This window comes from Callorhinchus milii, unplaced genomic scaffold (assembly GCF_018977255.1).
Source record: "Callorhinchus milii isolate IMCB2004 unplaced genomic scaffold, IMCB_Cmil_1.0 Scaffold5, whole genome shotgun sequence".
NCBI lineage: Eukaryota > Metazoa > Chordata > Chondrichthyes > Chimaeriformes > Callorhinchidae > Callorhinchus > Callorhinchus milii.
In genome coordinates this window covers 26,100,191-26,172,279 of record NW_024704746.1, presented here as the reverse complement: position 1 = coordinate 26,172,279, position 72,089 = coordinate 26,100,191, and the positions used below count along the sequence as shown (strand labels likewise).

Here is a 72,089-nt window from a genome sequence, read left to right as displayed (position 1 = left end):
GCCTCGCAAGCGAGAGGACCTGGGTTTGATTCCCGGGCAGAACAAAACCTTAGGCAAGTTTCCTCACTCCACACACCTCTGTTTACCAGCAGTAAGTCGGAAAACGCTTATCCACGGGTAATAATCCCTTCGACAAACAAACAAACAAACAAATAAATAAGAATAATTTAGTCACTGCTGTGTGCAATTGTCTGCTACGTTTCACCCACAAAATACACAGTCACTAAAGTTAGAGTTCAGGTGATTTTGGTGAGTTTAGAGTTTTGGTGGTCCTCAAAAGGTTTGAGAAACATCAAGAGGACTGAGAAATGAAGATGGAGCTTGAGAGCTTTCATTCCCTGACTTCAACATACTGTGCCTTAAAACGTCTGACCATGGGCTTTAGTCCACACATCTGTCATACATACCAGCACCTGTCATACACGATATCAGGATTATTTATATCTGACTGCTCCAAGTTCAAAATTATTATAGAACTGAACTCCGATTGAACTTACTTATTGAACGTGGAGCAAATGCTCTCAATTAATTCTATTCTATGGAGTCCTGTAGCTCAGTGGTTAGAGTACTTGCCTCACAAACGAGAGGACCTGGGTTTGATTCCTGGGCAGGGCGAAACATTGGGCAAAAAAAAATGTTGTCTCTCAATCAACGACTGTTTGTGGGACGCTGCTGTGCACAATTCGCTGTCGCGTTTCACCCACAAAATATACAGTCAATTCACTCTAGAGTATATTCTGTGAAGTGCTTTCAGACATCTAGAAAATGTGAATCTGTGTCTTCTCGCTTCAGAGGCGAGTGCTGTAACCACTGAGCTATCGGACCCCATGGTTTGTACCCACTTGCTGGTTGACTGCTGTTGATTGACACTTGCTCCTATCTGGCATGTGGTATGCTAGTTTCCAAAGCAAACTCTTCAAACCTCTTCTGACCATCTCATAGCGCCTTTTTTATTTCATTTCTTCACCTTCCCAGAGTGATATATGACCTACGCAGCCAGGCAGTCACTTCAATCTATCTCTGAAGATGTCAACCTAGCTTTGGGTTGGGTCCAAACATATTTCGCCCTAAAGGCCTTCAGCGAAGAGATTGTGAGCGTGTTTGTTTGATCACACAATTATCTTATAATAATATTAATAATCCTTGCATTTGATATAGCGCCTTATCATGTCTTTGAGACGTCCCAACTGGAAAGTGAATTAACTGTGTTTTGTGGGCGAAACGCAGCAGCCAATTGCGCACAGCAGTGTCACACAAACAGCCGTGGGTTGAGTGACCAAATAATTATTTATTGTTTTGAAATTTATTTTTGAAGAGCTTATTACGCCTGGAAAAGCGATCTGCCAATCGATTAACAACCAGGTTCTTACTTACTGTTGATAAACAGAAGCGTGTGGAGTATGGAAACTTCCCTAAGGTTTTGCTCTGCCCGGGAAACGAACCCGGGTCCTCTCGCTTGCGAGGCGAGGGCTCCAACCACTGAGCTACAGGACTCCACGCTACAGAATCTTGCTCCCTTAAGTCACCTTAGATGCCATTGCTTTTCTGGAGAAAGATTACTGTCATCGATTCTGTTGTAGAACACACACACACACGCAGAAAAATACATGTAATGTGAATCTTGCCAGAAGGTTATAATTTCTTGGCAAGCTGTTTTATCCTAGCCATTGGATGTAATGAAAGCTGTATTACTAATACATTGGCCCCACTCCACACATGCTGTGTAATCTTTCCAATCTAACTCACTGAGGTGTAACCTCTGTTACTCAATATGTTGGAGCTTTTAAAGATTATCTCAGGTAAGGTCAATGGTTTGTGTTTGTGATAATATATATGTGTACAAACAGATTACCGAAAAGCTAAACAAAAAGTATTATTAAACTATGTGTGTTGATTGCCTCTTAGTAGTGCAGTTCGAAACACTTTCAAATAAAAACACTTGAGTAAAGTATTTTCCAGGAGACTGAAGGTTGCAGCAGAATGACGAGCACCTGTTACGCAGTGCTTACTGTATTATATGTTAATGCAGTGATGGTACGTACATTCCTGCGTAGATTGGTTGTTAGAGCACTCACTTCGCTAGTGAGAGGACCCGGATTCAATTCCCGGGCAGGGCGAAACGTTGGCCAAGTTTCCTTACTCCATCAAAGCAATGACATATAAGGTGACTTAAGGGAGCAAAATCCTGTAGCTTGGAGTCCTGTAGCGTATTGGTTAGAGCCCTCTCCTCACAAGCGAGAGGACCCGGGTTCGATTCCCTATTCAAAAAGAAAAGGGAGTTCCTCCTCTTGTCCTGGCCAACAATTTCCCAAATATAATAATAAAATAATAATAATCCTTGCATTTGATACAGCGCCTTATCACATCTTCGAGACATCTCAAAGCGCTTCACAGGATATACTGTAAAGCAAATAAATAAATAATATTGGTACTCATTTCATAATTGATTGTGGGACATGTTGTGCGCAAATTTGGCTTCCCAGGTCACCCCCCTCAAAAAAATGCAGTCACTACACTTTACAGTATACCTATGAAAAGCTTTAATACATCATAATAATAATCCCTTCAAAAACCAAAAACAATAATTAATTGGTCATTTTCAATCTACGACTGTTTGTGGGACATTGCTGTGCGCAATTGGCTGCCGCGTTCGCCCACAAATATACAGTCAATTCACTTTACAGTATGTTCTGTGAAGCGCTTTGGGACGTCCTCCCGACGTGAAAAGCGCTATATCAAATGCAAGGATTATTATTATTATTATTATTATTATCATCCCAACCTGAAAGTTGCTGTATCAAATGTCAGGATGATTATTATTGTAGATTTAAGCAGTACTGTTGAGAAAAGCATTTTTAAAGATCGATTTGTAATGTATGCTCGTCAACAACAAAAAAGCACAAAAATAAACATAAAAAATTATGTTTAACTGGGGATATATGAACTATGGAGTCCTGTACTGTAGTGGTTAGAGCCCTCGCATGCGAGAGACCTGGGTTTGATTGCTGGGCAAGGCGAAACCGTAGGCAAGTTTCCTTACTCCACACACCTCGGTTTAAGTAGCAGTAAGTAGAAACTCGGTTGTTGGTCGATTGGTGGATGGCTTTCTGGGGGTAATAATCCCTCCAAAAAACAAAATAATAATAATAATTTGGTCACTTATTTGTGGGATAGTTGGAGACGTCTTGAAGATGTGATTAGGCGCTATATCAAATGTAAGGATTATTATAATAATAATAATAATAATAATCCTTGCATTTGATATAGCGCTTTTCACGTCGGGAGGACGTCCCAAAGCGCTTCACAGAACACACTGTAAAGTGAATTGACTGTATATTTGTGGGCGAACGCGGCAGCCAATTGCACACAGCAGTGTCCCACAAACAGTCGTAGATTGAAAATGACCAATTTATTATTGTTTTTTGTTTTGGAGGGATTATTATTAGGCTCTGTGTGGAGTAAGGAAACTTGCCCAAGGTTTCGCCCTCTGCCTGGAATTGAACTTTACTGTTGTGAGCAATTGGCTGCCGTGCTTTGCCCACAAAATCTACAGTCAATTCATTTTACAATACATCCAGGGGAGCACTTTGAGATTATTAATTATTAATTAAAACTATAACTGGGCAAAGGGTTGTAAGTAACCATAGGGTTACATGACAGAGAATTGCACTGTGATTCACCGTGCAGCCAGATTACACTCATGTCTTGAAGGGATTGAGCAAAAGCGAGGCAATTTGCCAGAGAGCGTGCGTGTGTACGTGTGTGAGGGAGGGAGGGAGGGAGAGAAAATGTTACGGGTGGGAATTTTTATTACATCTGGGAGGGTTGGAAAATGAGCCAACATGTACCTCGTTCACCCCCCACCCAGTAGCTGGTTCATTTCAGCACTGCTTGTATCCTGGGAGCAAAGCCCTATTACCATGTTACATCCCACTCAGTTTCTTTACTCCACACGCCTCTGTTTACCCAGCAGTAAGTAGGAACCTGGCTAGTCGATTGGCGGATTGTTTTTCTGTGGGTAATAACCCCTTCAAAAAACAGTACAAAATAATAATAATTTGGTCACTCAATCCACGACTGTTTGTGGGATGCCCACAAAATATACAGTCAATTCACTTTACAGTAATTGATTATGTCTGTTCTACTCTTGACTGAGATGTTTTGCTCATGTATAACTCTGAATTGCCTCATTGTGTTTCCTATCTCAGCTCAATGCTGAGGGTTTGGTACATTAGCCAATGTTCTGCAATGTGGCGATCCACTTTTTAAACTCGACGCATTATTTCTACTTATCTCCCGATTTACATCCTCCTCGATCACATGAGTCGCTTAATATATTCTCACTCTGCTGTTTGTTCTCTGAAGTCCTTAATATTCTTTTTCCAATATATATCTAATTCCCTTTTAAAAGAATGGTGGACACCAGTAAACAATAACTGTTAATACATGTATTTATATCTCGTCTTTCACATTGGGGACATAATAATAATATTCCTTACGTTTGATGTAGTGCCTTATAACGTCATCGGAATGTCTCAAAGCGCTTCACAGGATTTACTGTAAAGTGGTTTGACTGTGTATTTTGTGAGTGAAACACAGCAGCCAATTGCGCACAGCAGTGTCCCACAAACAGCCGTGGATTGAAATGACTAATTTATTATTGTTCTTTCTTGAGGGATTATTATCAGGTGTGTGGAGTAAGGAAACTTGCCCAAGGTTTCGCTCCCTGCCAGGAATCGAACCCAGGTCTCTCGCAAGTGCTTTAACCACTGAGCTACAGGACCCCACATGTACAAATCGCACGTGCATAATTCAATGCAGCCGGTAAATCAGCATGCAGCGACAGGTCAAGATTAAGTTTCTCGTGACTATTACTAATGACTTTGTACAACTAAGTGACTGTAACTCTGAGCATTGTTCTGCCTGTTAACAACTGCAGTCCAACGTGCTTTACATTGGAAGACAGGACCTCTAGTGAGGTGAAAGCTGTAGCTGATCCTTCCATCAGATCTCAGTTCGCACCGATGGAAAGCTGATTATGCAGTAATTATTAATCAATACACAAGCAAGGAAATGTTTATCTGGAGGAATTGTTCAATTTAAATAAGGAACTGCCACAAGACTTGGCAGGAGGTAAACATGAACTTTTAAATAAGAAGTAGATATTGTTTGATGCCTTTTATGATTATGTATTGGTCCTCATATATATAGGAAATGTATCACTGTGCTGTTGATGCAAACAGCTCGTAAGGAGTCACAATTATAAATAACAGCAGGCAATGTAAATATATTCAAATGCTCACCATTTATAAATAGTGCAATGTCCTGGATGATTTGAAATAGTAATTATCTCTCAGTGACTTCAGACCTGCTGGACAGAACGTTGTCAGCAAATACAGTAGAAAAGTTATGAAATTACCCCTTCATGCTCCACAGCAAACATGTTTAGAGGTTAATAACAGTCAATTCACTTTACAATATATTCTGTGAAGCGTTTTGAGACGTCTCAATGACACAATAAGGCGCTATGTCAAATGCAAGGATTATTTCTGTTAAATAAAACGACACTGAGGATCAAGAAGATAAATAGTTGATGCATTGTATTAATATTTTACTGGAGAGGAAACTAAACTGGCCGCTAATCTTTGTGGAACACCTAACATCATAAAGAATTTTGACAGTATGACAGAGACACCTGAGTGTTAGAACACTAACAGATCACCTGAGGCAATCACCCACACAAAACACTTCATTTTGTAACGTGAAACAACTACAGCAAGGATTATTAACTTGCATTATATAGTGCCCTCCACGCTGAGCAGCGTCCCAGGGCGCTTAACAGTGGTGAAAGCATATAACAATAATAATAATAATAATAAGCCTTGTATTTGATATCTAGCAGTAAGTAGGAACTATATTGGTCGATTGCGGAGCACTTTCTGGGGATAATAATCCCTTAAAAAAATGTTTTAGTAATAATTTAGTCACTCAAACCACAACTATTTGTGGGACGCGGCTGTGTGCAATTGGCTGCCACGTTTCACCCACAAAATATGCAGTCAATCCACAATATATTCTGTACTGTGCTTTGAGACGTCTCAACGATGTGATAAAGCACTATATCAAATGCAAGGATTATTATTATTAAATCAAGTAAGCAAATAAATAATCGTTCTGTTGCTTCCATAAGATGATCATTCTGTTGCTCACAAAATGAATCTCTGAAGCAAATATCAGATTTCAGGGAAGTCAGAGGTATTCACAGCCAACTACTTGCCTTTGATATTGAAATAAAATATTTTTCCTAGTTTGCTTATTGAATCACAAACTGAAAACCACACCGATACTTAATATTGTGTGTAACTACATGTGGAAAACTACCAGCTTCTTGAAAACCCCCTTTTCTATTTTCAAATCCTCCTCAGTATATTAAATCCCAATGACGTGACAATGTAATGACTTGTGAACCGGGTTGACATTGCAAAGCAATAAGATGTGATCACTTAAATCTGTAGGGATGACTCCAGCAGAAACAATTCTCTCTGGCTTTCTACTGCAACTTACATCAGGGAGGTAAATTTCCTCACTCCACACGCCTCTGTTTACCCGCAGTAAGTAGGAACCCGGTTGTTTGTCGATTGGTGATTCACTTTTCCGAGGGTAATAATCCCTTCAAAAAAAAATTTTTTATATAAGAATTTGGTCACTCGATCCACGACAGTTTGTGGGACGCTGCTGTGCGCAATTGGCTGCCGGGTTTCATCCACAAAATACACAGTCAATCTACTTTACAGTGTATTCTGTGAAGCGCTTTGAAACATCTCAACGACGTGATAAGGCGCTGTATTAAATGCAAGGATTATTATTAGCCTCAAGAAAGATAATGGAGAGAAAATAATTGGCATAAACAGGGTTCTCCGCTCCGTCAATGGCTGAGTTGGAAAAGTTAATGTTGCAAGTTTAACTGAACCACAAAAAGCAGAAGATTTCAGATGTGATCTCCAGTCTGTTCTGTGAACTGTTCTTCACCAGGGCAAAGGTAAGGATGACAATTGGCCTTGAACCCTGGCTCAGCAAGAGAAAACTCAGCCACCCGACCCCTTCCTGATCACATTCCAGTAACTAACGTTGATGAATACGCAAGTGTGGACGTCAGATGATGACAGGAAGTGGTTTGACTGTAACAGTCTCAATGGTTGAATAGTCCGTAGACATTTATTCACTGGGTTCACATATGGAGAAGGCACTGGAGGGTGACCTGCTCTGGGAGTCATGCTCAAGCAACACGTCAGTGCCTTCAGAGATAGACAGGAAGCAAATTGGTGTGAAAAGGATTGAAATCAGGAAGCACTTTTTCACCCAAATGGTCATAGAAATCTGGCACTCTCCCTCCTCCAAAAGGCTGTGGATTATGGCTGAATCCATTCATAGATATTTTTAGGTCAGGATATCAAGGGATAATAATAATAATCCTTGTATTTGATATAGTGTCTTCGACATGTCTCAAAGCACTTCATGGAATATACAGTAAAATGCAGTGACTGTGTATTATAGGTGAGGCAATCTATGAGTGTGCCTCACTAAGCACTAGTATGGCAAAAAGATAGGGCTCTTCGTGCACAGTGGTTAGAGTGCTTACCTCACAAGCGAGAAGACCCAGGTTCAATTCCCGAGAAGTTTCAAAGCGCTTCACAGAATATACACTAAAGCCAATTGACTGCACATTTTGTGGATGAAACGTGGCAGCCAATTGCGAACAGTATTGTCCCACAAACAGTCGTGGATTAAGTAACTTTTTACTGAATTTTTTTTTCATTTTTTTTAAAAAGGGATTATTACCCCCGGAAAAGTGATCCGCCAATCAACTAACAACCGGTTTCCTATCTACTGCTGGGTAAACAGAGACGTGTGGAGTAAGAAAACTTGCCTAAGGTTTCGCCCTGCTCAGGAATCAAACCAGGGGCCTCTCGCTTGCGAGGCGAGTGCTCTACCACTGAACTGCAGGACTCCTCTGTTACACTGAAAGAGAGAGGTTAAGGTTTTTTTTCACAATTAAGAACAGTTTTTTTGGTGTAAATAGAGAAAGACTTTTTCCACTGATTGTTGAGTATGTAACAAGAGATTATAAATTAAGGATCATCATGAGAAGGAAAAGATGATTACAAAGAAGGTTGTCAGGATAAGTAATACTTATCCTAACAACAAATGTTTGTTTAACCCAAGTCCATAAGGCTTTTGAAAGGGAATTGGATTAGTACTTGAGAAAACATAAAATTAAAGGGTATGGAAAAAGACAGGGGAAGGGGAGAGGTTTTGCTAGACTCAATTGGGAAGCTATACCAACACAGATATCAATAAACCACATCCTATTGAACACTAGTAATCTTTCTTATATTCGTTACATGTTCACTTTGGAGTTTTCAGTAAATGTTTAATGCTACAAGATATACCCAACCACCCATCATTATTGAGTAGTTGTGAACATCAATAGTTCCATATCTGGCTCAATGGTAGCACTCTCCCCTCTGAGTCAGAAGGTTTTTGGGTCAAGCCCCATGTCTGGACCTTGAATCAGATAGTCTAAGTGGAGTCCTGTAGATCAGTGTTTAGCACACTCGCCTCGCAAGCCAGAGGATCTGGGTTTGATTCCTGGGCAGGGCGAAACATTGAGCAAGTTTCCTTACTCCTCATGCTTCTGTTTACCAGCAGTAAGTAGGAATCGGATGGTTAGTCAGTTAGCGGATTGCTTTTCCACAGGTAATAATCCTTTCAAAAACAAATAATAATAATCACTCAATCCACGACTGTTTGTGGAACACTGCTGTGTGCAGTTGGTCGTTAAGCATTTTCTATCAATCATCACCTTCTGCTTATTACTAATAATCATTGCACTTGATGTAGCGTCTTAACACGCTGTTGAGACGTCTCAAAGCGCTTCACAGAATATACTGTGAAATGAAGTGAATTTTGTGGGTGAACGTGGCAGCCAATTGCGCACAGCAGTGTCCCGCAAACAGTCATGGATTAAATGACCAAACTCACCAAAGGTTTCACCCCGCCCAGGAATCAAACCCAGGTCCTCTCACTTGCGAGGTGAGTGCTCTAACCAACACGTTACAGATATATGCAGATATATCCTGTGAAGCATTTTGGCACATTCTCACGATGTAAAATGCACTATACCAAATGTAAGGATTATGGTTAGTACAATAATAGCCACTACATTTGATAGTTACCTGTAAATTCCTTTGGGATATTTCAATAAGGTAAGATGTTATAAAATGCAAATCCTTCCTTTCTTCCATGATAATGGATCAAGTAACATCAAACCTTCAAGCACAATTTTAATAATAATAATCGTCTGGTGCTTTTGCTAATTATCTTAATTCTGTGTCTGCTGTTTATCGACCCACCTGCCAGAGGAAACAGTTTCTCCCGAATATACTCTACCAAAACCCCTCATGACATAAATACTGCTGAGGGTGTTTTTTGTGTTGGACAAACAATCTCAGCATTTGGAAGTTGAGTTTCAGGTTCAGTGGCATCATATCAATCAAAGGTCAAAGTGGTTTAATTACATGTCTCCTGTGCAAATTGGGAGATTCCATGCAGATAATGATTCAGAAGTGATTTACATAGCAGTACGTGACCTCAGGTCAAATTGTTGCTTGTCTATGCTTGAATGAATTGTGGTACAAAATAGAACTGCTTATTTTCTGAAAGTTAGAACTCTGAGTAAAGAGAAATTGTGCAGTAAATACCTTTTGATGACTTTCTTGCATTTTGCACTGTTTCTTTGGAATATATAAACTTTGTGTCCTCTGTTCCGCCATTTGTGGCCGGGCATTCATCCACTTTGCCCCGAAACTCTGGAACACTCTTCCTCTATCCCTTCACCTTGCTCCCGACATCCCCAATTTCAGATCGCGCCTGAAGACCTTCCTCTTCGAATGTGCCTACAGTCACCGCGCCCCAGCTTTACTGTCCAGAACTTTCGACGCTACCCTGCGTGAGAAGCGCTGTGCAAGTGCAAGTTGTTATATATGCTTGGATTTTTGACTAAATTAAGCTTTGAAAATAATACTGTAACTCGTATTTACTTTTAACTAAGACAACTTTTTTTTATGTGTCATGGTTCCCGCCTTTCCTGAACGTTGCGTCAGAAAAATATGTACTGACAATTCCTGAAAGTTGCATATCAAAAAAGTGTGATTAAAATATTTTAAAAATTAAATTGTCATTTAAAAAATAAAAAAATCTGTTATGAAAAGTATATATAATCTTTAAACAAATACAAAGTAATGGAATTACTTTTAATGTTTTCTATACAAAGTCAACTATTTAACTCATAAACAATTTACATAAAAGTTAAGTTAGATTTAAAGTAAAATTTGATTTTTCTGCATCGTTTGTTTGGTGGTCCGGATGTCTGAAATGTGCAGAAATCAATTACCAAGTTTAAGAGTATCCAAAGTAAACTAAGAGTTCCATAATATATGCACTACATACACAAGGAAATCCCCTTGGATCTGGAATGGAGTGTGCCCTCTCTCCGTCTCCCTGGAGGGACACACCTTGCTTATCTAATTCTGAAGATATTAGTCGTCTGAATTAGTCAGAGCCAAGGTTTGGGGACCCGAGAGTGTGCATTAAGTTACTGCGGGAGTTTAACCGACTAAAGCCACAAAGCTTGCCATTGAGAGTACTGTATGGCGAGCTTTCTACCGCTTATCCGGCTAGGATCACCCTACCATTAGGTGGGAGTGCTACAGAATATATATGGAGGGAGCGGGAGGCACCCATCTGGATTTGTGGTCAGTCGGGCACCTGACACACGTGGAAGCCCATCATCGTGCTTAAGAGTCTTCAAACCAAGCTGAGGTTTCCATCCCATCGACACGTGGAAATCCCAGAGAGAGATTGTTGGAATGGAATGGAATGTCTCTCTCTCTCTCTCCCTGAAGGGACACATCCTGCGTCCCTAATTCCGGAGAGTATTAGGCGCAGGTTGGCGAGAGCCAAGGCTTGGGGGGAGCCCAGAGTGTGGGTTGGGGTAACTGCTGGAGTCCAACCAGCTAAACCCACACCGCTTGGCCATTGATATCGCTGTCTGGGTCTTCAGACGGAGTCCATTGATATCGCTGTCGGAGTCCTGTAGCTCAGTGGTTAGAGCACTCGCTTTGCAACTGAGAGACCTGAGTTCAATTCCAGGCAGAGGGCCAAACCTTGGGCAAGTTTCCTTACTCCACACAGAGCCTAATAATAATCTCTCCAAACAAACAATAATAAATTGGTCACTTTCAATCTACGACTGTTTGTGGGACATTGCTGTGCGCAATTGGCTGCCGCGTTCGCCCACAAATATACAGTCAATTCACTTTACAGTGTGTTCTGTGAAGCGCTTTGGGACGTCCTCCCGACGTGAAAAGCGCTATATCAAATGCAAGGATTATTATTATTATTATAATTACAGTCACTCAGGTGTAGTGGTGGAGGTGGTGGTGGTGATGGGGGGGTGGGACTACATTTCCCAGGATGCGCTGCGGCGGAGAGAGACTACACCCCCCAGGGTGCCCCGCGCGCCGCCGCCCTCCCCGCGCCTGCGCAGAGCGGGAGCAGCCAGTAGGAGGCGGCCGGCGCACAAGATGGCGGAGGCGTGGGGGCAGAGATGCGGCTCCATTTAAATAGGAGAAGCCGGCAGTGCGGAGCGGGAGAGAGGGTCACTCGCGGCCGGCGGCGAGAATAGCGAGGGAGCAAAGGGAGGAGGAGGCGGAGAAAGGAAGGAGAGAGAGAGTGAGAGTGAGAGAGGGGGAAAGGGAGGAAGGAGCCGAGTCAATGGCCGGTGTCTCGGGTCGCGGCTGAACTTGTTGGCGCAGTTTATCCGGAGTTGGCGGTTGGCGGCCCTGAGCTGAGGCTGAGGCTGAGGTGAAGGGTGTCGGTTGGTGTCGGTGCTGTTGGTTGAGAGGCTGTGGTTTGGTTGAGCCCTCCCCCCCCCCTCTCCCTCTCCCGCCTCTCTCCCTCACCTCCTCTCCTGACAGCACAGATGATGAAGATTAAGCAGAACCAGACGCGCACCTACGACGGTGAGGGCTTCAAGAAGCGCGCGGCGTGTCTGTGCTTCAAGGACGAGAGCGAGGAGGAGGTAAGCGAGGCCCCCCCGGCCCCCCCGGCCCGGCCCGCCCAGGCCCCTCCGCCCCGCTCACAGCACCTTCTCCCGGTCACTGTCACCACCCCCCCCCGGGGCTGGTCCTGGGTCAGGGCTGACTGCAGTGTCTGCTCTCTCTCTCTCTCTCTCCTCCTCTCTCGCCCTCATCCCCCCCTCTCCTCCCCCGCTTCCCCCCTCCTCTTCCTTCTCCCTCCCTCTCCCCTTCTCATTCTCCCTTTCTCTCGCTCCTCTTTGCCCCTCATTCCCCCCCACTCCCTCCCTTCTACTTCTCCCTCTCTCTCTCTTCTTCTTCTCTCACTCTCTCCTTCCTCATTCTCTCTCTCTCTGCTTCTCTCCCCCCACCCCGGGCTGGTCCTGGGTCAGGGCTGCCTGCAGTGTCCCTTGTTTCTCTCTCCTCCCTCTCTCCAGTTTGGAACATGACATGGGGAACTAAATGGACCTTGGTCTTCTTTCTTCTAGCAATTCTTAAGTTCCCCCTTTTCTCTCTTTCCCCCCCTCTCCCTCTTCTCCCCCTCCCTCTCTCTCATTCAAGCTCCGGCTTTAGGCAATGATGTTTTAGATGTAAAAGACGCTGCGATCCTTGGGAGCAGCAGCTTAAGCTGTTGAGTGTTAAGTTTGTGAAACTGATCTGCCAATGTCTTATAATAAAGACGTCTCAAAGCGCTTCACACAACGATTGCAAAGTGAATAGACTTTGTATTTTGTCTTTACGTGCTGCAGGATTCCTTGCCCGCGAAGTATTTAAGTGACAGACGAGTTCCTGCTGGTTGTGGTTCAGAGAGATTTTTTTGAATCACAGAAAGTAGTCAGCTTTGTGTGCACGTGTGACATTTTTAAAAATTTATTTTCCCGCAGGCCACCAAATAGTGAGGCTTAATATTCTCTCCATCTCAGAAGGGTGTTTGCTTGCAATGTGGATCACCGGGGTTTGCAAAGCACTCTGTACGAGAGGCTTGAAACTGTTTTAACTTAAAAGAAAAAGGGATGAGTCTTGTTCGAACATGTCAAAAGTTTTCTTTTGTTGACTTTTATTCGCCAGATCAGGTTTGAAACTAGAGTGGTCGAATATGTTACATGATTGATTACATGTAGAGAATATACACACAGTGCCGGGGTTAGAGTAGATCAAATACAAGGCTGGATTTGGAGGAGACAATTTTTAAACAAATGTAAGATGATAACAACCAGAGAGGAAAATAAGCATTTGGGAATAAGGTAAACTATAGATGCTGTATAAGGTAAACAGGACGCAAGAGCAAAGAGCAGTAAACAATGCAGCTTTGAGGGTTGATAGCTGATGTTAGTAACCAGGAAAGGGTTTTGAGGTCTTGAGCTGGACCTTGAAGGGGGAAGGGATGAGGCGAAGGGACTCCGAGATGGAGTTCCATAGTGTGGGGGCAGAAAAGCTGAATAATGGGGTGAGCAGGATGGGGGATACAAAACAGGAGGGTGCTTGCTGAGCAGAGGGAACGGGTTGTTAGGGTTTTAGAAGGTCACAAGTACATTGGAATTTACAGTCTATGTAGATTGCTATCAGCGTCTGAGGTGTGGAGATGGTAGCCAAGCAGGAGAGCCTCTGTCTTGTCGACATTCAACTGGAGAAAGTTAGCTCTCATCCAGGACAGTATTGATCTTCAACAAGGCAATCAGTCAGGACAGCAGTGGTCCTGGAATCGAGGGCAGGGGCAGAGAGATAGAGTTGGGTGTCATCCACATGCATGTGGGAGTTCACCCCGTGCCTGTGGATGACATTGCCGAGTGGGAACATGTAGATATGGCAAGGAGCATTGAGGGACTCCACACATGGTGTGAGCAGGAGAAGCTGTTGGCAGATGTTGCTGGACGGACCTGGCTAGTTATCTGGGTGGATGTGCATTGGCGTGTGATTTATGACGTCTTGATAGTGAAGTGCTGACGAGCCAACGCAAATGAGAGCTGCCTGTTGTAAGGCAGGTTGGAATTTTATGGGCTCCCAACTGTTGCCTTTTACTGTGCTTGTATTTATATGGTGCCTTTCATATCAAGTAATGTTTCATAGTGCTTCACAGAGATGGTACTGAGTAGGCAGGTGAGTGTACACAGGGATCAGAGGTAGATTTTTAGGTGGCTTTAAAAGACCAATAGAGGGGAGAGGGGGCGAAGCAGTGTGATTTAACATGGATTTAACATGGATCAAAGAGCATAATCAAGAGAGTGAAAGGTTAGCCACCAATTGTGGGGCATTGAGGGTGAGGCAGATGGGTTCTGGGATAATAATAAGAAAATACAAGTCCACACACTCATTCATATGATATGAGTGCACAGTCAAGTCCTGGATGAGGACAAATTTCCTACAGTTGAATGTGAACAAGTCTGAGGCCCTCCCGGTTGGCGCGCGCCAGCGCCTCAGTAACTCAGGCTCTGGGAGCATCACCCTCCATGGTTGCACACTTCAACTCACCGCCAGCAGGAACCTCGGTGTTTTGTTCGACCCTCAACTGTCACTTCTTCCCCACATTCAAGCCATGACCCGCTCTGCCTTCCCTCACCTCTGTAACATCGCCCGACTCCGCCACTACCTCACCCCTCAGGCGCTGAAACTCTTGTTCATGCCTTCATCACCTCCAGACTCGACTATGTAAACTGCTTGTCCGCCTTCCCAACTCCTCCCTCCACAGCTGCAGATAATCCAGAACTCTGCAGCCCGTGTCCTCTCCCGCACCAAACTCCGTGACCCCATCTCCCCACTCTCGCCCGACTCCATTGGCTCCCTATCCTTCAGAGGATCCAGTTCAAGATCCTGGTACTCACCTACAAAGCCCTCCATGGCCTCGCCCCACCCTACCTCTGTGACCTCCTAACCCTCTACCAACCCACCCGTTCACTTCGCTCAGCCGCTCCGACTGCTCCACGTCCCCCGACCCACCCGCCCCACCATTGGCGGGAGAGCCTTCAGACACTCTGCCCCCGACCTCTGGAATTCCATCCCCCAGTCACTCCGCCTCACCCTCTCCTTAGTCTCCTTCAAGTCCCTTCTCAAGACCCTCCTCTTCGACAATGCCATCGGCCACCCGCCTTCCCCCCCTTCCCCTTCTGACCCCCACTCGGTTCTGAAATGCTGCACACTGTCCAACGCCTTGGGAAATCCTCCCGACGTGAAAGGCGCTATACCCATGTAATCTTGTTGTTGTTGCATAGAATAGGTTATAGTGAACCTGGACAAGGTGGAACCAAGAAAAAATATCAAAGAGGTGTTTCAGTTGTTTGGATAATTAATAATAATCCTTGCATTTGATATAGCGCCTCAAAGCGTTTCACAGAATATACAGCAAAGTGTATTTTTGGGACAAAATGCGGCAGCCAATAGTTTATCGTATTCGCCTCGGTCTGAATGTTCACCTTTCCAAAAAGGTGTTTCAGTTTGGATAAATAATAATAATCCTTGCATTTGATATAGCACCTTATAACGATGTTGAGATGCCTCAGAGCACTTTATAGGATACACTGTAAACTGAATTGACTGTATATTTTATTGGGATGAAGTTCCAGAGGTTGGGGATGGAAAAGCTGAAGGCCCAACTGTCGATGGATAAAACCGTTTTAAATTAAGTTTTTCAAACACGAGAGATCATACAAATATGACACAACAATGTTCTATGGGATAAGATAAGAACAGAATAAACAGATGGTTGTACACATCAACCATCATAATTTTCAGTAAAATTTACTGAGTTAAATATAGTTTACACCAAAAAGCTAAGAATTTTACTGGGACTTGTATGCTATGATTACTCCTGTATATCTTGTGTGTCAGCCAGGCTCACATGGTAGCACTCTTGCCTCTGAATCAGAAGGCCACGGGTTCCAGCCCTATGTTGGGATTTGGAGCTTGTGTAGTCTAGATTGATAAGGCAATGCAGTGCTGGCAGTGTGCTGACTAAGCTAACTCCCTGTCGCTGGACATCCCAACTCTTCCCTCCACAAGCTGCAGATTATTCAGCACTCGGCAGCTCATGCCTTCTTCTGTACCAGGCTCTGTGACACTACCACCCTTGCCCACACCCACTGGCTCCCCGTCCCCCAGAGAATTCAGTTTAAAATCTTTGCCTTAAAGGCGCTCCACGGCCTTGTTTCTCCCTACCTCTGTGACCTATTAACACCATTCCAACCTGTCTGCTCCTTCCCCTTGGTAGGCACTGGTCTAGTCCATGCCCCCCTCCCTGCCTGACCCACCATTGGGGGTCAGGCCTTCAGCTTTTCTAGCCCCACCCTCTGGAGCTCCATCCCGGAATCCCTCCACCATGCTTCTTCCCTTGCCTCCTTCAAAGCCCTTCTCAAGACCTTCCTCTTTCACCTCACCTTCAAGCAATTTGTAAGAAAGAGATAGGTTTAGATTGATTCAAGAGTTTTCCATCAGTTTGCAAGTCCAAAGGTTTACGTATAAGAGTATATCACATCAAAACCCGATAGTGCTACCACTTAAAATGAATTTGCCCAATCTGATAGTGGCTCGGTGAGTAAACTTGTTGGGTGTTGTAGGTTAAAGTTTAAAATCATCGGTAATGTGTTAGGCTGACTAGAAATGTTGAAGGCAGGCAGCATACAGTCAAGGAATTCACATTTAGTTTACTTTTATCTGAATTATGTACTTGTTCACTCTGCCCCCAACCTCTGGAATTCCATGCCCCCGTCACTCCGCCTCGCCCCCTCCTTAGCCTCCTTTAAGTCCCGCCTCAAAACCCTCCTCTTCGACCATGCCATCAGCCTCTTCCCCTTCCGACCCCAGCTCGGGTCTGAAATGCTGTCACTGTCCAGCGCCTTGGGATGTCCTCCCGCCGTGAAAGGCGCTGTACCCGTGTAATCTTGTTGTTGTTCAGATGAAGTTACCATAACTTATAATGGAAGCTATGGCCCTTGAATAAAAATAATAATATAAAAATATAAAAATATTTTATTTTTAACAATAATAATTTGGTCACTCAATCCGTGACTGTTTGTAGGATTTCTGTGAACAATTGGCTGCTGGGTTTCGCCCCAAAAATAGTCCATATTACAGTATATTCTCTAAAGTGCTTTGAGACTTCTCAACAACCTGATCAGGCGCTGTATCAAACGCAAGGATTATTATTACGAGTTAAGTAGATGCATCCACCTCGTCCAGTCCCAAAGCCACTGCCATCTCCCTTGTTGGTGGAATGCCATTGCCAGCTGCAGCTTGAGATCGCAACAAAGAACATATAATCATGAACTTGACACTGAGTGTTGCTGGGGGGCCACGTAAGGACGTGAGAAATTATTGTGATAGGAAGGAAGCCAGATTTCCTGTAAGCCAGTTGATACTTCAGCGAGAAATAGTGATTTCTCCATTTCAAATACGTGGTCCGGGAGGGCAGACATTTACCCACCAGAATAGGGTTGGGTTCTCGTGCCGGTTCAAGAGGGAACTCAATGTACCACACGCTCTGACTTTTTACACGGAGATGCAGACATGATAATCTCAACATATAATCTTGCAGCACAGAAGGAGGCCATTCGGTTCATTGTGTCTGTGCTGGCTCTTTGAAAGAGCTACCAACTAGTCCCCCCCGACCCCATTCTTTCCCCATAGCCCCACAAATTTTTCCTTTTCAAGTACCGATTGGATACCCTTTTGAAAGTTATTATTGAATCGATTTCCACCACCTTTTCAGGCGGTGCATTCCAGGTTGTAACAGCTCACTGAGTTAAGAAAAAAATTCTCCTTGCCTCCCTTCTGGTTCTTTTGCCAATTATCTTATTTCTGTGTCCTCTAGTTACCGACCCACCTGCCAGTGGAAAGAGTTTCTCCTTATCGAAACTCCTCATAATTTTGAACACCTCTATTAAATCTCCTCTCAACCTTCACTAATCTAAGAACAATCCCAGCTTCTCTAGTCTCCTCTCTCTACATAACTGAAGTCTCCCATCTCTGGAAGCATTCTTGTAAGTCGCCTTTGCACCCTCTCCGAGGCCTTGACAACTTTGCTAAAGCGTGTGGTGCCGAGAATTTCAAGAGTTATACAAGAAAATTGTGCAAATGCCCGATGTTACACTGTTTAGATTATGTTTTTTTGTCTTCAGAGGTGCTGTAATGGTTACAGAGGAGGCTGAGAGTCAGTAAGGAACTTTAGAATGGGAATGGATTAACTGTCGGTTTGTTTTAGTCACTGAAGTGTATGTTATATAGCTCACACAGGGGTATTGTAGAGCTGATTTATAATGGGGGGAAATGGATAAATCAGTCTCCTTGGTTTATGTTCTGTATTCTGAGGCGTTAAGGTGGCTTTCTGTCAAGTCTTTCCCTTTGATAAGTGAAGTTCTAGAGTACAGTATTATGTGGTCGATGAAGCATTCAAATACAGTCTGACCCTAATGGTTAATATCTCCAGTTTCCCAGTGGTTAAAGCTAGATGTTTCTGCACAAATGCTTTCTGCACAATGAGAAATGCAGCTAAGACTGGGTAAAGTGGACATTGTTTAAAATTCCAGAGATAAAACCTCCACGTTTGTCTGTAAACTTACCAGTTTTAAAACCTGGGTAATGGTGCTTTTGGATTTCTCATTAAAAGTTGCCCAATGTGGTTTGGACTGAAATACAAATTTTATTTAGGTATAAGTACAAATTTTCTGAATTCTGTGCTTTTAGTAACAGCACTGTTCAATGCTGTGTTTAGCCTAAGCCTCTGCTGCATGAAGAGGGTTAGTCCAGTGTGGGCCCTGCTCATTAAGTGTCACTCTAAGAGCAGGTTTCACTTTAATTTTTGAAATGCCTTTCATTCTGTTTTTCACTCTATGCATGTGGGTAGTCATTGTTGCCGTCCCGTATTTAACTTGATGATATGGTCTGTTTCAGTAGTTGGCATGTTGGTGGTGTAATGCACAGAACCAGAAACTTGGCGCTTTTAATGACTACCCTTATTCCTAAATCCCAATGGAGAAGACTGAACTGTGTCTGAATGTCTGGCAGCTTTACCTGGTTTCTCCTTGGAACATAGGAGCAGGAGGAGGCCATTCAGCCCCTCGAGCCTGTTCCGACATTCTGTGAAATCGTGGCTGATCTGTACCTCAACTCCAATTACTCGCCTTTGCTCCATATCCCTTAATAACCTGACCTAACAATCATCTGCCTATAGGGTTGTACATCCAAGGGGTTGTATAATGGGTGATTTATGATTTTTGGAAAAGGAATAGAGTGGGAAAGAAAACATAACTCTTGCGGTTCCCTGAATTCACAGAAAAAAATCCAGGAAAAGTGATTTGAGGGTAAACTGTATAATCATGAGCATAAATTGTGGAGATCAGAAGATTTTCACCAGTTTGGATGTGCAGTGCCAGACCTTGCCCAAGGCAATGAGGGAAAAGTCACAGATCTATAAATAGTAGATCTATCAATGAGAGCCTTCAAATGTCTTTAATTTAGATATTGTAGGATTAATAGTAGGCTATAGTACTATAAAACAGGAAGGGACTGGTGTGAATGCAATATTTGATGTCTGTGAACTGATGTATTACATCTTTGATGTTCACTTATGTCCCTGTTCTGTATTCTAAATATAATGGTAGCATAGTTTATTGTTCTGAAAGAATGATTTCATATTGGCTATATTTTGCTTGAGAGATCTTGAGTAAAGGTTTGTCAAAATTGTTCAAAGTTAGCACTTTTCCCTGTTTGGGAGTAAAATATATTTTTCACAGTTGCTACCTTTGTACTTTGAAATATTCAATATGACCAAAATATCTGATTTTTCTTCTGTTCTTTGCCCCATTCCTAAAATCTCAATATTTTTTGCGTTCATTAGTTTAGGAGGCTACAATGCTGATTAGATCAGGTTTCTGAAATAACTAATCTGTGGAGTTTATTAAGGCTTTGATTTATTTTGAGCTATTTGTACAACAGCATTGATAAGTGGAGTGGTTGAAAATGTATCTGCAGGAATGGATGTAGAACTATAAAGTGTATGCTTTAACTGGTGTATGAGTAAGACTTTATGACATGACATGCTACAGTTGTCATAATAATTGATATAGCGCCTTATCACATCTGCAAGACGTCTCAAAACACTTCAAGGAATATACTGTAAAGTGTAGTGACTGTATATTTTGTGGGGTTTAAATTTTTTCCCTAGTTCTTAAAGTCAAACGAGTTCAGGGAAACCTTTACATATTAATGTGTTGTGATTTCAAAATAAATCCTATTCAGAAATGTTGCAGAATTTTATCGAAACTTACCTTTGCTTGAATTTGTAGAGTGGAAAATTCCTACTTTTTTTAAACAAAAAGAAAACTACAAATGTTGGAACAAAACATACTCGCATACACTGGCAAAGCTTGGTAGTTCAATCAGTTGTGAAAGAGAACAATAGGGTCGTGGACCTTCATCAGAACTACATTTGTTTTATGTATTGTGGCGTCCTGTAGCATGTGGGTTTGAGCACTCGCCCCACAAACGACGGGACCCAGGTTTGATTCCCAGGCAAGGTGAAACATTAGGCAAACCACACACGCCTGTTTACTAGTAGTAAGTAGAAACCAGGTTGCTAGTCAATTGATGGATCTCTTTCCGGGGGTAATAATCCCTTCCAAGATACAATTGTAAAAATAATAATTTGGTCACTCAATCCACAGCTGTTTGTAGGACGCTGCTGTGTCCAATTGGCTGCCACATTTTGCCCACAAAATATACAGTCCATTCATTTTACAGTATCTTCTGTGATGTGCTTTGAGACGTCTCGAAGATGTGGGAAGACGCTATATCAAATGCAAGGATTACTTTTATTATAGGGAGAGCATTTTTCATGGAAATGCAACAGGAAAGGCAAGTTTGATGAATCCTCTAGCCGTGCTTGAAGACATCTAGCAGAATCTACCCCACCATTTAAAACTAATTAACTGTCAACGGATTATACGGTGACATTTTGTACTTTACTGCTAATCCAGTTTTACAGAATAGCTTTCCTATTTAATTAATAAACAAAAGGCAAAATACTGTAGATGATGGAAATTTGGAATGAACAGAAGTGGCTGGGAACACTCAGTAGGTCAGGCAGCATCTATGGAGAGAGGAAAGTGGGTCAGCATTTCAGGTCGATGACCTTTTCTCAGTTCTTTTTTATTTCCTATTTAATTGTTTTGCAATAATCATACCTAAAGGGGTTGCGCTTGTGAGATTTTCTCGTAAACCCTGTAGAAGTTTTAAAAATCTTTCCTGTTCTTGGGCGGGTGCCCTTCTGGACGGATGCATTGGTTATCTGAAAAAAACAGCATGGATAAAGTGAAGACCATTCAAACCAGAGAGATATCAGAAATCCATACAATCACCACTTGAAAGGAATTGTCATTCTTGGGTTTTAAATGAAGAGAAAAAATGTTGCTGTCTCCCAATACTTGGTTCAGAGGGCGGTTCTATCTAGAACTGATAGCTGCATGAGGAATGCCCTGAGGTCATTGATTACATTCCTTTTCATTTGGTTTACATATCTTAAGGACGGTGAGTGCTTAATAGAGCTTGATGCTGAGCCATTGGGGCTGTGTTTTGTGAATGAATGCTTATAGCTTCTATTGCTATTGGTGTTTTACATTTAGTCACCATATTCACTATAACAGCAAATTAATTATACTGCAAAAATGACAGTACTTACTTTTACTTAAATAATACTTTTCATGCAAATATTATTTTGAGCAAAAATATGTGGATTTTCAGGACGGGCAAGATATTGTTTTTTTGTGCATTTCCAATTTAATCCTTGCATTTGAATAATCCTTGCATTTGATATAGCGCCTTACCATGTCATTGAGACGTCTCAAAGTGCTTCGCAGAATAGATTGTAAAGTGGATTGACTGTATATTTTGATGGCAAATTTAACAGTCTTGTAGTGAATTTAACAATCAAGAAGTGATTGCGTAATGTCACCATCGAGGTCCTGACAAAAATGGTTCAAAAGTATTGTTTTCAATAAAGCCAGGGCATACAAAGTAGGTAGCTGGCCTGCATGTTGTTAACTGGGGAAGAACAATGACCACAGTAATATTAGTAAAGAGAGAGAGTTCACCCTCCAATCCAGATGAGGGGAAATGTCCATTACCGGGTGGTATGCATATGTGAGACTCCCTTGTTTGAATGTTTTTAAGGTTGGTGATGGGTTTTAGCACGTGTCAGACACCCAGCTGATCAACCCAAAATATTAAAGGTGGGAAGATTTTAATTTATTGGTGTGTTACTGCAACTGCTATTGTATACGGTGACTCTGTTTAATGATTAAACAGAAGAAGCAAATCAAGAATTGTACTTTACACCTTTTGTATATCACTGTTTTATAATTAGCACCACCTTTGGACCCCAAAGTGAAAGACATCTGTCAGTGAAAACTCCATCCAAACAGTACTATATCAAGATTAAATCAACAGAATTTGTTTAGGAGATTGAACTCCAAAAATTCTTTTTGCAGTACACTTACCACAGTGGTTTGCGGTGAGACCTGAGGAAGCATAACAATTAGCTTTTCTATATATTAAAAAAAACTCTGCTGTAATACTTGGTCCCATCATCTGATATTTTGCATTTTTTCTTAAAGTAATTACTGTAATCGTAAAAAAAAGTTCAAACAAGACTACGGTAAAACTCTTATTATAAATTGTATAAACGCCTAAGACGTTCTATATCATTTTGTTACTTCCAGACTATTACATTTTCCTATTACAGCATCAAGTAAATCTTTCATATTGAAGAAAGCAGTGCCTGACTTTGACCAACCTTCCTGGTAACCAATTCCAGCTGTTGAACACACTCTGTGTACAAATGTACTCTTGATGTCTGCCTTAAACATTCCCTTCACAACTCTAACCCTGTGGGTCTTGCCCCGTTGCCTCAACATATCTGACAATATTATTGTTGGTTTATGTTCGCTCTCATGTTACATTTGGATTGTATGGTAGAGATCCGAGACCAGATTGTTTGCTCAACCTTCCACGTCACAGCTAAAGAATTGTGTGGTGCAGGGAACTAAAAATAGTTCATTATGCAGTGAAAATATCTATCCTTGTCATGGAAATAACTTCAAAATGTTTTAAAAGCTTTTTTTTATTTTGCCTTGTTCAGTACCAGTCACGGTGTACAAAAACAATTGTTTAAAAAGAAAAATAATAATCCTTGCATTTGATATAGAGTCTTATCAGTCATTGAGACGTCTCAAAGCGCTTCACAGAATATACCGTAAAGTGGGTATACTTGTCCCTCGTACGCTCTGCTCCACCATTGGTGGCTGTGCTTTGAGCCACTGGCCCCCGAAACTTTGAAACCCTTAAATTTAAATGAACTGCAGGATCTGACTTTGTGGTTCAAATTGGCCACAAACTCAGACCTCCATTTTGACTATGCGAGGCACTGAAGTAAAGGGAAAATGTACTTTCTTTTAAAAAGTAACGGTTGCCTTTCAAAAGTACCCTTTTTAAGTTCAAAGTTAGTTCTGCATTTCTTTCTTCTATATTTGACTGTTTGAATACTTTCCTTGAAGGTCCAGCAGATGTCACATTGATATCCAATTTAAACAAAGCAAAACCAACCAATAAATAACACATGGACAGCAATAAATACTGCATCACCACAGGCATTGTCTGATGTTCTGTTTAATACAGTGGCAGGTGTTCCTAGGGGGAAGATAATTTTTTTTTGTAGTTGGTGTTGCGTAAAATACTATATTTGTGCTAAATTGTCAACTTAGACTTGAAAGAAGCACTCTCTCGTTATCTCTGCCATAGTTTTAAGATGTGTATACAGTGGGTTAATGTATAATTAATTCCTTATTTCAGTGTGAATGTAAATTGAGAGGTTCTACTGGGGTCCTGGCCAGCAATCCACCAGATAAATTGGTCATTCTCCTCAGGCCTGTCTTTTGTTTGGTGAGCTGGGTACCTGACACGCATGGAACTCAATCACCATGTTTGCTGAACATTTGAGAGTTCCACATGTGTATGGAAATTTCATCTAGTTTGAAATAGAATGTGTGCATTATCTCCCTGGAGGATTGCATCGTGATCACCTAATCCCAGAAAATATTAGGTATAGGTTGGTAAGAACCAAGGCTTGTGGGCCCTAAACTGTGTGTCATGGGGAGGGTTTACTGCTTGGAGTTTGACCAACTAAAAATGCACAGCTTGCCATTGCATTGTCTGGCAAGCTTCCCCCTGCTTGTAAAGCTGGGAATACCCTACCCACCAGGGCTTTTGAGTTCCAGGGTTACCAGGAGCCGAGTTGGAAGAATCCCAGCCCTCAGTGACTGCTCTCTTCTTCCAATTCCTGCCGGTGATTTGGGCTGGCTGCTTGTGGCACCTCACACCTCACAAAGTTATATTCATAAAAGTAGAGAGTGGTGTGTAGAAATCTCTCATTCCAATATATATTAAAAAAATAGCAATGATCTCAAGGCTTCTGCTTATTTTGAGATGCTCTATACATCCTCTCCACTCATAACATCCTTTCTGCATCCTTTCCACATGAAGATGTTCTGTTCCTATTTAAGCTAGGTTTCTATCTAGGGGCATAAATGAACCTATATTTAGTGACTTTTACATATGTATTTTTGTAATTAATTAGCACTTTATTTTTGTAATCAAAATAATTACACCAAAGGCTGGGGATGTGGCTAAATACAGGATCAAATGTCCGGCCTTTTTCTCAGTTCCCTAGCATTGATTAGGAATATTTTTTTACATTCTAAAGTTTTGAGTTATTAATAATAATCCTTGCAGTTGATATTGCACCTTATCACATCTTCACAAAGCACTTCATCGAATATACTGTGAAGTGACTATATTTTGTGGGCGAAAGATGGCAGCCAATTGCACACAGCAGCGTCCCACAAACAGTCATGGATTGGGTGACCAAATCATTAATTTTTTTAAATTTATTTTTGTTTTGAAGGAAATATTAACCCTGGAAATAATAGGGTGATAATTAGGGTGAGTGCTCTAACCAGTACTCTACAGGACTCCTTAAGTTGAAATGAAAGTTAAATGAAGAAGGGAATCCTAAGCAAAACACAGAATTTGTGTTGAGTGGATGATCTGGAGAAAGAACTGTGCTGTGTTTGAGAGAAAATGTCAGGGTGAACTATCAAGTTTATCACAACTAGTATGTTTTTCTCACAGGAAACTAGATAGCCATGAACATGCTACGGGTATTAGTATTGGGTGTCCTTGTCTGCTATAAAGTTTCAAGCCATAATTCAGTCATGGACTCATTAGGAATCTTCTACGTTCTATGGGCTACTCTACAAACTTCGCTTGGAATTGCCTCAGTCAGCTTTTCTGCAGTAGGAAGGCCATTGAAATTACTTTCTGCTTCCATAGTCCACTTCCTCATTGGTATTCCAAGTATGTTGCCTTGGCATTATTCTAATTGCCAATAATGTGCATTTACATGTAGTCTGAACTCCACTAATCTATTACCTTCCCTGTCAATTGCTTTAACTGGACATGCCTTCAAGACGCTCTGGGCTGACAGAGCCAATCCACAGCTCCTTCACAATAGCCTGAGCTCTCTATTCTCATTTCACCTCTCATCTGTTCTGTACTAAAATTTCGATGTGAATTTAAAAACTTTGAGCAAAAAACAAAGTTAAGTATGGAGAGTCTCCATTTGAGTCAAAATGGAACTGCACACATTAATAGACAGAACAAGTAGGGAGAGGAAGTTTCTCTGTAAATAGTCATCAGAGGACATGGTGGAAGAAATACGTTGTCAGCGAGATTGCTAATTACCAGTTTAGAGCTTTGCTGTTGTAAATAATTGCCGGGACAAAATTAGATGTCTAGATTATGTTCATTCCGCCTAGTTTGGATTTGTATTAGTGTATCACAAACTGGGGTAGGAGTGTACTATATACACTAGACACAAGTTTGAAATGAGATTACTATTGTATTCATGTATTACAAGAGTTCATTGTTGGCTCAAAAGTATGGGCTTGATGCCTAGGTTTTCTTACTCTATAAGCAGTTTAGATTTATTGTAGAAGTCTTGAACTTTGGGAATAGCCGTTGAAGGTCATCTTAACATAAAATGGTCCTAAAACATTGGTTCAAAGGGACTTTCTGTGGGTTGATAAAGATCAAAAGCAAAAGTTGACTGGTATGAAGACGGTCAAGTTTCAACCGTCAGAAATTGCATTTCACCAGTAAAATTCTGTCCGCTGAATGACCATTTCTGCTCTCGGCATTCAGACAGGGTATACAGAAGGTTTATGATATGGCAGATATTAGATACATGCATACGAGATCCATATTCCTAAAGTATTTGGGTATTAATAAGTAGAGACTCAGTAACAATACAATTCCTTTGAACCTGATCTCGCCCCCAGATCAGAATCCCTATTTGAATTCACTGAAATAACAATGTGCGGTTGGTTCCGCGGGCTACAGAAGGTAAAATCAGTCTGGCGTTTCCAGTGTTTGTCTTGAGTGCGGATAGGCACTAGCCATTCCTTTCCCTGACCTGGACCCTGCTATGCAGCTGTTTCAGTAATAAGAAGTAAAGGAAGCTCGATTCAGAACTGTTTGTCCAGAGTAGGAATTAGAGAATGACTCCTGCCCTTTTTATTTGCATTATAAATAAGAGCTGTCTCCCTTGTCGATAGTTGTTCCCAATATTGCAGAGCAGCACATTAAGAGATTAATTAGACGATTGGCAGATCGCTCCCCCAGGGTAATAATCCCTTCAAATAAATAATAATAATTTGTTCACTCAATCCACAACGGTTTGTGGGACATTGTTGTGAGCAATTGGCTGCCGCATTTCATCAAAGAATATACAGTCAATTCACTTAGCAGTATATTTTGAAGTGTCTCAAGTATGTGATAAGATGCTGTGTCAAATGCAAGGATTATTATTGTTATTCTTAAATCAAAAATTCCCTTTTGAGCATGTAATCTCTATCACGGACAGAACTCTTTGATGGGATGTTTTCTGTTGTGTGTTCACAGAAGGTTTTGCAAATATGCTACAAATTAGGATTCAGCTGTAACTCTCACCTGTAATGGAATGCGTTTGTGAATTGTTTGTTTTTCTAGAATTTTGAAGAAATTTTCCAAAGGCCGCCAGGATCCTATGGGAAGCAGCTTCAGGCAACCATTTCTTGCTGTTACCTGGAAAAGATCATTTACTAACCTACTGATAAAATAAATAATAATAATAATTTGGTCACTCAGTCCATGGGTGGTTGTGGGATAATGCTGTGCGCAATTAACTGCTGTGTTTTGCCCACAAAATAACAACGTGATAAGGCACTATATCAGTTGCAAGGATTATTATAAACAAAATGCAAAATACTACAGAAATATGAAACAAAAACAGAAGTGGCCGGGAACACTCAGCAGGTCAGGCCGCATCTATGGAGAAAGGAAAGTGAGTCAACATTTCGGGTCCCCGACCCTTTGTCAGAACTCAAGTGTTCTTGCAAGGACTATTTTTATTACTGCGGCCACTTAGAACCATAGAAACCACTTGTGTATTCTTTTAAATTGCAGAAGAAATATTTGTAGATGGAAACCAGTGATTAAATGAAACCTGTGATTTGAAATAAATTAAAGCTACCAATTACTATTCAGGGCAAAGTCCTGTTTCCACGCATACCATTCCTCAGTAACCGTCGATAGAAAAGGCTGCTGCTGCCTGGAGTGGTTGTCCTATTTTTGTGCATCTTATGACGCTGCAGTACTATGGCACAGCTGGTGAAATGAATACTGCTGTACTATAGGTTGTATTCTATTTCTGTTTAGTCAAGTTAAATATTGCAAGTTGACTTGATTCACTCCTGTTGCTTGATGTGTAAAAGAAAGCTTGGCCAGACAGCGCTCTCAACGGCAAGCTGTGTGGTTTGATCTGGTTAGACTCCAGCAGTTACCCCAACGCACAGTCTGGGCTTCCCCCAAGCCTTGGCTCTTGCCAACCTGTGCCTAATACTCTCTGGAATTAGGTAAACAGGATGTGTCCCTCCGGGAGGGAGAGAGAGAGAGAGAGCGCATTCCAGTCCAACAGTCTCTCTCTGGGATTTCCATGTGTAGGTGGGATGCATAGAAACCTCAGCTTGGTTTGGATTCTCTTAAGCAACGGTGACAGGTTTCCTCGTCAGACACCCGGCTGACGGGCAAAACAGCTCAGTGACAAAGGCACTCTTTGAGGAATGGACAATGGTATCTTATTACTGTAGACCTAAGTGTCAAGTTGTAGCTACAAACTGAATGCAGGTGTCCTGCATTGTAGCATTGTAAACTTAATCATTTCTCCGTTACCCCCACTCTAAATTTCTCACCTCTTACAGCCGAGGTAACCAAACAAGGACTTGTGGCCAACAGATTCTGTTTATTTTATTGTAGCACTATTTCACGGGAGGCTATTTTAACAGGTGTTAAAAATGTAAACTCCAATTGGACCTCCCATTTACCTATTCCCTGCAGAGTGATTTGTATGCTTTGTGCAGATCTTTCTCAGCTCCCTGTGGACTCCTCGTATTAACTTTACAGTAGTTATCTTTCACTGTGATCTTTAATCTGTGAAAACATCACACTGAAAGCTTGCGGGCTGTAGGTGTTGGGGTGTGAGCTGGGCTCATGCTTTTGTATACTTTGGGCTGAAGCCTATCATTGTGCTTGCTTATGAATATATGGAATAAGTCAAGAAATATTCAATCAAGAATGTTTATTTTGTTGGTCAACCATAAAGGTAGGTCACCGCTGGCCTAGGTAATAGGCACAATTCCTATGGCGGGGCTTGAACATTCAGACTCAGGCGAATACTATTAACTGTGCGCAATTGGCTGCCGCAGTTCTCCCAAAATACAGTCAGTTCACTTTGCTGTATATTCTGTGAAACACTTTGAGCCGTCTCAACAATGTGAGAACTGAAACACCTTTTTGATTCTTTTTCTTGGTTTCACCTTGTCCAGGTTCAGTATAACCTATTCTGTGCGCCCATATCATAGATGAATGAGTGTGTTGACTTGTACTTTCTTTTCCCCTCTCAGGTGCTCTTAGTGAGTAGCAGTCGTCACCCAGACCAGTGGATTGTACCAGGGGGAGGAATGGAGCCCGAGGAGGAGCCAGGTGGTGCAGCCGTCAGAGAGGTTTATGAAGAGGTGTTGGATTGTCCCTTTACGTATTCCGTGTCAGATATTAGCCGTGTCTTTTCTTTTTTTCAGTTTTCTTTGCACTTTAAGCTCATTTTTAATTTTAGATTTTTAATTAAGAATTAGAATTCTAATCATCCCTCCACACCCCCCAAAATAATTTAAAAAATGAAAAATGTGGTTTGTGGGACACTGCTGTTCACATTTTGTTTCTCAAAATTCACTTAAAATGGTCAAGGAAAAAAATATTCACTGTAACATTTTTTAAAAAATGATATAAACCCAGTCAAGTGCTCTGGGGTGCTAGCCTGCCTGAAGGGCGCAAGGTGAACACAAGTTGTTTTTGTTATTAATGGAAGGGAGGAAATATTTCCACAAGAAAGGCTCAACTTGACCTTTGTAACCAGTCGCTCACTGAACATCAACAACAGCTTGCTTTTTTTATATATATGGCACCCTTCACGCTGGGTACTGACCCGGAGTGCTTGCTATGGGAAATCTGACTTGGCTTTAAGTACCACAAAATAATTTTTCCAATAGGACACCTTTCTGAGACTTCTCTATTGTTTTTCTTGCCTTCAGTTGCTGTGCCAGCAAGAATGGTTGAGACTTCAGACTTGGCAGGAATTTGTTTGGGGCCTTTGAAACCTTTTGTTCCTTTTTGTTTTTAATCAATATATTGTAGTGTTTGCAATTACTTAGCTTCAAAGAAGGACGAAGCCTTTACTTAAAGTCATGAAATGATGACATTGCATAACCATCTCATGGCCTTTACACTTCTCACACATGCTGCGTTGCATCATTCTTGAAATGCTCATTATGTTAAAGGACGAGATTGCACTTTCCCCCTCTCTCTTCTCTCCTCCACCCACCCCGACTGCCCACACCAAGTGATGTCGCTGCTTAAGTAACGACTGACCTTTTGAGTCATTCAGCATCAGATTTCCTATACAGTGCAAAGCTTTGAAATTCTGAAAGACTTAAAGGAATATCTAAAGATAAGGTTTAGGGTTTACAGAGATTCCACAGATTATGTTAACATAACGACATAATTTACTAAATTACTGCAATGATTTTGAAAAAAATGTTTGTCAGCGGCCTAAACTAAATGATTTAGTTTGAAATTAAACAACTGAGCCAAGTGCCACCATGTCTCTGCCGGTCTGACATTTGGAATCTATAAATGCGTACTGCTGAACCTGTTTGAATGATAGCCATTGAGGTTATTAATAATAATAATAATCCTTGCATTTGATAGTGCCTAATCATGTCTTTGAGACATCTCACAGAGCTTCACAGAATATACGGTAAAGTGAATTGACTTTATTTTGTGTGCAAAAGGCGGCAGCCAATTGCGCACAGCTGCGTACCACAAACAGTCGTAGATTGAGTGACCATATTTTTTTTGAAGGGATTATTACCCCCAAGAAAGTGCTAGGTAAACAACTGTGTGGAGTAGGGAAATTTACCTAATGTTTTGCCTTGCTCCGGAATCAAACCCGGGTACTCCCTCTTGCGAGGCGAGTGCTCTAACCTTTGCACTTCAGAACTGCTCAATGGTTTCTTTATATCAAAATAAAATAAATGCAACAAAATAGGAACTTGTTCAGTATATTACGCAAACATGTTTACACAATACAGTGTTTTATGTGTTTTAGTTGTCTGATAATCAAAGGTGTTCAGTTGACAAAACAGATTTCAAAAATAAGATTTTGTACAGACAAATATATCATAAAAGTAATAGTTGCGTGAACTTCATCTGCATATTTACAATTCATAAAAACTGCCTAAAGGTTTTGAGTTGTGCACTTATAATAATAATCCTTGCATTTGATAAAGCATCTTATCACGTTGTTGAGTCTCAAAGTGCTTCACAGAATGTACTGTAAAGTGAATTGACTGTATTTTGTGGGTGAAACGCGGCAGCCAATTGTACTATACACGAGAACCAGTCAAAATTGTCACATTGTGAAATAGTTAAAATGAGTGATGATGACCATTAACACAATTCTTCAGATTTCACACCTTTTTAGTCTTTGAATAAAACAACCTATCCACTTTGTGATGCTATGCACAATTCCTTTTGTTGTGTGTGAAGATAGATCAACAACAATGTGAATGGGTTCACGAGCACACTGTACTGATTAATGTTGTATGCGGGTGGCTGCCACGATTTAGTGCAGACTGTGTTCCCAGTCTCATTTGAATTGTCTGGAGAGGTGCCAAGTACTAATGCTGATGTCTCAAAATAAGACCTGTCAGTTTACTGGATAGATTGGGGAATTTGTCAAATCTAAATAAATGCCTGTGATCATAATTCCCTCGGAAAACAATTTTAGATTTGCTTTTTAAATCGGTGCTTTATCTGATTGGGGTGTTTAAAATAATAAAAGATTTGATAAGGTAGCTACAGAGAAACTATTTCCAAACTTTATTAAATGTAAGTATTATTATTATGTCAGTGTGTTGACAGCAACTTGGGTAAAGGTGTGCTTGAACAACTAGTAATACAATATTCAGCAATTGCTTTATTTTGATAGTTTTGATTTTGCTTCAGACTAAAATAATAATATTAACTAATAATAGTTCCTCCAAAAAACAATAATAAATTGGTCATTTTCAAACCACGACTGTTTGTGGGGACGCTGCTGTACGCAATTGGCTGCCGCGTTTCGCCCACAAATATACGGTCAATTCACTTTACAGTTTATTCTGTGAAGCGCTTTGAGACATCGAGAAGAAAAGCGCTGTATCAAATGCAAGGATTATTATTAAGTATCAGAAGTGTTGTACAGTATCTTTCACATGGAGATTTGAAGGAATATTTGTTTTTAATTAAATTTATCAACCATAGAAAAGTATTACAGTGTATTCCTGTTAGGAAATAATATCTCAGGATACAGTATATAGTTTGGGACACAAGCAACTGCCAGGATGGTGGAAGGCAAATTGGATGCATCTTGGTGGTCTTTCGCCAGCAAATTCTTATGTTCTTATTTTGTGAAAATTGCTGGCCATCTTAACTGAAAACTGATTCCTTTCAAATATCATAGAATATGGATAATGCATTGTTTGGTTTTTTTACTTTCAGGCGGGTGTCAAAGGGAAGTTGGGAAGATTGCTTGGGATATTTGAGGTGAGTCCTGTTGGTCATATTTAAATATGTAGATTGAATTTTATTGTGAAATATCATCTGTATAAACCAAAACATAAATTAATTGTGGACATTCATTGTGAAACGTGGGCGACCAGCGTTTGTTTATTCAGATTGTCTTAAAGTGTTTGTTTTGGAGTTCAGTTCTAATATTACTATGTTTATGAAGAAATTATACAAAACATTAGAAGATAAATGTGATTCCAAGTACTTATATATGGGGAATGAGACAATTTTGCAGCTGTCCTTATGGGATTGTTTCTGTAACATTGGTTGATTTTCTCCTTGAAGCTAACTAAGTGGTTTCATAGCTGATGCTTCCATCATTTTTCCATGGAATGTCTTTTGCTATTGAGATAAGTTGAACCTCTATTAATCAGGCGAGTATCTAGCAAGTCCACGTGTGAACTAGGTCACCAGCTTCTGTGGGGAGAGAAGAGTTATAGGCATTTGATGGCTTGGGGCAGATTCATGTCAGCAATGTAGGAGTCTCCCAAGAACATGTATGTCAAACAGATAACAATTTTTTTTTATGAAGGTTCATTGGAATCTCCTTCTTTTCATGTAGAACCAAGAGAGAAAACACAGAACATATGTGTATGTACTCACAGTCACAGAAATTTTGGAAGATTGGGAAGATTCGGTTAATATTGGTAAGCTTATTATTGTGTAAATAATCTGTTTACGCAATTGGCAGCAACCTGGCTTCACTACATTTTACAGACAACCATTCTGGACTGTTTCCTAACAAACCGACTAGACATTGTGGAGTCCTGTACCTCAGTGGTTAGAGCACTCGCCTCGCAAGTGAGAGACCTGGGTTTGATTCCCAGCAGGACGAAATGTTGCACAAGTTTTCTTACTCCACACGCCTCTGTTTACCTTGCAGAAAGTAGGAACCCGGTTACCAGTTGATTGGCCGATCGCTTTTCTGGGGGTAATAACTCAGTGAAATTTTTTTTGTTGAAAATTTGTCGCTTCAATCCAGGGACCCTGCTGTGAGCAATTGGCTGCTGTGTTTTGCCCACAAAATATACAATCAATTAACTTTATAATAATAATCTTTGCATTTGATAGAGCGTTTTTCACGTCTCCTAGACATCTCAAAGCGCTTCACAGAATATACTGTAAAGTGAATTGACTGTTTATTTGTGGGCGAAACTCGACAGCCAATTGCGCACAGCAGCGTCCCACAAGCAGTCGTGGATTGAAAATGACCAATTTAAGTATAAGCGCTTTGAGACTTCTTGAAGACGTGATAAGGCGCTATATCAAATGCAATTATTATTATATTGCCATTTGGGTCTTAATTGATAGACAGCTCAGGTGCTCTCCCAGCTGCTAGAACAGGAATCTATAGTAAGGATCATATTTATAAAGTGGCTAACCATAGGGGCAGTACTTGGCGGTTTTAACCAACAGCTAATGCAATTTCCAGTGGGAATTTCCCTTTAATAGAGCGATCAACCTCTGTGTACTCAACAACAACTGGCATTCATATCGCGCCTTTCACACGGGGTAGTATCCTGAAGCACGTGACATTGGCAGAGCCTGACCCCGAGCCTTTGGGTGACCAAAATAGATAGTTTGACTCTTGCTCCCATCCTAGCTATGATAGTGTATTTGTCTGAAGCATGAAAAAAGTCATACTCCCAAGACCAGTTAGGAATTTCTAGCTTTTTCTTTCTCTTCTCCTCCCTCCAACTCCTAGAAAGATTCTCAGTCTAGATGAGTGTCATTTAATTTAGACTACTGGAGTCCCGTAATGTAATGGTTAGAGTGCTTGCCAGGTTCGATTCCCGAGCAGGGCCAAACCTTTGGCATCCTTACTCCATGTGCCTCTGTTTACCAGCAGTAAGAAGGAACCCAGTTGTTAGTCGATTAGCGGATCATTTTCCGGGGATAATAATTCCTTNAAAAATAAATCAATAATTTGGTCACTCATACCTCGGCTGTTTGTAGGACGCTGCTGTGCACAATTGGCTGCCACGTTTCACCCACAAAATGCAGTAAATTCATTCACAATCTATTCTGTGAAGCGCTTTGAGGTGTCTCAACAACATGATAGTGTTATATCAAATGCAGATATTATTATTGTAGATTTATTAATCTGGAAAATATGCTCATCCTCAATGTTTGATAATTGTCTTGGCTGCCAAACCCTGATAAGTTTTCAGTCTTAGCTGAGAGATCATGTGGGACTTTGCTGCGTGTGACTTGGCTACACAGAGTGCAGTCGCTGCATTTTACAGTAAATCCTATGAAACCATTTGAGACGTCTTCCCAACTTGAAAGGGATTATATCAAATGCGAGGATTATTACTTTCCTGCACTCACAGCAATCGCAATGACTGTCAAGCTTTTAGAGTTGAGCCTGGTCAATATTTCAGGTAATGCCTAATCACACTTGCTCTTTCCAGTGAATTATCCTCTAATTCCTCCTCTAGGAGTAATCAACACTTGGTAACAATATCAAGACGACCTTGATTACAGTTCATAAACACATTATTTTTCCCTTTACCTCTATCAGATTCAGTTGTCAAAAATATACGGTCCATCCCTTTAACATTTCTAGAATGTCATAGCATTAAATTTGGACAAAGTGCTTTATACACACAGTGTAATATTAAAATAATAATAATCCTTGCATTTGGTATAGCACTTTTCACATTTTCTAGATGTCTCAAAGTGCTTCACAGAATATACTGTAAAGTGAATTGACTGTATATCTGTGGGTGAAGTGCGAAAGCCAATTGCCCACAGCAGCGTCCCACAAAGAGTTGTGGATTGAAGTGACCAATTTATTATTGTTTTCTTTTCTTGAGGGATTATTATCAGGCGTGTGGAGTAAGGAAATTTACCCAAAGGGTATTGTCAAAGGAGACAGCAGGTGATCTGATCCATTAGTTCAAATGTACTTGTGACCTGCCCAAATTGCTGTTGCCAAATCTCCTTGTCAGCATTCTTCTCCACCATCCCCAATACTATTTGAACCACCTCACATCATTGAGACGTCTCAAAAGTTATTCACAGAATATACTGTAAAGTGAATTGACTGTATATTTTGTGAACGAAACACAGCAGCCAATTGCGCACAGCAGCGTCCCACAAACAGCCGGAGATTGAGGGACCAAATTATTATTTCATTAATTAAATAAACCTAGACGTATCTTTGGCACACTAAATATTCCTTATTGTTGGTGTTAATCAACTTTGTTTCTCATGGTTTTTATACTCTTTCCCCCTCCTCTCCCTTCAGGCAGAAAAAGGGAATGGTTTAAAGTGGAGGATGCTATCAAGGTACTGCAATATCATAAGCCAGTACACGCTCAGTACTTGCAAAAGCTGAAACTGGACTGTTCAAATAGTAACGGCAACTCGATCACAGACGACAAGACTTTGTACGTGACCTCTGCCCAAACTTCAGGGATGTCGTCTGATCTCAGATGAACGGACATTCGCATGTGGCCTTTCTGCTCATTTGCAATCAATTAGGAAAGGACATTTTGCTTTCGGAAGCAGAATGTGTATATTCTAGTCTAGATTCTAATATAGATTGTATATGTATAAATACTTTTGCATGAATACTTGCAGTGTTGATATGAAACATTTTATGATGTAAAATAGTATTGAAAACCAAAGCCATACACTGATTTATTTTAACATTATTTTGTTAAATATGCCTTACTGGCTACTAAATGTGTTAAGACTACATTGTATAAAAGGGTGTATTTAATGCTGTTTGTTTCATCATTCATAGCACGCCACAGTTGTTCTGAAAATATTTGGCTTTCTGCATTTATATTTTCCAAAGGTAATGTGAGTATCCAGTAAATACTTTCCACTTGTTGGCTGAACTCCTGCCAACAACTGGCGGCAGGGAGTCATCCCCCTCAGCTCCTGTTAACCCTGCAAGCCAAAGCCCTAATGGGTGGGGTGGACCTAGCTGGATAAGCAGCGGGAAAGCAAAATCAATGGCAAATTACACGGTTTTAGCTTGTTAAGACTGCGGCAGTCACCCCAACGCACACTCTGGGCTCCCCCCAAACCTTGGCTCTTGCCAACCTGCGCCTAATATTCTTCGGAATTAGGTAAACAGGATGTGTCCCTCCAGGAGGGGAGAGAGAGTGCATTCCATTCCAATAATCTTCGCTGGAATTTCATGGATGCATGGAAATCTCAGCTTGGTTTGCAGACTCTTAAGCATGGTGATGGGTTTCCACATGCGCCAGACACCCGGCTGACCAAAAAAAAATCAACAGAACTCTGAAAGAAAGTTGGACAGGAGAAACTCCAGGAAAGTCAAATGGATCACTTCACTTTATTGATTTCACAACTTCAATGCTGAGACAGCAAAAATTACCCCTTTTAAATTATTCAGGTAGCAGTGGTTAGGAACATTTTTTTTTACACAAAATTGATTCTCTGTTAAGCACTGTTAAGGAAAACACTATTAAACGTTGCGCTCGTTGTATTCCTGATTAAAATGCAAAGGAGTTTCCGTACCGCTAAGTGTCCTGAGACTGTCAAAGTGCTATGTGCTTTCATCTCACCTTTTCACTGTAATTTACAACAGTTAAATTTAGACGGGATGGGGGGGAGGGGGGAGGGCCAGTGAACTATGAAGTTAATGACTTCTAAATCTAAAGTTCTGAAGTTGTATAGAAGCCAAATCAAACTGCTGCTAATGTAGTTTTGTTCTAACCTTGAAGCGCTTATTTGTTAATTTTCCCACCACCCATCTTCAATGTTTTTGTTGCTTTCTTTACTCTCCCTGTTCTTTCAGCCTCTTGTCCTATTTCTGAATTTATCATTCTTTAATACGAGATCTTTTCTCTACAGTTAACATTCTTGTTAAATCAGCAGGAACACTTCATAAAAGCTAATGTAATGAACTTAATTTACAAAAAATGTGCTCGCTAGTGACTTGTATTCTATGTCTGGAGCCCTGCGGTCTGAATGATTCTTGCGATGGCTGAATCCAGGGGAAACTCACAAATCAGGTCAGCCAACGGACTGAGGAAATGTGACCACATTAGCGGGCTTGAGCTCCCGAGTGAGGTTGTGAATTGACCACATTTAGTGCATGACCTTGAGGTGAGTTTCCACTGGAGTATCTAATGGTGCTTGTAGTTTATTTAAATGTTTGTAAAATTGAGCCATTCTGAAAATATTGTTTCCTATGAAAATTGGGTACTTTTTTTAAAAAAAAACAAATCTCCCAGACGCACTTCTGATTCTTTGCTCTTTGTGTGTTCATTTGATTTTTGTTTGCCAGTGTACTTTACTTCTGATTGGTCATGTGAGCAATCTGTTTTAAATTCAGCACCTCTCTCCCTCCCCAACAAATTGTGGAGTTTTATGTGACTTATCTTTTAGACTGATATTATAAGGCAGTTTAGCAAGATTGGGAGCAATGACGTTTAAAATGTCGTCTTAAATAAAGAAAAAAAAGTTGTGGAAAGATTGATTGTACAAATCTAACTTTATGGAGACTTGGGGGGAAAAAAGAACGAGAGAAATTGATAGTGGGCGAGGAGACTTCATTCAAATCCAGTACAAAATTCAGGTTGAATAATTCGTTTTTTTAAAAAAAAAACTGCAGTTGCAGTTTGGTTCCACTCTCTAATATGGTTCCATGATACAAATTTACGGTGAATTGATGTCTGTCAAAGAATTGGCTAGTGTGAAAAGCAGACCAAATGTCACACTAGAATTATTATTACCAAATAAAATTGAGCTTAACTTAATACATGTGGCATTAACGTAAGTGCAACAACTTCATTTTGGGCGGTGAGGCAGAAGGGTTTAATTCTTATACTTGTCATGAATGCTCAATCCTAAACACGAGATCCTTAGTCTGTTCACAGAACCGTAAATTTTAAGAAAAATCTTAAGTAAGAATCATCTTTGAGCCGTTTATAATTCAGAATTATTTAATTCTGAATAATTTAGTCCAAAAAAGTATAGTTGAATTGCAATATTGATTTGCAACTGTAGGAAATAGTTTGACTTAATTAATTTGCCTTATCTAATTACAACCTGCTCTACTTTGCTCTCAATAGTGCTATTTTAAGTACAGTAGCCTTTTTAACATACTATTATGGCTTACCATGATCTTGAATAAAACAAGTAAATTTATGGCTCTACCTATAGAAAAGCTACATATTGCCCTTCATAAATATTTCTACAGTTCCCAAAGATGTCATACTAGATTTTTTTTTCAAAAATCGCTTGACATAATAGTCTTTGAATAAACTTTTGAACACCATGCATTCATTCTATCAAATAGTTTTGTTGTCCAAAGTTGTTTGTTCTCTATTAAGAGAATATTAATGTGCACTTCAGCTAGTTGCAAGTTTTTCTATTTTAAAACCTTAAATACACACACCGAGCTGTTGCATTCAGATAGTTGGCCTTTTGTTTCAGCCATTGATGTCAAATCATTGTTTACTTCATATCTGATGTACTGTACAGTACTGAGCCAGATTTCAAAAGGCCTTGTTTGTACTTCATGTTCAGCAAATAAATGAGCCAGTGCAACTGTGAGCATGTAGATTTGTTTTGTTATGAACATTTAAACAGTTCTCTAGTTTTGTACTTTACACTATGTATTATATTCAAAATTACAATATGATTTTGCAAAATGTTACTTGTAATCTCTTTAATGCCCCTAAATAAAGTTGATTAGTAATGTAGATCATTAGTATAACATGGTAATACCTCTTCCAACGATTTTGTTTCATAGTGAGCGTCAGTGTGAGCTTCTCATCCCTCTTGCAACTGATTTGATTGGTTTATAAACCAGGATAACACTAAAATAATAATAATCCTTGCATTTGATATAACACCTTATATTCCAGATGTCTCAAAGCGCTTCACAGAATACACTAACGTGAATTGCATATTTTGTGGGTGAAACGCGGCAACCAATTGCGCTCACCAGGGTCCCTCAAACAGTCGTGGATTGAGTGACCCTGCATTAAATTTTTTTTTAAATAAAATTTTTGAAGGGATTATTACCCCCACTAATCAATAACAACTGGGTTCCTACTTACTGCTGGTAAACAGAGGCTTGTGGGGTAAGGAAACTTGCCTCAGGTTTCGCGCTGCCCGGGAATCAAACCCAGGTCCTCTCCCTTGCGAGGCAAGTGCTCTAACCACAAAGCTATAGGACTCAAATGAATTGACTCGCTACAGTTGATTAGATGGATAGAGTTCCAAAGGATGGTGTTAGAGAGGCTGAAGGCCTGACTGTCGATGATGGGGCAGACAGGGTGGGGTGGACATAGAGATACGGAGCCTGCTTAGCATAAGACAGATAAATATAGAGTGAGCAGTCACAGAGATAACATAACTTCATTGTTTTCTTCACCTTTGGCTGACAAGGCAAGTCTCGGTCCCAGAGTTCTGGTTAAGCCGGTTCAGCAAGTTGACTGGAGGAGTGTGTGAAGTAAACTTTGCTCCAGCTGGTCCGTCCAAGAACACAAAGTAGGAATATTTACTAGAATTGGTACTATTCATGTCTTTCCCCCCCCACTATACCCCCAAGAGCAGAAACATGTTAAAGAGTATTATGAGCTTGCCAATTGGTGTTTAAGTACCTGCTATTGCCTGATTAATGTCACCAAAGTAAAATTATCTTAACATTTATCTTCATTTTTGTAAACAGATCGCTGTTAATTTGTTCCTTACCTCAGTGCATATTGACATAGAATGTTGTATTACACAAATGTCCCAGTCAGCCGAGCTCGTCTGGTGTTTATACTGTATAAGCCTTCACCATTCCTAATCCTCTATGTTCTTCATGCATCAAGTTTCCTCTTAAATTTATTATTCATGCTGTTTTGCTCTAACCTGTTTTCAGCAGAGTTCCACATTCTCATCAATCTGGTCATCCTCCCGCCCCTACCCTTCCTGCCCTCCACCCCAACCCCCAGCTCAGGTTCAAATCCCTGAAATCCAGCGCTTTGGAGCATCCTCCTGACATGAAAGTTACTACACAAACGTAAGTTGTTGTGTGTAAAGGTGTCAATCCCAGATCCGTTATTGACTTCTATTTCATTGTAATCTGCATTGATCCAAACACATCTACCTTTTTACTATATTCTCACACAAAAAAATAAAATCCTAATTTCCTTTGCTTAATCTCTCCCTTTAATTGACTTCCTTTCCAAGTAGCCAAGTCTCTGTGAGACTTCCCTTCTAGAATCCAATTTTGTTCTTGAAAATAATAATTCTTGCATTTGATATAGTGCCTTATGTCTTTTTGAGATGTCTCAAAGCACTTCACACACTGTAGTGTATAGTGAATCGACTATTTTGTGAGCAAAACGCGGCAGCCAATTGTGCACAGCAATGACCCACAAACAGTTGCTAAGGTGCTATATCAAATGCAAGGATTATTTATTTATTAGATACATAAATTGAGCAAGTCAGTTATAATGATCAAAGCTCAGTAAAGAACTCTGAGCATTGCACTTCGAACTCACTTAAATGGAACTGCAACTGATCCAATTTTGTCCAGTTTGCCTCCATGGTGCTTAAAAGAAACATAAGTACACACAATGCCACTAATAGAATGAAATACGTCACTAAACCCTTTTACAGTGAAATTATTGTCATGCATTGTGTTTGCTTTGAAATGTACATAATAAAACAGTACAAAGACAAATTAGAATAATTTTTTTTACTAAACAAGAAATTTACAGAATTTTTTTTCCAGATAAGCCATACGAAAGTCACAAACTTAAAAGCTTACTTAGGCGCTATGTTTGACAGCAGAGACACAAGGTTAGTGAAGCTTTTTTTTCCTCCTCCTTTATTAACTGAGTGAACGTCTAACCAGCCAAGCTGCTCAAACTACAGCACATAAACACTTACCAGACTTGGCCAAAAGGAGTGATCTACTGTGTACTAGTAGCTGCGTTTTAAAATCGTCTTCACGTCACAAAATACAGAAGAAAAGCGAAAAAAACAAACTTACACAACACCAGCAGCTGACAGCCTAACTTCATTCACAGTGCTAAGATACAAACATTGCAAGTCATTGCAAATCAAACAGAGGTATGCCACTGCTTTCAAATCAAACTGTGGATGGGGAAGAACAGACAAAGCAAAGTGGTATACATCTAACCTTTGCTCATGCTTTCATGGTGAATTCAGAACGTGACCAATATTCCCTAAATGTGCACTTAATCCCCAATAATTTTAACTGTCTGGGTTTGTGTGTTCTGCAGTTTTCTAAGATGGGATTCTTTGAATATAAGGAAGGGTGAAATCTTGGCGTATCGGGAGTTGTGAGGTGCATTCAGCTTTTATCTTGAATATCGTCTCATTACGTGGCATGTAGCCTTGTCCATTGTTTGGCTGAAAGGAAAGAAACATTTAAAAACATTTTTTTCTTAAAGGAAAGGTTATTTCAATATTATCCACAAGTGATGTACAATCTTTTCTTGATACTGTATAATATATTTTACCTTGATACTTTACAATATATTCTGTGAAGCGCTTTGAGATGTCTCAACCATGTGATATGGTGCTATATCAAATGCAAGGATTATTATATTACTTTCTATAGTGAAGAGATAAATGAGTCGCTTTTGGACAGCTGGAATGTCGAAGGGAAGGGAAAAACAAGGCTAATCATCAACTTGCTAAGTACTGTTATAAAGAACAGAATGAACAATAACAACAACTTTCATTTATTGTAAAATGTCATGATTGGGCACTATATCAAATGCAAGGATCATTATTTTTATTATTACCCATCACGTGGGACAACAATGAGGTCAGATGCTGAGCAAGGGATGGGGTGGCGGGAGTGACCATTAGTGTGATTTAGCTTCACGACTGTGGAAAATTTAATCAAAGTGTTTTGGTCCTTGTGATTGTGCTCAACAGCCTAGGATTAAGCCTGGAGTATGTACGTGGTGGAAGCAAATTACACCTCCGAAATCCAAGAATAAACACTCCTCCCCTAGAATTGTCATGTCCTTTAACTAAGGGTGGTCCCACTAGCTGGTTTTGCCCCCTCCCCCCCCCCCCCCCCCCCCCATTTTATCCGGCCCACCCACTCTCTCCATAACCCGGAAATGTCATGTTTCTGGAAGGGAAACACAACAATATTGCTTGTGCGGCCTGCAGACGTTTCTCAACTAGGGTATAATAATAAATAATAACAATCCTTGAATTTGATGTCTTCGAGATGTCTCAAAAAAGGCATCCGGCCCTCAGTAGCCAAAAGATTCCCCACCTCACCCTGATCAGCAAAAAGCAACAGAAAATCCTCAGACTTTACCAGTTTCTATGGCTTTGGCCTCATTGCTCTTCCACTGTTCAGCTACATCATTTGCTAATGGATCATCAGGATTTGGGGCACTTAATAATGCCTGGATTGATAGCAGCACTGTCCGAATTTGCAAAGCTGGAGACCATTTATCTGTGGAGTGAATCAAAACGTTACCAAGTTAATAATTACATTGGTTTATACAGAACTGAGCGTCAAACTATAAAATGCAGAAATTTAAAAACATTAACAACAAAATTACATTTACACGGCACCATTCACAGCGGGAGGATATCCCAAGGCGCTAGACAGTCAGGGATTTGGACCTGAGCTGGGGGTTGGGATCAGGAGGGGTGGAGGGCGGGGAAGGTGGGGGTAGGAGGGTGGCCGAAGGCGCGGTCAAAGAGGAGGTTCTTGAGACGGGCTTTGAAGGAGGCGAGACAGGAAGTGGGGCAAAGGGACAGTGGGATGGAGCTCCAGAGGGTGGGGGCAAAGAGGCTGGAAAACAAATGTACCTTTCAAAATGTCTAAACAGATTCTGCCCAGCTTGTCTACATTTGGATGATAGATTTTGGTCATGAAGCGTACTTTAGGAGCTGCCATGGGATATTCTTCTGGCAGAAATAGTTCAAGTTTAAAAATCCCGCCTTCAAAAGGGGAGTCCTGGGGACCGGCAATAACAACATGAAAGTAACGAGCATTATTCTCGTCTGGCCGTGCCTGAATCCCTGGCACTGGTTCTTGCATCAAGCGAACAGTTTCCTAGAAAAGATTAAAAATAAAATGCCAGTCAGCGATACACATGTGACATGACATCTCATGTACCTTTCCCTTTAGTTATACTAACAACCAAATTATCAATGGCATTCACAACTATTAAAATATGCCATATGTTTAATTACAATACATTTACTTTTCTGCAGATTCATTCAAAGATATTAATTCCTGAATCTTTAGACTTTCTGAGGGATCAGATCCACAGTATATTAGTGTACGAGTTCCTCTATAGGATCCTTTCAAATGTACAAATTAATAATAATAATCCTCACATTTGATATAGTGCCTTATCACGTCCTTGAGACATCTCAAAGCGCTTCACAGAATATACTGTAAAGCGGAGGGAATGTATTTTGTGAGCGAAACCCGGCAGCCAAATGCGCACAGCAGCGTCCCACTAACCGTCATGGATTGAGTGACCAAATTATTAGATATAAATTATGTTGTATAGCTGTTAATGATCGTCTCAGCCAAAAGGAAACGTTGCAGTAAGATGGCTAGTAGCTCACTGTACTAAATGACTACATCACATCTGATGGGGTATGAACACACTTACAGTTTTAAGTCTAACATAGCGTTTGGCCACTTTTCCATTGTGCAGCCATACATACACTGGTTACTGTATTTGTGAGTGAATGTTGAAAACTCATTCACTTGTATGCTGTTCATTTTATTGGTGTTTATTTGGAAAATAGACATTCTAGCGGCAGTTTAATTTATGGGAGACATTTTGAAAAGGTTGTTATACGGCAGCTTACTGTTACAGCAGAGCACAATATTTGAGCACAAGAGCACTATATACATTCCCACATTAGCTCATCCAAATAAATAAAAAGAAATTGTATTTACACAGCACTTTTTACATCTTCACAGTTCTCAGATTCCACATAAATAAGGTGGTACAGTGAAAGTACATGTAAAAGGCAACAGTAAATTGTGTAGGTTGGATGATGCAGTTGCAATGAAAATCTATGAAACATTTACACTAAATATTGTTAGTCACGTCCCACTTGGGACAAGTGTGAGAGCTTATAGTTCAGCCGCTTTTACGCCAAACCAAAATGTTAGCACGTGCCCTCCTCGCCAAATCCTAAACTTTGCAATGACACCCAATATGTTTTAAGAATGCACAACAATCTGCAGAAGATGTTTTCAATGCCTGAGTGAAATGCAGAAACAAACTGAAAACTCACAAGACTCTGTAGTTGCTATTAACAAAGCATATGCTGAGCTCTTGCGGCAGCATCAAGTACTGCAGCAGAACTGATTTGTCAAACTCTAGCTTGGATCAAACATCCCCTGGTGACTGCAGTCTGTGCTACAGACACTCCAGTCTTCAAGTCAATTGTCAAAAAGATTTTTGTCTTAAAGGCAGACAAATTATTCCAGATGATCAGAAATGCATACATTTGGATATGGGGAAATTGAGTAAATTGATACACTACAGGAACTCTCTCTCTAATTTTTTTTCTTTGTTTCTTACCCCCACAGTGATATTTAGTGACTTTTCTTCCATTATAGATAAGTGGAGTCTTGTAGTTAGAGCACTCTTCTCACAAGCGAGAGGACCTGGGTTTGATTCCCGGGCAGGGAGAAATGTTAGGCAAGTTTCTTTACTCTACACACCTCAAAATACACTCAATCTATCACTATTTGTGATACACTAATTGCGCAGTTGGAGGCCACATTTTGCCCACAAAATATAGTCAATTCACTTTATAGTATATTCTGTGAAGCACTTTGAGACTTTCAATGATGTGATAAGGCACTATATCAAATGCAAGGATTATTATTATGATTATAATACAGTTCACAAGATGAAAAGGTGACCTTTTGCAGACCAGAGCATTAATCTGATTGTAGTGCAGGTCTAGGAAAACCATAGAAGACTCCAACAAATGTGCTCAGCTCATTGTACTGCCAACGGCATAGGTTCGGTGTTGCTTCAGAAACAGTGGAAGAGTGTATATTCTATTGCTTTCCACAAGGACTATCAACCACTTGCACAATGTGCTTAGGTAGTCCTGCGCAACTGATTATATTGCACTGAATCTTCAAACAATTACATCCAACAAAATAATCAAGCGCTGACATCAATATTTTAGTTAATTATGGAAAAACCTGTGAAAATCGCTACATAGTAGAGAATTGCAAATAAACAAAATTGCATTTGAAAATAATTCTAACCAGAGACACCTGAACAAACCATTAACAGATTTAGAAATGAGTTCAATAATTAAATTACACAAGTCAATGACTTTAATTGCCAGCGTCCATGTGAAAGGCAAATGTATTTTTGTTGTTGTTGTTAATGTGCTGCCAATATTTTATACAATATCCAACTCATTACTTCAAAAAGCTCAACCCAATCACTTCTACCAGCACTTTACCAGAGTTCAAGCTCAAATATTCTCACCAGGGCAAATGTATAAAGAAATCTATAACTCCATTGTCAGGGACTTTTCACGGATTAAGGAGAGGGAATACAAAAATGTCACACTGTTATGATTTACAGCTATGTAATGAGGGGGAAAAAAACATCTGCATTACATATGCTTAAACTGAAACTCCACTTAAACTTGTAGTGAAATCCACACGTCCTTTCTGGCAGGTTTCTGTATCTCCCCTCAACCAATTTTTTAAGGAATCAGAAGAAATTAATGAGGAATATTTTTAAAGTTTTAATAGCATGACACTACAAAAGCACAACATAAACAGTGCCAGCATTTACATAGAACTCCAACCTCAAGCTTCTTTTCTTTTTTCTATAAAACCTCACACCTGACAATGAAGATTCACACATTGGGATAATACTATACAGATTATTAATGCAGTATTAAGGGAGGATGTATTCCTGGCTCTGTCAAGGCAGTGCTTGTTCTGCTTAAAAAGAAAGATACACAAATATTGATGAACTACTAAATATTTCAATTTTTACTTTATTGTATATCCTGTGAAGCACAACGAGATGTCTAAACAATATCAGGTGCTATATCAAATGCAACAATTATTATTTATTATTAAAACTCTAACAAGGTACCACTACAACAATTGTTGCAATATTAGATATTTGCTCACACCTTGTCCCCAAAACCACATAATTACATTGATTTCATTTAAATGTTTGCATTCAGCAGCAAAAAGGTGAGACATTCCATTGTATGGGTTCAGAGTTTAATACAGGTGTGAGAAAAATAAAATAATTACATTGTACTAGTTCAAAACACCCTCCCATTGATATTCCAATACCAATTGAAATCACATATATTCTGGGGGATCCCACATATCTTGAAGGCCATTATTTCACTTCTTTAAAGACATTTCTAGAAGCAAGAAAACCACAACTGTGGTGAAACCCCAGCAACCGCTGGATACTATTATTATTCCTCGTCTTAATAATAATTCTTGCATTTGATATTGCGTCTTATCACATCGTTGAGACACCTCAAAGAACTTCACAAGATGTACTGTCAAGTAGATTGACTGTATTTTGTGGGAGGGATGTGACAAGTCAATTGTACACATCAGTGTCCCACAAACAGTCGTGGATTGAGTGACCAGTTTTAGTTAGGGGATTTGTTGGCCAGGACAAATGGCCTTCCTGAAGGAGAGAAACAGCAAATCTTGTCCGTACTTCCTTAAAATTGAAATGTTAGTCGGGTGCAAAGTTAAACTGAAACTTCCAGAAGCTTCTCCAGCCAAAGTGGAAACGCTGCCTGTGCACTTAGCTGACAGTGGTTTCACAGACAAACTACTGCGCTGAACGTGCACAGACCTGTCAAACACGGGTGGAGCACTGCTGTGAGCAATTGACTACCGCACTTCACCCACAAAATACACAGTCAATGATTCCAATTTACAGTATATTCTGTGAAGCGTTTTAATACATCTCACTGGTGTGATAAGGTGTTATATCATATGCAAGGATTATTTTTATTATTATACTTATTGCAGTTTAAACCTGGATTTAATGGGTCTAAATTGAAGGAAAAAACGACACATTTTCAGACAGAGAGGGAACTTCTCCCTATTTTTCCCCCGATGGTGACTTTAACTTTTCATTCATAATAATAATCACTGCGTTTGATATAGCACCTTATCACATCGTTGAGACGTCTCAAAGCTCTTCACAGAATATACTGTAAATATAGGTATATGTGTAACATAGGAACAGGAGTAGGCCATTCAGCCCCTCGAACCTGTTCTGCCATTCTAATAGATCAAGTAACATTAAATATTATGAAGTAACGTTACTCTCAATCTAAGACTGTTTGTGGGACATTGCTGTGCGCAATTGGCTGCCGCGTTTCGCCCACAAATATACAGTCAATTCACTTTACAGTCTATTCTGTGAAGCGCTTTGAGACGTCGAGAAGACGTGATAAAGGCGCTATATCAAATGCAAAGATTATTATTATACTATAAATATATATAAATACACACACACACAGAAATATATGGCGAACATAGGAACAGGAGGAGGCCATTCAGCCCCTCCAAACCGCTCTGCTATTCTGCGAGATCTCCCAAGTCACATCATGATGTAACATTATTACAGAGTGGAGTGACTGTGTATTTTGTGGGTGAAACGCCCACAGAGAACCCCCTCATTCTACCTTCACAAACCCCGGGCCCTCTCACAGACAGCTGTCTGTGTACCCGCCCCCCCCAGTAACAGCGAGGAGGAGCTGCTGGAAGCCTCTCCGTGCCGCTGGGCACCGGCTGCAGAGCCTCTGTGGCTGCAGGAGGCCTCCACCAGCGCCGCCATTTTCCCTCAACCGTGTCTCGTCCCCGAGCGGAAGTGGATCCCCGGCCACTTCATCTGCCTTTATTTTGCCTCCGACTCTCTTCCCGGGGCCGGGACACACGACATTAAGGGGCGAGGCGAGTGCGTACCTTGCTGATACGCTTGGGAAGTCCTGCCATTGTGTGCGTCTCTCTCTCTCTCTCTCACAGACTGACTGACAGACGCGCTTCTCTTCACCTTCCTTTCACCGTCCCAGGTCCACTTCCGTCTGTGACGCCCGCGCCCTTCCGCCCTTCCTTCCTTCCTTCCGCCCGCAGTGCCCCTCTGGGTAATGTAGTCCACCGGAAGTATCACGCCAGCTCAGCCCGGACCCGGAAGGAACTACAACTCCCGCTATGCACCGCGAAACTAGCACACGCCACGCACCGACCGACCAGCCGGACAGGTCCAGTGGGCGTCTTGTGGCTGTTGGTGCTGTTTAAGAGTGGAAATATCTGTCAACTGTCCCAATTATAATATATTATTATTAACTGCTTATTTATCGCAAAACACACAGTCACTACACTTTACAGCATATCCTGCGAAGCGCTTTGAGACGTCTCAATTACCAGATAAGGCGCTATATCAATTGCAAGGATTGTGATTAATGTATTATTACCTTATTACTCATTATTCTAACTGTCCCACTTACATTTCTGCCTATATCAGCAACGTCTTTGATTCTGTTTCATCGATTTTCATAATAATAATCCTTGCATTTGATTTAGCGCCTTATCACGTCGTTCGTAATCATCTAAATTAGTTTATATATATATGTTCACAGTATATATTGTAAAATGTATTTTGTGGTAAAATCATGGCACGTGGTATTGACTGCCACGTCATACTGTAGATTTCACACGTACACACATAAAACTCAATTTTCCAGATAAAATAGCCAAATCTGCTCTGATTAATAACTTTTCAAAGTTGTTAAAAACTGTGTTGAGAATTAAATAGATGAATAATCGACATCTTGGGACGTCCTCCTGACGTGTAAAGCATTAAATAAATGCAATTTGTTGTTATTGTTGAATATAGAGTTGCAGTTTGATTATTATTTAGCTAAGAAGATCAAGGATAGGTACAGTGATATAAATAAATATATATATTTATATAGGTATATATAGAATAGATATCCTGAAGTTATGGAAATATTTGGGCAACATTAGGTCAAAATGTTGTGGAACTTTTACTTGGAGGATTAAAAGCACATTTATATTGTGCCTCAGCTCAGACAATGGGAGTCGGGTCACCAGGATCCTGGTGCTGTGGAAACCATATGTGCTTTTGCTTTTAATGATCAATTCACCACTTTATTTCTGGCTAATTGCTGGGGAAGGGCAGGGGTGGGAGGCCAAAGCAGCAGAAACCATCTCCTGCAAAGACCACAGGTGAGAAACTTGGCAAGGTTAGAATGCTTGGATGGAAAAAGTTATTTATTCTTTACCAACATAGAATATGTCTGAGAAAATATGGATTTTAATAGCATAAAGGAAAAATAAGGAGAAACAACCTATTCAAAATTCTGGTTGCTGCTCAGTTTATATGCTGTTTTGAGAGGTGTGGTATTGTAGTTGACCTGGGAGTAAATTTAAAACAATTTGGTTATAATAATAAAATAATAATAACAATTTGGTTACTCAATCCAGGACTATTTGTGGGACACTGCTGTAGGCAATTGGTCCACAAAATGACAGTATATTCTGTGACCCGATAACACAACAAAATTACATCTGTAAAGCGCCTTTCACATCGGGAGTATGTCCCAAGGCGCTGGACAGTCAGAGTTTCGCACGCGAGCTGGGGGACAGGATCGGGGAGGGTGGAGGGCAGTGGGGGAACAACAACAACAAGATTCCATTTATTGAGCGCCTTTCACGTCGGGAGGACGTCCCAAGGCGCTGTACAGTTGGGTCAGGACCCGAGCATTGGAGGGAGAATGGTGAGGGGAGGGAAGGGAGGGAGCGAGGAGGGGTTAGAGAATCGAGAGCGGAGCTGAAGGCTGAAGGTCAAAGAGAAAGGCCTTGAGACCGGCCTTGAAGGAGGAAAGGGAGGAAGCGGCGAAGGCACTGGGGATGGAGTTCCAGAGCCTCGGGGCTGAGAGGCTGAAGGCCACCGATGGTCGGGCGGTTGGGGCGGGGGATGTGGAGCAGACCGGAGCCAGAGGGACAGAGGGTACGGGCAGGTAGGGAGGGGGATAGTAGGTCGGAGAGGTAGGAAGGAGCAAGGCCGTGAATGGCATTGTAGGTGAGGGTGAGGATCTTGAATTTGAGTAAGCAGAGTAATCGAAAGCACGGTCTAAGAGGTGGGTTTTGAGATGGGTCGTGAAGGAGGCAAGGGAGGGGGTGAGGCAGAGGGACTGCGGAATGGAGTTCCAGAGGGTGGGGGCAGCCAATGGTGGGGCGGGCGAGGCGTGGGACCTGAAGCAGGCCGGAGCCTGCTGAGAGGTATGGGGGAGCAAGACCATGGAGGGCTTTGAAGGTGAGGACCAGAATCTTGAACTGTATCCTCTGAGTGATGGGAAGCCAGTGAAGTCGGGCGCTATATCAAATTGCAAGGATTATTATTATCATTATACAGCATGACTGAGATATTATTTTAATGGTTTGACATCCGTGATTGTGTTACCATGGCATGCGATAATTGAGAAACTGAATCAAACAATTTTAATAGTGTAAAAAGATAGTTTACACTCTGCATAAAATCACTGAAGGGAGATAATTCATACCTTATAATTCATTCTGGCGTGTTTTATTTTAGCTTGAAATTGATACTGATCTGTAATTTACAGCTGGTGCTATTGGGGATCAACGTTAAAGAACATAGCAACACACGTCAGGTTAGGACGTCTAAATTACCGGCAATATTTGTGCCAAAGGATTTATTGAAAGCTGCTGGGATTTATCACATCGTACACATAACAGACTGCAGCCTCGCAGATTGGATGCCTGGCAACAAACCAACCATTACACAAAGTTATATGTATGTAAAGCAAGAGATTATCTTTCCAACTCTCTGGCCCTTCATTCCCACCCCCGCCCACAATAGTATCGATGTTAGTCAATGGCCACAAATAAAATTGGTTAGTCACTTTGTGGCTGTTTGTGGGGCATTGCTACGTGCACATTGGCTGCTGTGTTCGCCTACAAAATGCAGTCACAACAACAACAAAATGACATTTATAGAATGCCTTTCACGTCGGGAGGATGAGCATGGGGGAGGGGTGAGGGAAGGCAGAGAGGTGGGAGGGTGACCAAAGTCACGACTGAAGAGAAGGGGCTTGAGACCGGCCTTGAAGGAGGCGAGGGAGGGAGCGAGGCGAAGGGACTGTGGGATGGAGTTCCAGAGTGTGGGGGCAGAGAGGCTGAAAGCCCGGCCACCGATGGTAGGGCGGGTCGGGCGGGAGACACGGAGCAGCCGGAGCCCGATGAATGGAGGGAGGGGGCAGGTTGGTAATAATAATAATAATAATCCTTGCATTTGATATAGCGCTTTTCGTCAGGAGGACGTCCCAAAGCGCTTCACAGAACACACTGTAAAGTGAATTGACTGTATATTTGTGGGCGAACGCGGCAGCCAATTGCGCACAGCAATGTCCCACAAACAGTCGTAGATTGAGAATGACCAATGTATTATTGTTTTGTTTTGGAGGGATTATTATTAGGCTCTGTGTGGAGTAAGGAAACTTGCCCAAGGTTTCGCCCTCTGCCTGGAATTGAACTCAGGTCTCTCACTTGCAAAGTGAGTGCTCTAACCACTGAACTACAGGACTCCAAAGGAGTCAGGGGGTCAGAGAGATAGGAGGGGGCAACGCCATAGATGGCCTTAAAGGTGAGGATGAGAATCTTGAGCTCGATCCTCTGGGGGATGGGGAGCCAGTGGAGTCGGGCGAAGGTGGGAGTTATGGGGTCACGGAGCCTGGTGCGTGAGAGTACATGAGCTGCAGAGTTTGGGATGATCTGCAGCTTGTGAAGGGAAGAGTTGGGAAGGCCGATGAGGAGTTCCCGTAATAAAGTCTTGATGTGACGAATGCACGGGTGAGGGTCTCGGCAGCCTGAGGGGTGAGGCAGTGACGGAGTCTGGCAATGTTGCGGAGGTGGTGGTAGGCAGTGCCGGCCATGGTGCGGATGTGGGGGAGAAAGGACAGTTCAGGGTCAAACAAGACCCCCAGGTTCCTGACTGGCTCAGTGAGGTTGAGTGTGTAGCTGTAGAGGCTGATGCTGCCAGTGCCTGAGGTGCGGAGGTGCTGGCGTGAGCCAATCAGGAGGGCCTCGGTCTTGCTGACATTGAGTTGGAGAAAGTTGTCTCTCGTCCAGGACTTGATGTCGAACAGGCACTTTACAGTGCATTCCTTGCAACGCTTTGAGACATCCCCGACATGAAAGGTACTGTATCAAATGTAAGGATTATAATAATTATTGTTATGCAGTGACTTCCTGCAAAGTGGATCTGTGTAAATATAAAGAGGACTTGGTTTAGATACACGTTCTCAACAGGGAAATCCTGCACCCACTCACCCACCCACCAAGCTTCCACAAATTTGCCAGAGAACTGCCAACACCTTTGGAATTGTATCTACCAGCAATACTAACTCCCTCAGAGGAACACAACTTGGCACAAGATTTGTAGGAATAACATTTTCCAGATCTGGTTTGTATTACGTTCATCAATGAAACATGGTTATGTCTGTTAGCATTAAAAGATACGATCAGTGAAATACTGAAGTATATAATAGTTTCAAATTTGTACCCATTGACTTTCAACAGGAATTGGATAGATATTTGAAAGGAATAATGTGCTGCCCAGGAATAATGGTGTGAGAGAGAGAGAGAGAGAGAGAGAATCTTGGATATACATTTGTGGAGATTGTTAAACATCTGTCGTGTTTTCCAGAGGAGAGGGGAGTCACACATTGGATTACAGATTCCCATCTGATTGAATGTGTTGATACATATTTATATATTTATGTAGAGGAGAAAGGAAGCTCTATGGTAAGTGGGTCAGAGACCACAGGGTTTGCCCCTGAGGGGAGGCAGAGACCCCCTGAACCCCTGAGCAGATCAGAGGCTCCACCTGGGACTCACCACTGCGACTTGCGACTGCGTGTCTTTGGCTAAAATCCACTCGTGTTCGCTTGTGGTGTCGCTGATCCCTCGACATCAAGTCAGAGTTGGTTACCCTGAACCTCAGAGGAATCCCCTTCTCTCTCTCTCTCTCTCTCTCTCCACTCTGGGTGATTATGAGAGAGAGAGAGTGGGGGGGAGTGAGGGACAGACAGACAGAGCGAGAGGGGAGTGAGAGAGAGATAGAGATAAAGAGTGAGAGAGAGAGAGAGAGAACTTACTATTGGAACTCATTTTGAGTGTTGAAGTAAAAGTTACCATTTGGGTTTAAGGCATCAGCACAGACACTACTGTACTGTACTGTCATCTACTGCGCTGTACTCCTGTACTGTACTGTACTGTACTCCTGTACTGCACTGTACTCCTGTACTGTACTGTACTCCTGTACTGTACTCCTGTACTGTACTGTACTCCTGTACTGTACTCCTGTACTGTACTCCTGTACTGTACTGTACTCATGTACTGTACTGCACTGTACTCCTGTACTGTACTCCTGTACTGCACTGTACTCCTGTACTGTACCGCACTGTACTCCTGTACTGTACTCCTGTACTGCACTGTACTCCTGTACTGTACTCCTGTACTGCACTGTACTCCTGTACTGCACTGTACTGTACTCCTGTACTGTACTGCACTGTACTCCTGTACTGTACTGCACTGTACTCCTGTACTGTACTGCACTGTACTCCTGTACTGTACTGCACTGTACTCATGTACTGTACTCCTGTACTGTACTCCTGTACTGCACTGTACTCCTGTACTGTACTCATGTGCTGTACTGTACTCCTGTACTGTACTGCACTGTACTCATGTACTGTACTCCTGTACTGTACTCCTGTACTGTACTCCTGTACTGTACTGTACTCCTGTACTGCACTGTACTCCTGTGCTGTACTCCTGTGCTGTACTGTGCTGTACTCCTGTACTGTACTCCTGTACTGCACTGTACTTCTGTACTGTACTCCTGTACTGTACTGTACTCCTGTGCTGTACTGTACTCCTGCACTGTACTCCTGTGCTGTACTCCTGTGCTGTACTCCTGTACTGTACTCCTGTGCTGTACTGTACTCCTGCACTGTACTCCTGTGCTGTACTCCTGTGCTGTACTCCTGCACTGTACTCCTGTGCTGTACTCCTGTGCTGTACTCCTGTGCTGTACTCCTGCACTGTACTCCTGTGCTGTACTCCTGTACTGTACTCCTGTGCTGTACTCCTGTACTGTACTCCTGTGCTGTACTCCTGTGCTGTACTCCTGCACTGTACTCCTGTGCTGTACTCCTGTGCTGTACTCCTGTGCTGTACTCCTGTACTGTACTCCTGTGCTGTACTGTACTCCTGCACTGTACTCCTGTGCTGTACTCCTGTGCTGTACTCCTGTACTGTACTCCTGTGCTGTACTCCTGTGCTGTACTCCTGCACTGTACTCCTGTACTGTACTCCTGTACTGTACTCCTGTGCTGTACTCCTGTACTGTACTCCTGTGCTGTACTCCTGTACTGTACTCCTGTGCTGTACTCCTGCACTGTACTCCTGTGCTGTACTCCTGTGCTGTACTCCTGTGCTGTACTCCTGTACTGTACTCCTGTGCTGTACTCCTGTGCTGTACTCCTGCGCTGTACTCCTGTACTGTACTCCTGTGCTGTACTCCTGCACTGTACTCCTGTGCTGTACTCCTGCGCTGTACTCCTGCACTGTACTCCTGTGCTGTACTCCTGTGCTGTACTCCTGCACTGTACTCCTGTGCTGTACTCCTGTGCTGTACTCCTGCACTGTACTCCTGTGCTGTACTCCTGTGCTGTACTCCTGCGCTGTACTCCTGCACTGTACTCCTGTGCTGTACTCCTGTGCTGTACTCCTGCACTGTACTCCTGTGCTGTACTCCTGTACTGTACTCCTGTGCTGTACTCCTGCACTGTACTCCTGTGCTGTACTCCTGTACTGTACTCCTGTGCTGTACTCCTGTACTGTACTCCTGTGCTGTACTCCTGTACTGTACTCCTGTGCTGTACTCCTGTGCTGTACTCCTGCGCTGTACTCCTGCACTGTACTCCTGTGCTGTACTCCTGTGCTGTACTCCTGTACTGTACTCCTGTACTGTACTGTACTCCTGTACTGTGCTGTACTCCTGTGCTGTGCTGTGCTGTGCTGTGCCCCACCAGCCCTGGTCCAGTTTCAGGGCAGGGAGACAGACCAGAGAAGGTTAAGTTGCCTCTGTGAGTGTGAACGCTGTTACAAACTTCTTTTTAAAAAGGTAGGAATGTCCTTCGTCCTTTATGTGTGTCACTTGGATTTGATTATTTCGTCTCGTTTTTCCTGTATGTGAATATGTCATATCTATATGTTTATGTATAAGTGCAATGATTTTATTGTCTTGAATGCATTACTGTGTTTGTTGTCGATCTGATTGGAGTGGAACTGAGCAACAACACAATGGCTTAGATCTGACATGTGTTTGTATGTGTATGTGTGTATTTGTATGTGTGTGTGTTTGTATGTGTGTGTTTGCATGTGTATGTGTGTTTGTATGTGTATGTGTGTGTTTGTATGTGTATGTGTGTGTTTGTATGTGTATGTTTGTGTGTGTTTGTATGTGTATGTTTGTGTGTGTTTGTATGTGTATGTTTGTGTGTGTTTGTATGTGTATGTTTGTGTGTGTTTGTATGTGTATGTTTGTGTGTGTTTGTGGTATTTCAACTACTTTAGCTGCAATCACTCCTCTCCTGGAAGCTTTTTATGAGTTATGTTCCAGGGCTAACTTGCACGTTGTTCCAATTGTTTAACGAATATCATTGCCCATTATTTGCAACGTGAAATATTTGATTTTTTTTGTGTGTGGATTAGTATTCACAGGCACTGGAGATACTGTAAATAACTCACTGAGTCATTTGATTTATCCAATTTTCCCCCTTTAAATCGACCGTAAATAGATGTTTAGTAAATATAATACAGATATTGTATATTATATACACAATATACAATAATTGTATCGGGTATTTGTATTCTATCTGAAATAAACTATCTATATTATATATAATACAAAACAATACAAATATTGTATTGGACAAGAGGGTGTTAAGGACAACAGATCCATTATATATAAGAATGTTTTATATATAAATATATTTAATGTATGTTATATATATCGTTTGTTTAATGATGAATGTTAGATTCTAATGGTAAGATAATGTTATGTATAATAAATGTTTTGTACACTATATTATAGATGCCATCTGTGTATAAATCATTGATGTTAGTTTCCTGAGTTTGCTGTGAGTGCCTTTATATAAAGTAATAACACAATATATATATATATGTATATATGTTTTCTATTGCTTTCCAGACATCCAGAAGCGTCACCAGGTCATGAGATGTCCCTTTCTATGAAATTCTGGATGGAGTGAGTGAGGAATAGAGAGAGGGAGAGGGAGAGCCTGGGAAAGGGAGGGAAATAGAGGAAGAGGTCTGACTGTGCTTTGGTGTGTGAGGGAGAGAGAGAGAGAGAGGGGTTGTGTTGTGGACTCTGCACTACACTTTGTCGGGGATTTTGACCCTCAATGACTTGTCAGGAGGCAGCAGAGGATGTGGGATCAATGCAGAGTGCCCCCAGCACCAGCACCAGCAGCACCAGCAGCAGCAGCACCAACACCACCACCAGCAGCAGCACCAGCAGCACCAACACCAGCAGCAGCCCCAGCAGCAGCACCAGCAGCACCAACACCACCAGCAGCCCCAGTACCAGCACCACTAGCAGCCCCAGCACCAGCAGCACCAACACCACCACCACCAGCAGCCCCAGCACCACCAGCAGCCCCAGCACCAGCAGCACCAGCAGCCCCAGCACCAGCAGCACCAACACCACCAGCAGCCCCAGTACCAGCACCACTAGCAGCCCCAGCACCAGCAGCACCAACACCACCAGCACAAGCAGCAGCAGCACCACCAGGAGCAGCACCAGCCCAGCACCAGGAGCACCAGCAGCACCAGCACCAGCAGCCCGAGCACCAGGAGCAGCACCAGCACCAGCACCAGCAGCCCGAGCACCAGGAGCAGCACCAGCACCAGCAGCCCGAGCACCAGGAGCAGCACCAGCAGCAGCAGCAGCGCTGGAAGGACCGCAGAGGGAGAGCAGAGCCACACACCGACAGCGAGGAGACACCTCCAGACCGCAGGTACACAACTTGTCCATCATTTGCTTATTCCTAATGCTGTTCAGAAATCCAGTGATATGTGACAACATTTGTGGTGTCGGTGACCCCCACAGTATCCTCAAGAACCTGACATGAACCACTTATCTTTACAGACGTATAGTATAATATGAGTATATACATATCAATAAAGATTATAACATGTATATAATACATATATTTATTATATATACATATATTATATTATAAATATATTGCATATATAGTCTGAATACTAATTAACGTTAGATTCTATTATGTAATAAATGTTTTGTATAATATGGCACATATATATTTTATATATTGTCTGTATAATAATAATAATAATAAATAATAATATTATTTAGAATTGTAGAATGAATGCGAGACCCTACACAGTTCTCGGCTGGAAAGCAACAACAAAAAAAGTAACGTTATTCGTTTTGTAAATTCATGAGAAAGTCGTGTCCTGAACCTTTCTGGATTGTTTTGAAACTTTTTATAAAACTTCCTGACTTACTCACAATGAGGTTTCTATTGTAAGATTAATAACTTATGTATGTGTTCCTCCTTATCAAGTCTCGCAGCACAGAGAGACATTCAGAGACACACAGAGAGAGAGAGAGAGAGTGTGTTTGTATGTGGGTGTCAGATAGAAACAGTACAATATCACAAAACGTTTAAATAATATTTTTTTTAATAGTTACAATGTTTGGGGACTATCTCCGAATATTACAGAAACTATTTACTCCTTATTTTGGAGTTGTTACATAGTAAAACTTATATCAATGCGAACATTACTAAATGCATAGTAACTTTGTTTTGATCATCAAGTCTTTAACACGATCTGTTGTACATATATATACACATTTGAAGAAACATTTAGTGTATCTAAATTCGCTAAAATCGTTTGATCGTCTCAAGAAAGTAACTCGAGAATAATAATAATATTTTTTTCATTTCTTGAATCTGTTTTTTTTGTTTGAGAAACAATAATAATAATAATCCCGGCATTTGATACAGCGCCTTATCACGTCGTCGAGACGTCTCAAAGCGCTTCACAGGGTATACTGTAAAGTGAATTAACTGTATATTTTCTGGGCAAAACTCGGCAGCTAATTGCGCACAGCGTGTGTGTATATTCTGTCTCTCTCTCTCTCTCTTTATCATCTTTGTGTGTGTTTGTGGAGGGCTTCAGAATCTCTTTCTCTCTCTCGGTATTAAATAGGATTTCACTTGCATTTCAAGCAAAACAATTTTTTATTTTATTTAAAAACATATTTATCCAAAAAATAATATATCCAAGTAATTTTTTTCTAGTAAGCTATATAAAGTAAATTTTCGATTTCAGAGCATTACTAGGGGAAAAGAGAGACATTGTTAATATAAAAATATCATCATTTCTTTAAGACTTATTAAACATTGTAATGGTAGCACAATGTTTTGGTGATCCTGTATATATTTTTATATGTGTGTGTGAATATATTTATATTTGTTATATATGTATTCATACAATGTATATAATAAAGGTATAACAATAATAATTTCTAAAACAAAGTATCACAGTTACTATTGAAAAAAAATCTTCTTTTTCTATATATATATATATTTAAAAAAAAGCAAATTGTTGAAAGACCATAGAAAGTCAAGGCTCTTGACTTTTAATATAAGACATATACTAAAAGTTCTATTGACGTTAATAATAATAATAATAATCCCTGCATTTAACATAGGCGTTATTATCCCTGGAAAACAATCCACCAATTGACTGCCAACCTTCCCAGGTCACCTTCATAAGAATTTTACTATAGATCATTTGTTTGTCAAAAACTGGAATAGAATCAGCAAAGCAGATATACCGACTCCAGGACATACAGTAACATTGTGTTAAAAGTTCAGATATGCAATAAACATGAGAAAAAAATAACTTGGTGTTTACTGATAGAAACATGGGCACGCACACACACCCCCACCCACACACCCACCCACACCCCCCCCACCCACACACACCCCCACCCACACACACACCCACCCCACCCACACCCCCCACACCCACACACACCCACGCAGCCATCCACCCACACCCCCCCCCACACCCACACACACCCCCCCACACCCACACACACACCCACCCACACACACACCCCCCCACACCACCCACCCACCCCCCCACACACACCCACGCACCCATACACCCACACACCCATCCCCCCCCCCCCCCACACACACACACAGGAATTCATTTAGCATCATCAATAAAAGAAAGTGCTTTAAAAGATTTGTCTTGTAAACTGACTAAACATTTCACACTCTAGCCAAGTGCAAAACACAAAACATACTGTAAAGTGTAGTGACTGGTGTTTTGTGGGGAAACCCGGCAGCCAATTGCGCACAGCAGCGTCCCACAAACAGCCGTGGATTGAGTGACCAAATTATTATTATTTTAAGGAATTATTACCCCAGAAAAGGATCCGCCAATTTACTACAACGGGTTCCTACTTCTGCTGGTAAACAGAGGCGTGTGTGTGGAATAAGGAAACTTGCCTAAGTTTCACCCGGCGCAGGTATCGAACCCGGGTCCTCTACGAAATGTCTCAAAGTGCTTCACAAAATATACTGTGAAGTGAATTGACTGTAATATTTTGTGGGCGAAACGCGGCAGCCAATTGCGCCATATTAATGTAAACAGCTGTTGAAGTAAATTAAAAAAACTGTTTCAAAGATTTTTCTACAAATGGCTGTTGATTATACCATTAACCTTTGGAAATAGGCGTTTCATTACCCCAGTCCTGAAGTGTGACCTGATACGATGCTCCTGCTAAGTTGATCTCCATTTTCTTGGCTAGACATCGCATCTGGCTTCAGCCAAGGTCAGTGTTTGACAACATCAAGACAACATTTGAACCCGAGTCTTGCCAGGTCATGGCATCTCCCTTCATTTCATGTGACAATAGCAGTGATATCCACAGTGAATTTGTGCACATTATTGATCTCAAGAGAAAATGACGACTTGGTTTTTATAACAACTGTAAACATCAACAACAACTTGCCTTTACACAGCGCCTCACACGCAGGGTAGAGTCCCAGAGCGCTTGACAGTGGAGGAGCACAGCATCGAGCCGGGGTGGGGGGGAGGAGGGTGAACATAGGCACAGTCGAAGAGGAAGGTCCGGACATGAAGTTGGGGAAGGAGGGGACAAAGTGGAGGCATTGAGGAAAAGTGTTCCAAAGTGCAATGCTGATACAGTCACTGTCAGAGACAAGAGAGAGAGAGAGAGGAATGAGAGTGTGTTTGCAAAAGGATTTTGTTGTTGATGTTTTGATCGTATATAGTATAGCATTTACAGGACCTTTAAGGTATTATTTTATGCACCAAAAATCTCTTAACAGAACTGCTATTGGGCACAAAAACATGCAAAACACACGTGTATGTATGTATGTATGTATGTATGTATGTGTGTGTGTGTGTGTGTATGTAATAGTAATACTTGCATTTGATATAGCACCTTATCACACCTTCGAGATGTCTCAAAGTGCTTCACAGAATATACTGTAAAGTGTAGTGACTGTATTTTGTGAGCGATGTATGTGTGTATGTGTCCTAGACCAATTGACATGGACCTGGCGTGTAGTTGGAGGAGTAGATATGGGGTATGGGTGTTTCACCAATAGAATATTTCCCTCTAGCAATGAGTTAAACATTTTTGGGTGCACCAGTGTTTGTGTTTGGAGAGAAATCGCATTGCCCTCCCCCTCCCTTCCTGATCTACCCACTTTCCAGGAACTTTCCAAGAATCCAGTCACGTGAAAATATTTTGTCAACCAGCCACCAGCTTAAAGCAAGGCTAACAAACAACTAGCGGAATACGCAGTCAATTCAGCACTGTAGCTTACTGTAGCGTAGTGAGTGATTAGGGCACTCGCCTCGCAAGCGAGAAGACCTGGGGTTGATTCCCGGGCAGGACGACACCTAAAGCAAGTTTCCTTACTCCACACACTGTTTACCAGCAGTCAGTAGGAACCCGGTTGTTAGCTGATCGGTGGATTGTTTTTCCGGGGGTAATAATCCGTAAAAAAAAATTGGTCTAAAGATTGCTGTAGGTAATTGGCTGCCACATTTCATCCACAAAATACAGTCAGTTCACCTTCCAGTATATTCTGTGAAGGGAATATCTCCCTATGTACTCTATCAAAGCCCCTCATAATTTTTAACACTGCTATTAAATACCCCCTCAACCTTCTCTGCTTGAAAGGAGAACAATCCCAGTCTCTCTACGTAACTGAAGTCCCACAGAATATACAGTCAATTCACCTTATAGTAATACCCTGTGAAGCGCTTTGAGTCGTCTCGAAGACATGAGAAGGCTCTATATCAAATGCAAAGATTATTATTATTATATAATGCATTTAGATGTCTTGAAATAGTAGTTACTAGTTATATAACTGCCTTGTTTTAACAGTCAGTCCACCTTTAAGATTAGTGAGTAGTTACTTTTAGAGAACTGAGATGAATTTCCAGGAATCTTTAGAACTTTAGATTTGGGAAACACAAGATATTAAAGCGAGAATGACTTTTTTAAAAAAAAATGTTTACATATGTTTAATATGTGGGAAAGAGAGAGAGAGAGAGAGAGAGAGAAAATGAAAAAGAGAAAGAAAAAACAGAGAAAAGGATGAGAGGGAGTGAGCGAGTGTGCTTGAGACACTGATTTGTGAGATTCTGGTTGAAGTTGATGTTATTTCAACAGCTGTTGAAACGTTACAAGTTTAATACAATCTCCGCTTGGGTTTCGAAGTCGCTGTGATCAATGTAACTTCTAAAAATTATAATTAGAATCAAAATGAATTCCCTTCCAAACTGCTTTCGCATTAAATAGGTCCTGCATTAACTTAACTTAACAGGAAAGAGAGGTAGAGAGAGAGAGAGAGAGAGAGAGACAGACAGACAGACAGACAGACAGAACAGGGGAAATAATAACATAACTAGCAGGAGAGAGAGAGAGAGGGAGAGAGAGAGAAGGGAAAAAATAGAAATTTAGTAGAAGTTGGTAAAACGCCCAAAGTGGCATCTTGTTGTTTGTTAAATAAATAACAGGAGTCCCGTAGCTCAGTGATTAGAGCACTCACCCTGTAAGCGAGAGACCTGTGTTCGATTCCCGGCAGGGTGAAACCTTGGGCAAGTTTCCTTACTCCACACGCCTGATAATAATCCCTCAAGAAAAAAATAATAAAATTGGTTGCTTCAATCCACGGCTGTTTGTGGGACGCTGCTGTATGCAATTGGCTGCTGCATTTTGCCCACAAATATACAGTCAATTCACTTGACAGTATATTCCGTGAAGCGCTTTGAGTCGTCTCGAAGATGTGATGAGGCGCTGTATCAAATGCAACGATTATTATTAAAAATGTTTTGCATTTTCAGTCTCCCTCCATTCTCCATTCTCTCTTTCTCTCCAACTACCAGCAACACACACACAGCAATAGTTTTTGTTTTTGGTTAGTGATCAGAGTTGAAAAATATTTAAACTCAAAAGTCTAATAATAATAATTATGGACACACAACACAAACACAAAAGTTGAATGAATGCACAGTTGTCTGATACAAAATAAATGGCGACAGTTTGGGAAAAACTGATTTTGAATCTCCCAGTGAATCGTTGGAGTCTAAAAATGAGGCATTTTTTCTTTTTTTTTCTATCGACTTTTAACCTTTGAAAAACTATTTTGTGTGTGTGTGTATATTCTGTCTCTCTCTCTCTCTCTCTCTTTATCATCTTTGTGTGTGTTTGTGGAGGGCTTCAGAATCTCTTTCTCTCTCTCGGTATTAAATAGGATTTCACTTGCATTTCAAGCAAAACAATTTTTTATTTTATTTAAAAACATATTTATCCAAAAAATAATATATCCAAGTAATTTTTTTCTAGTAAGCTATATAAAGTAAATTTTCGATTTCAGAGCATTACTAGGGGAAAAGAGAGACATTGTTAATATAAAAATATCATCATTTCTTTAAGACTTATTAAACATTGTAATGGTAGCACAATTTTTTGGTGATCCTGTATATATTTTTATATGTGTGTGTGAATATATTTATATTTGTTATTTATATGTATTCATACAATGTATATAATAAAGGTATAACAATAATAATTTCTAAAACAAAGTATCACAGTTACTATTGAAAAAAAATCTTCTTTTTCTATATATATATATATTTAAAAAAAAGCAAATTGTTGAAAGACCATAGAAAGTCAAGGCTCTTGACTTTTAATATAAGACATATACTAAAAGTTCTATTGACGTTAATAATAATAATAATAATCCCTGCATTTAACATAGGCGTTATTATCCCTGGAAAACAATCCACCAATTGACTGCCAACCTTCCCAGGTCACCTTCATAAGAATTTTACTATAGATCATTTGTTTGTCAAAAACTGGAATAGAATCAGCAAAGCAGATATACCGACTCCAGGACATACAGTAACATTGTGTTAAAAGTTCAGATATGCAATAAACATGAGAAAAAAATAACTTGGTGTTTACTGATAGAAACATGGGCACGCACACACCCCCCCACACACACACCCATCCACCCAACCACACCCCCCCCCCACCCACACACACCCACGCACCCATCCACCCACACCCACACACCCATCCCCCCCACACACACACACAGGAATTCATTTAGCATCATCAATAAAAGAAAGTGCTTTAAAAGATTTGTCTTGTAAACTGACTAAACATTTCACACTCTAGCCAAGTGCAAAACACAAAACATACTGTAAAGTGTAGTGACTGCGTGTTTTGTGGGTGAAACCCGGCAGCCAATTGCGCACAGCAGCGTCCCACAAACAGCCGTGGATTGAGTGACCAAATTATTATTATTTTGAAGGAATTATTACCCCAGAAAAGTGATCCGCCAATTTACTACCAAGCGGGTTCCTACTTCCTGCTCGGTAAACAGAGGCGTGTGTGTGGAATAAGGAAACTTGCCTAAGGTTTCACCCGGCGCAGGTATCGAACCCGGGTCCTCTACGAAATGTCTCAAAGTGCTTCACAAAATATACTGTGAAGTGAATTGACTGTAATATTTTGTGGGCGAAACGCGGCAGCCAATTGCGCCATATTAATGTAAACAGCTGTTGAAGTAAATTTAAAAAACTGTTTCAAAATGGCGGAGAGATTTTTCTACAAATGGCTGTTGATTATACCATTAACCTTTGGAAATAGGCGTTTCATTACCCCAGTCCTGAAGTGTGACCTGATACGATGCTCCTGCTAAGTTGATCTCCATTTTCTTGGCTAGACATCGCATCTGGCTTCAGCCAAGGTCAGTGTTTGACAACATCAAGACAACATTTGAACCCGAGTCTTGCCAGGTCATGGCATCTCCCTTCATTTCATGTGACAATAGCAGTGATATCCACAGTGAATTTGTGCACATTATTGATCTCAAGAGAAAATGACGACTTGGTTTTTATAACAACTGTAAACATCAACAACAACTTGCCTTTACACAGCGCCTCACACGCAGGGTAGAGTCCCAGAGCGCTTGACAGTGGAGGAGCACAGCATCGAGCCGGGGTGGGGGGGAGGAGGGTGAACATAGGCACAGTCGAAGAGGAAGGTCCGGACATGAAGTTGGGGAAGGAGGGGACAAAGTGGAGGCATTGAGGAAAAGTGTTCCAAAGTGCAATAATAATAATCCTTGCATTTGATACAGCGCCTTATCACATCTTCAAGACGTCTCAAAGCGCCTCATAGAACATACCATAAAGTGTGGTGACTGTGTATTTTGTGGGCAATAATGTGGCCGCCAATTGCACACAGCTCTGCAGATCCACTCGCTTGCGAGGCGAGTGCTGTAACCACTGCACTACAGGACTTCTTCAATTATAAAGAAATAAAAACTACTGATAACCATGTAAATCACTGCCCTAACTCCCTACATTAGCAAGTAGGTGGTCACAGGGTCTGTGTGTCTTAAAACCAGGGACCCTGTGGGTACGTGAGCCAATTACAGATGTCAGTGACAACTTAGTTGCCCAACATTTCACGCGTTGCCGGGAATTGAACCCAGGTCCTCTCGCTCGCGTGGCGAGTGGTCTCACCACTGAGCTACAAGTTAAAGTGAAGTGCAATCTTGTTTATTATAATCATTATTTTGTCGTTGATCTTATTCGTATCGGTTGTGATCGCTCCTTCTTTGCATTTTTTAAGATATATATAGGAGTGAAACAGAATTAAAATGATGATCTCGTTACAGTACCAATTAATGCAAAACACAACCGATATCTTTGCTGTAACTGATATTAATGTCAAAACATCCTCCTATTTGTATTTCATTATTTTTGTATTTTGTGTATTTTTTCATTAAAAAAAGTTTGTCGTCCAAAAGTAGCCCAATATTAGGCATTGCCTACTGTGGGTAACAGAGTGGCCAATTAAGGTGAGTGCATTGGAAACTATATAATAAGATCTTATTATAAGAAAAAAACAGGTTTAAATTAAAAATAATTTAACTTATTATTTCAAACTTGTTTAAATATTGTATTGTGCTTAATTTATTACCAAACCAGCGTTAAAAGAAATCATTTAAATGTGCGTTTATTCCTTTTAAGATTATTTAGAAATAATTATTAAACAACAACAAGATTCCATTTATAGAGCGCCTTTCACGTCAGGAGGACGTCCCGAGGCGCTGGACAGTTGGGTCAGGACCCGAGCATTGGGGGGGAAATGGTCCGGGTGAGGGGAGGGGAGGGAGCGAGGAGGGGGGAAATGGTCAGGGTGAGGGGAGGGAAGGGAGGGAGCGAGGAGGGGGGAATGGTCAGGGTGAGGGTGAGGGTGAGGGCGAGGGTGGGAGTGATGTGGTCGCGGTGTCTGGTGCGGGACAGTACAGGAGCTGCAGAGTTCTGGATGACCTGCAGTGTGGAGGGAGGGCCGGGAAGGCCGGCGAGGAGAGAGTTCCCATAGTCCAGCCTTGAGGTGATAAAGGTGTGGACCAGAGTTTCAGCCGCGTGAGGGGTGAGGTAGTGGCCATGTCCCGGAGGTGATGGAAGGCGGTGCCGGTTGTGGTGCGGATATGAGGGAGAAAGGAAAGCTCAGGGTAGAACAGAACCCCGAGGTTCCTGATGGCTTTGAGAGGTGGAGAGTGCGGAGCTGATGGTGTCAGCGCCTGAGGTGCGGAGGCGCTGACGTGAGCCAATCAGGAGAGCCTCAGTTTGGCACACGTTGAGCTGAAGAAAGTTGTCTCTCGTCCAGGACTCGATGTCGGACAGACAGCTGTCAGGACATCGGGGGTCGTGGTGTTGAGGGTAGAGGAGGAAAGGTAGAGTTGGGTGTCATCCGCATACATGTGGGAGTGACCCCCATATCTGCGGATGATGTCACCACAGGGGGAGCATATAGAGGGTGACGAGGAGGAGACCGAGGACAGAGCCCTGAGGGACACCGCACGAGACAGTGCGGGGGGTGGAGGAGAAGCCATTCGTGGAAACAAAGTGAAGACGGTGGGAGAGGTAAATTACTCTTAATAATAAATAAATACAATTTCAAAAAAGTAAATCACAGTAATAGCCCAAAAAAAACAATTGGGGCGTGAAGGAGCCCAAAGGGGCGTGAAACAAGCCCAATGAGGCGTGAAACAAGCCCAAAGGGGGCGTGAAACCGTCCAATAAGGGGCGTGAAACAAGCCCAAAAAGGGGCGTGAACGCGCCCAAAGGGGGCGTGAAACCCGCCCAAACCCGGCCGCACTGCCGTCCAGACGCAGTTTCCGGAGGGACCACTTCCGGCGGCGGCAAAATGGCGGCGGCGGTGTCGCGGTCTGTGTTGACGTCTCTCCGGTCGGGAGGTCCCGCCGCGACTGTGAGAGGTCAGAGCCCGGGGGGGGGGGGGGGGTATCACTGTAATAATAAACTCGGGCTCAGCGGGGGGGGGGCATCAGGGGGACAACAGGACCCTGAGGGAGGGTCCTGAGGGAGGGTCTGAGGGAGGCCCCTGAGGGAGGGTCCTGAGGGAGGCCCCTGAGGGAGGGTCCTGAGGGAGGGTCTGAGGGAGGCCCCTGAGGGAGGGTCTGAGGGAGGCCCCTGAGGGAGGGTCCTGAGGGAGGGTCTGAGGGAGGCCCCTGAGGGAGGGTCTGAGGGAGGCCCCTGAGGGAGGGTCTGAGGGAGGCCCCTGAGGGAGGGTCCTGAGGGAGGGTCTGAGGGAGGGTCTGAGGGAGGCCCCTGAGGGAGGGTCCTGAGGGAGGGTCTGAGGGAGGCCCCTGAGGGAGGGTCTGAGGGAGGCCCCTGAGGGAGGGTCTGAGGGAGGCCCCTGAGGGAGGGTCTGAGGGAGGGTCCTGAGGGAGGGTCCTGATGTGATTGTGATATAAACACTATGATCTCCCGCAGGTCGGTCACCAGTCCCTGAACCTCAAAATCACAATCAGCTAAACCACCAACTAGTGACTGGCCTCCTGGTTGGGGGGGTGGGCGGGGGGGGTGTGAGAGGGGTGTCCTCGGAGCTGAGTTGGCCTTAAGGTGACCCCCAATGGTCCCCAGGGTGACCTGCCTGGTAATGGAATATCGGATTCAAGCCCCCACCCTGTGCCGGTCTCTAGTCCGGTTCCTGAGCCTGGAGGGGCCGCAGTGTCCCAGGGCACAGTCCGGCCCGACTCATCAGCAGGACCTGGAAGGGCCGACCAGTCACTGGGGACAGGGAATCCTCCCCCTCAGCTCCTGGTAACCCCACAGCCAAAGCCCTAACTAACAGGGAGGGGGGTCCTGGCTGGACAAGCAGTGGGAAAGCTGCCAGACAGTGCGCTCTCTCTCTCTCTCAACAGCAAGCTGTGAGGTTTTAGTTGGTTAGACTCCAGCAGTTCCCCCAATTCTGGGCTCCCCCCAAGCCTTGGCTCTTGCCAACCTGCGCCTAATACTTTGCTGAATCAGGTAAGCAGGATGCATCCCTCCAGGGAGAGAGAGAGATTCCATTCCAACAATCTACCGATTGGGATTTCCATGTGTAGGTGGGAGGCCTGGAACCCTCAGCTTGGTTTGGAGACTCTTAAGCAACGGTGATGGGTTTCCGCAAGTGTTCAGACACCCGACTGACCCAAGAAAATGTTTACATTGGGTTATGTTGTTACGGTACTTTCTGAAGCAGGTTCAATAGCCAGGAGCTCAATATCAAATTTTATTATTAAATAGTTATTACCAGGGCAGCAGATGAGATTGAGAAAGTCTGTGCTTCCTTGGGGAGCAGGGCAAATTATATTAGCATTGTGGATTTAATTTTATTACTATGACCAATTCTTTCCACATGTAAAGTTATTGTAGGAGTCAGACGATCGCTTGGGTTTGTGAAACTTGCCTTTGGAAGAAATACAGCTTCTGCATGTCCTGGAATATTTACTAACTTTTAATTTTAATTCGCTGCCACACCTTGCACATACACAATATACAGTCAATTCACTTTACAGTATATTCTGTGAAGTGCTTTGAGACGTCTCGACGACGTCACTACATCAAATGCAAGGATTATAATTAATAATAACTTTTGGTAAATTTATGTCCATTCTGAGGAAAAGAGAACCAATATGACATTTCTGGGAGTCAAAACCTTAACCATCTCCTGGCTGTCCCAAGTGAAGGGTACTATATAATTGCAAATTGTTGTTGTAAAAAATACTCCAAATGATTAACTGAATCCCGAGTAAGATAACCAGCCTGCGAACCCTTGTGGTAGGAGCTGAGACTAATTGCAGTTGTACCCTGTGCAGGTGGAGTTACAGGTTCTGTTTGTCACAAGTCGACATATACGTACTCTGCTCTTCCCAATGATTACAACTGGTGAGTGCTTGTATTTTTTGTTTGCCTATAAGCCAATATTTTAATAGCACATTTACTCAGTGCTTTTCATGTCGGGAGGTCGTCCCAAGGCGCTGGACAGTCAGGGATTTGGACCTGGGCTAGGGGTTGGGATCAAGAGGGGTGGAAGGCAGGGAGGGGGGGGGTGGAGGGTGGCTGAAGGCGCATTTGAAGAGGAGGGTCTTGAGTCGTGCCTTGAAGGAGGCGAGGGAGGGAGCGATGTGAAGGGACTGTGGGATGGAGTTCCAAAGGGTGGGGGGCAGAGAGGCTGAAGACCTGACCGTTAATTATTAACAATAATATAAATGTTCTTCTTTTGGCAGTAAAGTGGACCTTGCTCTGACATCAGATAGAAAGACGATAGTTTGTTACCACCCATCAGTGGACGTTCTATATGAACACACCAAGGTAGACAAGATTATCGTGTTACTGTGTGTTTTTCTTCTATGGTGTAATAATAATAATCCTTGCATTTGATATAACGCCTTATGTCTTCGAGACGCCTCACACAATATAATGTAAAGTGCATTGACTGTATTTTGTGGGGGAAACATGGCAGCCAATTGCACACAGCAGTGTCCCATAGATATGTGTTGTGTTTTATAGCCTATTCCACGTCTGTCCCCTGTGGAGAACAAAGAGGAAACCCATGAGCAGGTACTCAAGGCCAGATTAGAGACAGAAATGCTACGCAATAAACCAGCTCCGACAATTGAAGAACTCAGCAAAATGTTCTATACAACCAAGCATCGCTGGTTTCCAATTGGACAGTAAGTGTGTTTGTTATCGCTTGGTAAATAATGACCACAACAGACAAGTCACTTGGGGCAGGGAATTCTCCCGCTCAGCTCCTGTTAACGCTGCAGCCAAATCCCTGATGGGCAGGATGATCCTAGCTGGACAAGTAGCGGGAAAGCTGGCCAGACAGCAATATCAATGGCCAAGCTGTGTGGGTTTAGCTGGTTAGACTCCAGCAGTTACCCCAACGCACACTCTGGCCTCCCCCCAAGCCTTGGCTCTTACCAACCTGCGCCTAATACTCTCCAGAATTAGGTAAACAGGATGTGTCCCTCCAGGGGGAGAGAGAGAGAGCTCATTCCATTCCAATAATCTCTCTTGGATTTCCATGTGTAGGTGCATGTATGGAAATCTCAAGACAATAATCCTTGCATTTGATTCAGCGCCTCATCACATCTTCTAGCTGTCTTAAAGCGCTTCACAAAATATACTGTAAAGTGAATCGACTGTATTTTGTGGGTGAAACCACGACTTTGGTCACCCTCCCTGCCCTCCACCCCTCTTGATTCCAACCCCCAGCTTGGGTCCAAATCCCTGACTGTCTAACACCTTGGGGCATCTTCCCTACGTGAAAGGTGCTGTGTAAATGACATTTGTTGTTGATTAAGATTTCTACTAAAGTTTCACTAGTAACAGCACAGTTTGGTACTCCTGTATGTACTCATTTCTATTGTGAATGTTCGCAGATCTATGAGGACAGAATGAAAGTTTTATCTATTTTGTTTTGAAGGTATCGCAGACGAAGGATAAAGGCTAATCCTCCAAAAGATCGATAACACAGCTTCATTTCGGGCTGTGAACTATTGTATTAAAAAAAGGATTTAATAATAACTTGTGTTCCATTGAACTTCATATCCATTGATGTACGTTCAATTCACTTTACATCATATTCTGTGAAGCGCTTTGAGACTTCTAGAAGACGTGAAAAGTGCTCTATCAAATTTAAGGATTATTATTATTACATTACCTTTGGAAAGAAATTTTCCCACATGAAATGTTTTCAAAGCCATGGGAAAGATCAATCCAGACCGACTAGTGAATGAGTGATTGTCTTCAGGACAGGATGTAATTCTGACCTAATAAAATATTACCTCAGATTTGTATTGAGAAACCATTTGAGCTTTTATTCAGCCACTTTTTCTGGAAGTGGGTTACAACAACAACAACTTGCACTTACATAGCGCCCCTCCCGCAGAGTAGCATCCCAGAGCGCTTACTGTTCCAGAGACATTAACTCCTTCATTACTCAAGTGATGTTCTTGATGTGTGACTCAAGCCGGTGAGTGTTGGCAGGCTACTCAAACAAAAAGAGGTTGTTTATCACAGTGGAATAGTTGGATCTTATTGTTGTGCTTCTAAGGAGAGCTAAATGAGGTAAATTCCTGCTGTGTCTCAGTTGGGTCTTGTCAAAGAATCTTACAGCACAGAAGGAGGCCATTCGGCCCATTGTGCCTGTGCCGGCTCTTTAAAAGAGCCACCAATAGTCCCACTCTTCTGCTCTTCGATAGCCCAGCACATTATTCCTTTTCAAATATCTATCCAATTCCTGTTTGAAAGTCAATGGGTACAAATTTGAAACTTATTATATACTTCAGTATTTCACTGATCGTATCTTTTAATGCTAACAGACATAACCATGTTTCATTGATGAACGTAATACAAACCAGATCTGGAAAATGTTATTCCTACAAATCTTGTGCCAAGTTGTGTTCCTCTGAGGGAGTTAGTATTGCTGGTAGATACAATTCCAAAGGTGTTGGCAGTTCTCTGGCAAATCTTGTGGAAGCTTGGTGGGTGGGTGAGTGGGTGGCAGGATTTTCCCTGTTGAGAACGTGTATCTAAACCAAGTCCTCTTTATATTTACACAG

General features: G+C 41.8%; 3 protein-coding genes across 3 annotated transcripts; 2 read left to right on the top strand and 1 right to left on the bottom strand.

Moving 5' to 3' along the window:
* Positions 1-11,642: 11,642 nt before the first annotated feature.
* On the top strand, positions 11,643-36,166 carry nudt4 (nudix hydrolase 4). Its single transcript, NM_001292611.1, is given in 5 exon segments — positions 11,643-12,142; positions 29,177-29,287; positions 32,370-32,414; positions 33,001-33,085; positions 35,692-36,166. Coding segments are annotated over 5 exon segments (531 nt in total). The 5' UTR covers positions 11,643-12,043; the 3' UTR covers positions 35,883-36,166.
* A 4,940-nt stretch (positions 36,167-41,106) lies between these two features.
* LOC103188865 (ubiquitin-conjugating enzyme E2 N) lies at positions 41,107-48,562 on the bottom strand. Its single transcript, XM_007909008.2, has 4 exons — positions 48,394-48,562; positions 43,236-43,482; positions 42,733-42,873; positions 41,107-41,801 (listed from the first exon to the last, which is right to left on the bottom strand). Exons 1-4 carry the CDS (start codon positions 48,421-48,423, stop codon positions 41,770-41,772), a joined length of 450 nt encoding a protein of 149 aa, XP_007907199.1. The 5' UTR covers positions 48,424-48,562; the 3' UTR covers positions 41,107-41,769.
* An 18,816-nt stretch (positions 48,563-67,378) lies between these two features.
* Positions 67,379-71,315, top strand: mrpl42 (mitochondrial ribosomal protein L42). Its single transcript, NM_001292558.1, is given in 5 exon segments — positions 67,379-67,451; positions 69,336-69,405; positions 69,747-69,831; positions 70,030-70,193; positions 70,952-71,315. Coding segments are annotated over 5 exon segments (435 nt in total). The 5' UTR covers positions 67,379-67,381; the 3' UTR covers positions 70,998-71,315.
* Positions 71,316-72,089: the final 774 nt, after the last annotated feature.

Bases quoted from the DNA above. Each gene is read 5' to 3' on its own strand.
- LOC103188865 (XM_007909008.2), bottom strand. From the start codon at position 48,423: ATGGCAGGACTTCCCAAGCGTATCAGCAAG. The intron at 42,874-43,235 runs GTACATTTGTTT...TTCACTCCACAG, and splicing joins CTGTTTAGACATTTTGAAAG to ATAAATGGTCTCCAGCTTTG. The intron at 41,802-42,732 runs GTAAAGTCTGAG...CTTTCCTTTCAG, and splicing joins GGCCAAAGCCATAGAAACTG to CCAAACAATGGACAAGGCTA.